Source organism: Oncorhynchus clarkii, chromosome 5 (genome assembly GCF_045791955.1).
Source record: "Oncorhynchus clarkii lewisi isolate Uvic-CL-2024 chromosome 5, UVic_Ocla_1.0, whole genome shotgun sequence".
Taxonomy (NCBI): Eukaryota; Metazoa; Chordata; class Actinopteri; order Salmoniformes; family Salmonidae; genus Oncorhynchus; species Oncorhynchus clarkii.
This window is the reverse complement of record NC_092151.1, coordinates 12,897,838-12,958,785: the sequence shown is the minus strand read 5'-3', so window position 1 is coordinate 12,958,785 and position 60,948 is coordinate 12,897,838. Positions and strand designations below refer to the sequence as shown.

The 60,948-nt window shown below is 46.2% G+C and overlaps 2 protein-coding genes across 5 annotated transcripts in view; one reads left to right on the top strand and one right to left on the bottom strand.

Moving 5' to 3' along the window:
* The first annotated feature begins 207 nt into the window (after positions 1 to 207).
* On the top strand, positions 208 to 39,684 carry LOC139409850 (crumbs cell polarity complex component 2a). The gene is made up of 13 exons (XM_071155238.1): positions 208 to 379; positions 26,004 to 26,699; positions 27,842 to 28,037; positions 29,474 to 29,613; positions 30,759 to 30,929; positions 31,084 to 31,197; positions 31,874 to 32,842; positions 33,315 to 33,904; positions 34,307 to 34,472; positions 34,714 to 35,584; positions 35,922 to 36,035; positions 38,683 to 38,809; positions 39,095 to 39,684. Exons 1-13 carry the CDS (start codon positions 313 to 315, stop codon positions 39,314 to 39,316), a joined length of 4,443 nt encoding a protein of 1,480 aa, XP_071011339.1. The 5' UTR covers positions 208 to 312; the 3' UTR covers positions 39,317 to 39,684.
* Positions 39,685 to 44,777: 5,093 nt separating this feature from the next.
* LOC139408363 (DENN/MADD domain containing 1A) overlaps positions 44,778 to 60,948 on the bottom strand; it is a 160,487-nt gene continuing 144,316 nt past the window's right edge. Inside the window, exons 20-24 of one of the 4 annotated variants that reach the window (XM_071152147.1) lie at positions 58,700 to 58,762; positions 53,765 to 53,835; positions 50,021 to 50,158; positions 48,666 to 48,900; positions 44,778 to 48,447 (exon numbers count right to left, since the gene is read on the bottom strand). In XM_071152147.1, coding sequence (XP_071008248.1) covers positions 47,338 to 48,447; positions 48,666 to 48,900; positions 50,021 to 50,158; positions 53,765 to 53,835; positions 58,700 to 58,762 — 1,617 coding nt within the window. In that variant the 3' untranslated portion in view covers positions 44,778 to 47,337. The remainder of the gene's footprint in view (positions 48,448 to 48,665; positions 48,901 to 50,020; positions 50,159 to 53,764; positions 53,836 to 58,699; positions 58,763 to 60,948) is intronic. The other 3 variants (XM_071152149.1, XM_071152148.1, XM_071152151.1) reach the window with 3 other exon arrangements.

The window sequence follows — 60,948 nt, the reverse complement described above, 5'->3', positions numbered from 1 at the left end:
GAGGTGAGGTGAGAGGGCTGTGCGAGAAGATTCCACCCCAAGTTTACTGATCCGTGCCTTGTTTTCCTGCCCCCTCCCTCTCCTACCGGTTGAATACACTCTCTCACTCTGACCAGGCTGTCTCTTCAGGCTAATGTTGCTCTCAATTACCAACAAAGCATGGGTAGTCAGTAGCATGCCAACAGCAGAGCAGGGCAACACCAAGAGACTCACTAACTCTTCTAACTCCAGAATACCTAGACGGGGGCTATTAAAGTGAAAATATTTTATACTTTTTTTTGCTTCTTTAACTCCCAGGTCATTTGTTTCACCATGGAATTTGGGAAAATGAGTTTGAATCTCAAAACAGTGCTGTTGACCATGATGATGTTCAAATGGGGTAAGTCTCTCATTGCAAGTGATCGACATGACGCTACGGGACAGGGTGTGAATGTATCATAGTGCAAAAATGACATCCTGTAGCGCTTTCTTTAAAGTAGCAATATGCAGTTCAAACAATGACAAAGAAGTCTGAGGAATGAGTGAAGAAATGTAGCCACTCTCAAAATCAGACAGAACTGTCTGGATCCAGGGACTGAACAGCCATGATATAACAATTATAGTCTTAACCATGTTGTGAGGCTATACAGTGTTCGTTTACATTTACATTGTTTACAAGCATTGGAGTAAAACAAGTTTATATTTTGGGTTCTAAAGGGGTACAACCGTTGAACTAAGCTCATGAGGCATTCATAAGTTCTATTCTTTAAGAATCAATGGTTCTATATTATTAATTTGAAAGTACTTAAATGGAGGTAGCAATCACAGATTGCCTCTAAGAAGGAGAAGAGTTTGAATGTGAATGGAAGGTATGGCAGGGGTGTAAGCCCTTACAGAGGAACAAGTGCGCCACTTGCCAGTTGTTGTGGGTGGCTTGTAATCTCCTTTCCTGAAAGCAACAGGTTGTGTGGAAAGATTATTGAAGGAAGCAAGTAAATATCTTAATGCCCCACAACACATTTCTGAAGTAATTTAAATCAGAAGCACCAACAGAAAAAGTTAACTCATTATTTTCTAAATGGCAAAGTAATTAAATATATATATATATATATATGTGTTTTTTTTCATGTTTCGACATATGCAGTTGCTTTACTATTCTACTTTCAATTAATTTCTTCCCGAATATGAATGATATTCTACATCACAATAAACACAAAAAATATATATTTCCTACAGTTTCCAAACATTGTCCGTGTTTGAGAGCATCAAAACAAAATAGTGGCGGAGTAGTTATTTAGGATGCAAGGTGATTTGTCTTTAAACTTGTCGCCTGAGCTTTGTGTTCCCCTGTTTTCGCAAATCCACTGTGCCTTTGGTTTTTGACTCTCCTTGGCATTGGTTTGCATGGAACCCTAGTGTTAACTCTTCAAAATAATTGTTCTAAAGAATTCCCCTTTTTTCCCTTGGTTTCAACTGACGCTAGTACCTCCAACTCTTTACAACAAGTGGCCTGAAGAATTCCCCTTTTTCCCCTTGGTTTCAACTGACGCTAGTACCTCCAACTCTTTACAACAAGTGGCCTGAAGAATTCCCCTTTTTCCCCTTGGTTTCAACTGACGCTAGTACCTCCAACTCTTTACAACAAGTGGCCTGAAGAATTCCCCCTCGTCTCCCTGTTTTGAGAGATGCTGCTCGATGGTACAGCGGCAGGGTCTATTCATTACGACGATTCTGTTCCAAAATGTTTCTTAAACGGAATGAACCGGGGAGGGATCTACCTGCATTTGTCCAATAGACACTCTAATTTTAGTTGCAAAACGTTCGATTTTGCAACTGTTTGGACTTATGATTTCACCCCAGGAGTGGTTCTCAGGGAGGGGCTTGGCTGCTTTATGCTAATTTCGCCCCACACACTCCCAACTGAATAGGGAATCTGAAACAGAAAGATCGGAGGGGGGGTTAGGCGACTACGCGTTCATTGTTGCTCATAACCATGACAACCGGCCCTCAGACTCATTTCCAGGGTATTATCGGAGGGCCTCAAAAAAAGATTAGAATTTGAGGATAATCACTTTGAGCAACATTGTTTGCTTTGATCACGTGGGACCCAGTTGAATGAATATCTTATCTGGGGCTCGTTAAAATCAGGCGCTTGATGAAAACGTTGTATTATTGACACAAAGCTCGAGATATTAGTGATTAGAGTGAAGACTTCACATGAAATCAAGGTGTATCATTGAAACAAATGCTGAAATGTACTGCAAGTTTCATTGAGGAAAATAAGTTTCATTGAGGAAAACTGAAACCTGCACTGGAGTTTTGTCCACTGTTTCACAGTTCACCAGTTTATAATTCAGAAACGAAGGCAGGGCCCATGTCAAATCATGCATGCAGAGATAGGCTAAACAAGAGTGAGCTCACTGATGAAAAATTCCATTGAGAGGCGAGCAAATGAATGGCCACAAAATGAGGTCGTAAACAATCTAAAGAAAAGCCCAAAAACATGCGTTTGAATGAATCTCTGAATTAAATGCCAATGTATTGTAGTTAGCGCTTAACATGTTGCTACGTAGTGTGCTAACTTTCGTAGCTCGGTTCCACCCACTCAGAGTGTGGGACCCCCTTGTGTTTTGCTTGCGAATTAGCCAAGCCCACTTGTCCACAGGCTGATTACTATCTCTCCATGCCCCAGAGGTTCCTCCTCAGATAGGTTTGTTTCATGGGGAAGAGGGAACCAGGGAAAGGGGTCAAGGTGTTACAAAAACAAACAACCTCACATCTAAAAATCCACCTTCACGTAAACAGTACCAAGGGTTTTTTTTTTTTTGGAGGGTGGAAGGAGATATTTCTAATTCCCAGTTCCAGACAAAGAGGGCAGTGGTCAGAAATCACCTTACAGGCCCTTACTCAACCATGCTGATCCCTAGCTCCTCCCCCAAATGGACCCCTAGCTCCTCCCCCACATGGAACCCTAGCTCGTGACAACATAGACAGAGAGAGTCAGCGAGAGAGAGAAAGGGCTGAATTCAATCATATCGCAGAAGTATTGCGGAAGATCCATGTTATAGCTCGTTTGAAATTTAAAGGCAAAGACCACATTCACAGTAAACGCTGCATATGTCGGCTCAATCGGAAAGTATCTTTACATTTTGACACGGATCTTCTGTGGTACTTCCGCTATACGGACTGAATCCAGCGCAAAGAGAGAGAGTGAGATGGAGGGAGGGAGAGGGAGAGAGAGATAGGGAGGGGGAGATGGAGGGAGGGAGAGAGAGGGGGCGAGAGGGAGAGAGAGAGAGAGAGGGGGAGAGAGAGGGGGAGAGAGAGAGAGAGTGATTTATTTATTACTATTTTATTTAACTAGGCAAGTCAGTTAAGAACAAATTAATCTTTACAATGACGGCCCACCAAAAGGCAAAAGACCTCCTGCGGGGACGGGGGCTGGAATAAAACATATAAAAGATAGAAATAAATAACATATAAATATAGGACAAAACAAACGTCATGACAAGAGAGACAACATAACACTACATAAAGAGAGACCTAAGACAACAACATAGCAAGGCAGCAACTAATGACAACAACATGGTAGCAGCACAAAACATGGTACAAACATTATTGGGCAAAGACAACAACAGAAAGGGCAAGAAGGTAGAGACAACAATACATCACGCAAAGGGTGTAGGGAGAGAGAGAGGGGGAGAGAGAGAGGGGGAAGGGTTCTGTCAGATGTCAGTGACAGCCTGTCTTTCTTTCACCCTCTCAACCTCCCTGGTCCAGGATCAGATCCATGGTAGAGCTGGCTGCTGTTCTGGACACTGTTGCCTTTCTCCCCTGTCTTTCTTTCCCCCTCTCAACCTCCCTGGTCCAGGATCAGATCCATGGTAGAGCTGGCTGCTGTTCTGGACACTGTTGCCTTTCTCCACTGTCTTTCTTTCCCCCTCTCAACCTCCCTGGTCCAGGATCAGATCCATGGTAGAGCTGGCTGCTGTTCTGGACACTGTTGCCTTTCTCCCCTGTCTTTCTTTCCCCATCTCAACCTCCCTGGTCCAGGATCAGATCCATGGTAGAGCTGGCTGCTGTTCTGGACACTGTTGCCTTTCTCCCCTGTCTGTTTGAACTGTTTGAAGTGAGAAGACCCACTGGACAAAAGATGTTTGAATCAATGTGGTTTCTACGTCATTTAAACAAAATAATTATATGTCATGCCATTGAATCAACGTGGAAAACTGATTGGATTCCTCAACTTAGGGGAATTTCATATTTGTCGCAGAACGTAAACTAAATCCAATGTCATGGTGAAATTGTTTGTTGATTTCACATTGAATTCACGTTAGTTGACAACTCAACCAAATGAAAATAAAAAACAGACGGTGAAGTGACATCTGTGCCCAGTGGGTAGAGAGTTGGGAGAAATGGACAGGAGAAGAGAGTAGAGGAGGGAAGAGGAGAGAGAAGAGGACAGACTAGAGGAGAGAGTAGAGGAGAGGGAGGAGGAGAGAGTAGAGGAGGGAAGAGGAGAGAGTAGAGGAGAGGGAAGAGGAGGGACGAGGAGAGGGAAGAGGAGAGAGTAGAGAGGAGGGAAGAGGAGAGAGTAGAGGAGAGGGAAGAGGAGAGAGTAGAGGAGAGGGAAGAGAAGAGAGTAGAGGAGAGGGAAGAGGAGAGAGGAGAGGAGGGAAGAGGAGAGAGAAGAGGACAGACTAGAGGAGAGAGTAGAGGAGAGGGAAGAGGAGAGAGTAGAGGAGAGGGAAGAGGAGAGAGTAGAGGAGAGGGAAGAGGAGAGAGTAGAGGAGGGAAGAAGAGAGAGTAGAGGAGAGGGAAGAGGAGGGACGAGGAGAGGGAAGAGGAGAGAGTAGAGAGGAGGGAAGAGGAGAGAGTAGAGGAGAGGGAAGAGGAGAGAGTAGAGGAGAGGGAAGAGAAGAGAGTAGAGGAGAGGGAAGAGGAGAGAGTAGAGGAGGGAAGAGGAGAGAGAAGAGGACAGATTAGAGGAGGGACGAGGAGAGGGAAGAGGAGAGAGTAGAGGAGGGAAGAGGAGAGAGAAGAGGACAGACTAGAGGAGGGACGAGGAGAGGGAAGAGGAGAGAGTAGAGGAGGGAAGAGGAGAGAGAAGAGGACAGACTAGAGGAGGGATGAGGAGAGAGTAAAGAGGAGAGAGTAGAGGAGGGAAGAGGAGAGAGTAGAGGAGAGGGAAGAGGAGTGAGTAGAGGAGGGAAGAGGAGAGAGTAGAGGAGAGGAGAGAGTAGAGGAGAGGGAAGAGGAGAGGGAAGAGGAGAGAGAAGAGGAGAGTAAAGATGAGGGAAGAGGAGAGAGAAGAGGAGAGAGAAGAGGACAGAGTGGAGGAGGGACGAGGACAGAGTAGAGGAGGGACGAGGACAGAGTAGAGAAGAGGGAAGAGGAGAGAGTAGAGAAGAGGGAAGAGGAGAGAGTAGAGAAGAGGGAAGAGGAGAGAGTAGAGAAGAGGGAAGAGGAGAGAGTAGAGAAGAGGGAAGAGGAGAGAGTAGAGAAGAGGGAAGAGGAGAGAGTAGAGAATAGGGAAGAGGAGAGAGTAGAGGAGAGGGAAGAGGAGAGAGAAGAGGAGAGTAAAGATGAGGGAAGAGGAGAGAGAAGAGGACAGAGTAGAGGAGGGACGAGGACAGAGTAGAGGAGAGGGAAGAGGAGAGAGTAGAGGAGAGGGAAGAGGAGAGGGAAGAGGAGAGGGAAGAGGAGAGAGAAGAGGAGAGTAAAGATGAGGGAAGAGGAGAGAGAAGAGGACAGAGTAGAGGAGGGACGAGGACAGAGTAGAGGAGAGGGAAGAGGAGAGAGTAGAGGAGAGGGAAGAGGAGAGGGAAGAGGACAGAGTAGAGGAGAGGGAAGAGGAGAGAGTAGAGGAGAGGGAAGAGGAGAGAGGAGAGGGAAGAGGAGAGGGAAGAGGAGAGGGAAGAGGAGAGAGAAGAGGAGAGTAAAGATGAGGGAAGAGGAGAGAGAAGAGGACAGAGTAGAGGAGGGACGAGGACAGAGTAGAGGAGGGACGAGGAGAGAGTAAAGAGGAGGGAAGAGGAGAGAGTAGAGAAGAGGGAAGAGGAGAGAGTAGAGAGGAGGGAAGAGGAGAGAGTAGAGAGTAGAGAGGAGGGAAGAGGAGAGAGTAGAGGAGAGGGAAGAGGAGAGAGTAGAGGAGGGAAGAGGAGAGAGTAGAGGAGGGAAGAGGAGAGAGTAGAGGAGGGAAGAGGAGAGAGTAGAGGAGAGGGAAGAGGAGAGAGTAGAGGAGAGGGAAGAGGAGAGGGAAGAGGAGAGAGAAGAGGAGAGTAAAGATGAGGGAAGAGGAGAGAGAAGAGGACAGAGTAGAGGAGGGAAGATGAGAGAGTAGAGGAGAGGGAAGAGGAGAGAGTAGAGGAGGAGAGAGTGGAGGAGAGAAGAGAGTAGAGGAGGAGAGAGTGGAGGAGAGAAGAGAGTAGAGGAGAGGGAAGAGGAGAGAGTAGAGGAGAGGGAAGATGAGAGAGTAGAGGAGAGGGAAGAGGAGAGAGTAGAGGAGGGAAGAGGAGAGAGTAGAGGAGAGAAGAGAGTGGAGGAGAGAAGAGAGTAGAGGAGAGGGAAGAGGAGAGAGTAGAGGAGGGAAGAGGAGAGAGTAGAGGAGGGAAGAGGAGAGAGTAGAGGAGGGAAGAGGAGAGAAGAGAAGAGAGTAAAGAAGAGAGGGAAGAGGAGAGAGTAGAGGAAAGGTAGGTGTAGGTAGAGGAAAGTTGGGTGTAGGTAGAGGAAAGTTGGGTGTAGGTAGAGGAAAGTTGGGTGTAGGTAGAGGAAAGTTGGGTGTAGGTAGGGGAAAGGTGGGTGTAGGTAGAGGAAAGGTGGGTGTAGGTAGAAGAAAGGTGGGTGTAGGTAGAGGAAAGGTGGGTGTAGGTAGAGGAAAGGTAGGTGTAGGTAGAGGAAAGGTGGGTAGGTGTAGGTAGAGGAAAGGTGGGTGTAGGTAGAGGAAATGTGGGTGTAGGTAGAGGAGAGGAGTTGGGTGAAACATTGTCAGAAGATGAAATTAGATGTACTGTTTATTTACCCTCGGGGCATCAGGAGAGGAGATGTACTGTTTATTTACCCTCGGGGCATCAGGTGAGGAGATGTACTGTTTATTTACCCTTGGGGCATCAGGAGAGGAGATGTACTGTTTATTTACCCTCGGGGCATCAGGAGAGGAGATGAAACAGGAGGAAGGGAATTCGATGACTCTGCTGTCTTTCGGGAAAGGTGACCAGTAGATAAATTGAAAGAGAAGGGTAGCAAAGAGGGGAGAGCAGAATAGCACAGGAGATTTGAGAGGAGAGGAGTTAAGGAGAAGAAAGGATTGAAGCGGCATTCCACTGAAGATGGCTCCCAAAAATAACCATGCTTTTTCAAACTGCCAGGAACCCCAAAGGAGGATCCCAGTTTTTCCTGTTCCCAATTGGTTCCTTTATTCATGCACCTTGCTTGGTAAGCAAGGTAGCGACAGTACACCTTTGCCTACACAACATGTGATATTTCAGTTTTTTATTTTTAATACACTTATCAAAACTGTTTAACACAAACCGTTTTTGCTTTGTCATTATGGGGTATTATGTGTAGATTTATCAGTAGAAAAAACGATTTAATCCATTTTAGAATAAGGCTGTAACGTAACAAAATATGAAAAAAGTAAAGAGGTCTGAATAATTTCAGAATAAACTATAAGTAAGGGTCAGTTCCAGCATACTTAGTCAATGACTTTCCAGACATCTCAGTACCACAGAGCAGTCCTAGAAAGTCTGCAGAAAGTGCTCATTGACTACCCAGAAGGATTCAATTGCCAATTGAAATGGGGTTGGGATTAGACACAACTAGAATAAATTAAGATTACAATCAGGATGATCTCCAGGAAGATTCACATTCGATGCAGGATTGTGGCAAAGTAAACATCACATTTCTCAGACTCAGCAACTTCTCTGGGTTTCATTCATTAGAGAATATAATAGAAAACGTTCTAAAACATTTTGCAACTGAAAACAAAATATCTTATTTCTACATGGACAAGTCCAAATAGTGCCTCACTGTTTCAGTTATTTTCTTCTGTTTTCTGCCAAATGAACACAACCCTGGTCTGGACTGTCTGGTCGGCCTTGACTGACAGCCGAGCCTGTATCATCACCACACACTCTGCTGACCCCCAAGTCCAGAGTGACTGGCATCCCACGCCCATGGCCAGGTTCCACAGACATAAAAGGCATAGCTACGTTAGATAAGCACCAGTGAACAGGGAAGGTGGTGACATCACAACAGTGGACTGTCTTAGCTATGACTTGCCCTCTTTTAGAGGTTGGAGTGGGAGAGAATGGGTTGTGTGGGATAGCGAGTGTGTGTTTGGGAAGGGGATTTGAATGAGGAGGTGCTGTGTGTGTGTGTGTGTGTGTGTGTGTGTGTGCTAGAGAGTGCATGCATGCTTACGGTAGGGGGTTTTGGGCAAAACGCTGGAATGGGGAGGGAGAAATGTGTGTGTGAGAGGGAGATGGAGGGTGGTGTTGAGCAGAGAGGTTAGGACCCTGCAGTCCATCAGAGCTGCTGAGTGGAGAGTGGAGGCAGGTGTGGGAGACGGCTGTCAAGTCTGGCCGCCCCCAGAGGAGCCTCCCTTTGAGTGTGTGTGTGCAGTATCAGGTGCAGGTAAACATGAGTCTGTACCAGTAATCTATAGTGAGTCAGGACCTGTCATCTATAGTGAGTCAGAACCAGTCATCTATAGTGAATCTGTACAGGCCATTTACAGTGAGTCAGGACCAATCATCTACAATGAGCCAGGACCTGTCATCTATAGTGAGTCATGCCCAGTCATCTATAGTGAGTCAGGCCCAGTCATCTGTAGTGAGTCAGGCCCAGTCATCTATAGTGAGTCAGGCCCAGTCATCTGTAGTGAGTCAGGCCCAGTCATCTATAGTGTGGTAAAACAAGTCATCTATAGTGAGTCAGGCCAAGTCATCTATAGTGAGTCAGGCCCAGTCATCTATAGTGAGTCAGTACCAGTCATCTATAGTGAGTCAGGCACAGTCATCTATAGTGTGGTAAAACAAGTCATCTATAGTGAGTCAGGCCAAGTCATCTATAGTGAGTCAGGCCCAGTCATCTGTAGTGAGTCAGAATGTGTGTCAGGACCATCATCTATAGTAAGTCAGGACCTGTCATCTATAGTGAGTCAGAACCAGTCATCTATAGTGAATCTGTACAGGCCATCTACAGTGAGTCAGGACCTGTCATCTGTAGTGAGTCAGGCCCAGTCATCTATAGTGAGTCAGGCCCAGTCATCTATAGTGTGGTAAAACAAGTCATCTATAGTGAGTCATGCCCAGTCATCTATAGTGAGTCAGGCCCAGTCATCTGTAGTGAGTCAGGCCCAGTCATCTATAGTGTGGTAAAACAAGTCATCTATAGTGAGTCAGGCCAAGTCATCTATAGTGAGTCATGCCTAGTCATCTATAGTGTGTCAGAATGTGTGTCAAGACCATCATCTATAGTAAGTCAAGACCAGTCATCTGTAGTGAGTCAGGCCCAGTCATCTATAGTGTGGTAAAACAAGTCATCTGTAGTGAGTCAGGCCAAGTCATCTGTAGTGAGTCAGGCCCAGTCATCTATAGTGAGTCAGAATGTGTGTCAAGACCATCATCTATAGTAAGTCAGGACCAGTCATCTATAGTGTGGTAAAACAAGTCATCTATAGTGAGTCAGGCCCAGTCATCTATAGTGTGGTAAAACAAGTCATCTATAGTGAGTCAGGCCAAGTCATCTATAGTGAGTCATGCCCAGTCATCTATAGTGAGTCAGAATGTGTGTCAAGACCATCATCTATAGTAAGTCAAGACCAGTCATCTGTAGTGAGTCAGGCCCAGTCATCTATAGTGTGGTAAAACAAGTCATCTGTAGTGAGTCAGGCCAAGTCATCTGTAGTGAGTCAGGCCCAGTCATCTATAGTGAGTCAGGCCCAGTCATCTATAGTGAGTCAGAATGTGTGTCAAGACCATCATCTATAGTAAGTCAAGACCAGTCATCTATAGTGAGTCAGGCCCAGTCATCTATAGTGAGTCAGAATGTGTGTCAAGACCATCATCTATAGTAAGTCAAGACCAGTCATCTGTAGTGAGTCAGGCCCAGTCATCTATAGTGTGGTAAAACAAGTCATCTATAGTGTGGTAAAACAAGTCATCTGTAGTGAGTCAGGCCCAGTCATCTATAGTGTGGTAAAACAAGTCATCTATAGTGAGTCAGAATGTGTGTCAAGACCATCATCTATAGTAAGTCAGGACCTGTCATCTGTAGTGAGTCAGGCCCAGTCATCTATAGTGTGGTAAAACAAGTCATCTATAGTGAGTCAGGCCCAGTCATCTATAGTGTGGTAAAACAAGTCAGGCCCAGTCATCTATAGTGTGGTAAAACAAGTCATCTATAGTGTGGTAAAACAAGTCATCTATAGTGAGTCAGGCCCAGTCATCTATAGTGTGGTAAAACAAGTCATCTATAGTGTGGTAAAACAAGTCATCTATAGTGTGGTAAAACAAGTCATCTATAGTAAGTCAGGACCTGTCATCTATAGTGAGTCAGGCCCAGTCATCTATAGTGTGGTAAAACAAGTCATCTATAGTGTGGTAAAACAAGTCATCTATAGTGAGTCAGGACCAGTCATCTATAGTGTGGTAAAACAAGTCATCTATAGTGTGGTAAAACAAGTCATCTATAGTGAGTCAGTACCAGTCATCTATAGTGAGTCAGGCCCAGTCATCTATAGTGAGTCAGAATGTGTGTCAAGACCATCATCTATAGTAAGTCAGGACCAGTCATCTGTAGTGAGTCAGGCCCAGTCATCTATAGTGTGGTAAAAACAAGTCATCTATAGTGAGTCAGGCCCAGTCATCTATAGTGAGTCAGAATGTGTGTCAAGACCATCATCTATAGTAAGTCAGGACCAGTCATCTGTAGTGAGTCAGGCCCAGTCATCTATAGTGTGGTAAAACAAGTCATCTATAGTGAGTCAGTACCAGTCATCTATAGTGAGTCAGAATGTGTGTCAAGACCATCATCTATAGTAAGTCAGGACCAGTCATCTGTAGTGAGTCAGGCCCAGTCATCTATAGTGTGGTAAAACCAGTCATCTATAGTGAGTCAGGCCAAGTCATCTATAGTGAGTCAGGCCCAGTCATCTATAGTGTGGTAAAACAAGTCATCTATAGTGAGTCAGGCCAAGTCATCTATAGTGAGTCAGAATGTGTGTCAGGACCATCATCTATAGTAAGTCAGGACCAGTCATCTGTAGTGAGTCAGGACCTGTCATCTATAGTGAGTCAGAACCAGTCATCTATAGTGAATCTGTACAGGCCATCTACAGTGAGTCAGGACCAGTCATCTACAGTGAGTCAGGACCAGTCATCTACAGTGAGTCAGGACCAGTCATCTACAGTGAGTCAGAACCAGTCATCTACAGTGAGTCAGGACCAGTCATCTACAGTGAGTCAGAACCAGTCATCTATAGTGAGTCAGGACAAGTCATCTACAGTGAGTCAGAATGTGAGTCAGGACCATCATCATAGTGAGTCAGGACCAGTCATCTATAATGAGTCAGGACCAGTCATCTACAGTGAGTCAGGACCAGTCATCTACAGTGAGTCAGAACCAGTCATCTATAGTGAGTCAGGACAAGTCATCTACAGTGAGTCAGAATGTGAGTCAGGACCATCATCATAGTGAGTCAGGACCAGTCATCTACAGTGAGTCAGGACCAGTCATCTACAGTGAGTCAGGACAAGTCATCTACAGTGAGTCAGAACCAGTCATCTATAGTGAGTCTGTCAGGCCATCTACAGTGAGTCAGAATGTGAGTCAGGACCATCATCATAGTGAGTCAGGACCAGTCATCTATAGTGAGTCAGGCCCAGTCATCTATAGTGAGTCAGAATGTGAGTCAGGACCATCATCTATAGGAAGTCAGGACCAGTAATCGATAGTGAGTCAGAACCAGTCATCAACAGTGAGTCAGTCTGTACAGGCCATCTACAGTGAGTCAGTCTGTACAGGCCATCAACAGTGAGTCAGGACCAGTCATCTACAGTGAGTCAGGACCAGTCATCTATATTGAGTCAGGACCAGTCATCTAAAGCAGGGCTGCCCAACCCTCTTTCTGGAGATCTACGGTCCTGTGGGTTTTCAGTCCAACCCAAATTGAACACACCTTATTCTACTAATTAGCTGCTCAACAAGACCTTAACTAACTGAATCAGATATGCTAAATTAGGGTTGGACTGAAAACCTACAGGACAGTAGATCTCCAGGAGGAGGGTTGGGCAGCCCTGATCTATAGTGAGTCAGAACCAGTAGTCTATAATGTGTCAGAACCAGTCGTCTATAGTGAGTCAGGACCAATCATTTATAGAGTCAGGACAAGTCATCTATATTGAGTCAGGCCCAGTCATCTATAGTGAGTCAGGCCCAGTCATCTATAGTGAGTCAGGGCCAGTCATCTATAGTGAGTCAGGACCAGTCATCTATAGTGAGTCAGGACCAGTCATCTATAGTGAGTCAGGAATAGTCATCTACAGTGAGTCAGAACCAGTCATTTATAGTGAGTCAGGACCAGTTATTTATAGAGTCAGGACAAGTCATCTATAGTGAGTCAGGACCAGTCATCTATAGTGAGTCAGGACAAGTAATCTATATTGAGTCAGGACAAGTAATCTATAGTGAGTCAGAACCAGTCATCTATAGTGAGTCAGGACAAGTCGTCTATATTGAGTCAGGACTAGTCATCTATAGTGAGTCAGGACCAGTCATCTACAGTGAGTCAGAACCAGTCATCTACAGTGAGTCAGGACCAGTCATTTATAGAGTCAGGACAAGTCATCTATATTGAGTCAGGACCAGTCGTCTATATTGAGTCAGAACCAGTCACCTATATTGAGTCAGAAGCAGTCGTCTATATTGAGTCAGGACCAGTCATCTATAGTGAGTCAGAACCAGTCATCAACAGTGAGTCAGTCTGTACAGGCCATCTACAGTGAGTCAGTCTGTACAGGCCATCAACAGTGAGTCAGGACCAGTCATCTACAGTGAGTCAGGACCAGTCATCTATATTGAGTCAGGACCAGTCATCTAAAGCAGGGCTGCCCAACCCTCTTTCTGGAGATCTACGGTCCTGTGGGTTTTCAGTCCAACCCAAATTGAACACACCTTATTCTACTAATTAGCTGCTCAACAAGACCTTAACTAACTGAATCAGATATGCTAAATTAGGGTTGGACTGAAAACCTACAGGACAGTAGATCTCCAGGAGGAGGGTTGGGCAGCCCTGATCTATAGTGAGTCAGAACCAGTAGTCTATAGTGAGTCAGGACCAGTCATCTACAGTGAGTCAGAACCAGTCATCTACAGTGAGTCAGGACCAGTCATTTATAGAGTCAGGACAAGTCATCTATATTGAGTCAGGACAAGTAATCTATAGTGAGTCAGGACAAGTCATCTATATTGAGTCAGGACCAGTCAAATCAAATCAAATCAAATTTTATTTGTCACATACACATGGTTAGCAGATGTTAATGCGAGTGTAGCGAAATGCTTGTGCTTCTAGTTCCGACAATGCAGTAATAACAAGTAATCTAACTAACAATTCCAAAACTACTGTCTTGTACACAGTGTAAGGGGATAAAGAATATGTACATAAGGATATATGAATGAGTGATGGTACAGAGCAGCATAGGCAAGATACAGTAGATGGTATCGGGTACAGTATGTACAAATGAGATGAGTATGTAAACAAAGTGGCATAGTATAGTATAAAGTGGCTAGTGATACATGTATTACATAAGGATACCGTCGATGATATAGAGTACAGTATATACGTATGCATATGAGATGAATAATGTAGGGTAAGTAACATTTATATAAGGTAGCATTGTTTAAAGTGGCTAGTGATATATTTACATCATTTCCCATCAATTCCCATTATTAAAGTGGCTGGAGTTGAGTCAGTGTCAGTGTGTTGGCAGCAGCCACTCAGTGTTAGTGGTGGCTGTTTAACAGTCTGATGGCCTTGAGATAGAAGCTGTTTTTCAGTCTCTCGGTCCCAGCTTTGATGCACCTGTACTGACCTCGCCTTCTGGATGATAGCGGGGTGAACAGGCAGTGGCTCGGGTGGTTGATGTCCTTGATGATCTTTATGGCCTTCCTGTGACATCGGGTGGTGTAGGTGTCCTGGAGGGCAGGTAGTTTGCCCCCGGTGATGCGTTGTGCAGACCTCACTACCCTCTGGAGAGCCTTACGGTTGAGGGCGGTGCAGTTGCCATACCAGGCGGTGATACAGCCCGCCAGGATGCTCTCGATTGTGCATCTGTAGAAGTTTGTGAGTGCTTTTGGTGACAAGCCGAATTTCTTCAGCCTCCTGAGGTTGAAGAGGCGCTGCTGTGCCTTCTTCACGATGCTGTCTGTGTGAGTGGACCAATTCAGTTTGTCTGTGATGTGTATGCCGAGGAACTTAAAACTTGCTACCCTCTCCACTACTGTTCCATCGATGTGGATAGGGGGGTGTTCCCTCTGCTGTTTCCTGAAGTCCACAATCATCTCCTTAGTTTTGTTGACGTTGAGTGTGAGGTTGTTTTCCTGACACCACACTCCGAGGGCCCTCACCTCCTCCCTGTAGGCCGTCTCATCGTTGTTGGTAATCAAGCCTACCACTGTTGTGTCGTCCGCAAACTTGATGATTGAGTTGGAGGCGTGCGTGGCCACGCAGTCGTGGGTGAACAGGGAGTACAGGAGAGGGCTCAGAACGCAACCTTGTGGGGCCCCAGTGTTGAGGATCAGCGGGGAGGAGATGTTGTTGCCTACCCTCACCACCTGGGGGCGGCCCGTCAGGAAGTCCAGTACCCAGTTGCACAGGGCGGGGTCGAGACCCAGGGTCTCGAGCTTGATGACGAGCTTGGAGGGTACTATGGTGTTGAATGCCGAGCTGTAGTCGATGAACAGCATTCTCACATAGGTATTCCTCTTGTCCAGATGGGTTAGGGCAGTGTGCAGTGTGGTTGAGATTGCATCGTCTGTGGACCTATTTGGGCGGTAAGCAAATTGGAGTGGGTCTAGGGTGTCAGGTAGGGTGGAGGTGATATGGTCCTTGACTAGTCTCTCAAAGCACTTCATGATGACGGATGTGAGTGCTACGGGGCGGTAGTCATTTAGCTCAGTTACCTTAGCTTTCTTGGGAACAGGAACAATGGTGGCCCTCTTGAAGCATGTGGGAACAGCAGACTGGTATAGGGATTGATTGAATATGTCCGTAAACACACCGGCCAGCTGGTCTGCACATGCTCTGAGGGCGCGGCTGGGGATGCCATCTGGGCCTGCAGCCTTGCGAGGGTTAACACGTTTAAATGTCTTACTCACCTCGGCTGCAGTGAAGGAGAGACCGCATGTTTTCGTTGCAGGCCGTGTCAGTGGCACTGTATTGTCCTCAAAGCGGGCAAAAAAGTTATTTAGTCTGCCTGGGAGCAAGACATCCTGGTCCGTGACTGGGCTGGGTTTCTTCCTGTAGTCCGTGATTGACTGTAGACCCTGCCACATGCCTCTTGTGTCTGAGCCGTTGAATTGAGATTCTACTTTGTCTCTGTACTGGCGCTTAGCTTGTTTGATAGCCTTGCGGAGGGAATAGCTGCACTGTTTGTATTCGGTCATGTTACCAGACACCTTGCCCTGATTAAAAGCAGTGGTTCGCGCTTTCAGTTTCACACGAATGCTGCCATCAATCCACGGTTTCTGGTTAGGGAATGTTTTAATCGTTGCTATGGGAACGACATCTTCAACGCACGTTCTAATGAACTCGCACACCGAATCAGCGTATTCGTCAATGTTGTTATCTGACGCAATACGAAACATCTCCCAGTCCACGTGATGGAAGCAGTCTTGGAGTGTGGAGTCAGCTTGGTCGGACCAGCGTTGGACAGACCTCAGCGTGGGAGCCTCTTGTTTTAGTTTCTGTCTGTAGGCAGGGATCAACAAAATGGAGTCGTGGTCAGCTTTTCCGAAAGGGGGGCGGGGCAGGGCCTTATATGCGTCGCGGAAGTTAGAGTAACAATGGTCCAAGGTCTTTCCTCCCCAGTCATCTATACTGAATCAGAACCAGTTGTCTATAGTGAGTCAGAACCAGTCGTCTATAGTGAGTCAGGACCAGTCGTCTATATTGAGTCAGAACCAGTCGTCTATAGTGAGTCAGGACCAGTCGTCTATAGTGAGTCAGGACCAGTCGTCTATAGTGAGTCAGGACCAGTCATCTATAGTGAGTCAGAACCAGTCATCTATATTGAGTCTGTACCAGTCATCTATATTGAGTCTGTACCAGTCATCTATATTGAGTCTGTACCAGTCATCTATAGTGAGTCAGGACAAGTCATCTATAGTGAGTCAGGACCAGTCGTCTATAGTGAGTCAGGACCAGTCGTCTATAGTGAGTCAGAACCAGTCGTCTATAGTGAGTCAGGACCAGTCATCTATATTGAGTCTGTACCAGTCATCTATATTGAGTCTGTACCAGTCATCTATATTGAGTCTGTACCAGTCATCTATATTGAGTCTGTACCAGTCATCTATATTGAGTCTGTACCAGTTATCTATATTGAGTCTGTACCAGTCATCTATAGTGAGTCAGAACCAGTCATCTATATTGAGTCTTTACCAGTCATCTATAGTGAGTCAGGACCAGTCATCTATAATGTGTCAGAACCAGTCATCTATATTGAGTCTGTACCCGTAATCTATAGTGAGTCAGAACCAGTCATCTATATTGAGTCTGTACCAGTCATCTATAGTGAGTCAGGACCAGTCATCTATAATGAGTCAGAACCAGTCATCTATATTGAGTCTGTACCCGTCATTTATAGTGAGTCAGGACCCAAATCAAATCAAATTTATTTATATAGCCCTTCGTACATCAGCTGATTTCTCAGTGCTGTACAGAAACCCAGCCTAAAACCCCAACAGCAAGCAATGCAGGTGTAGAAGCACGGTGGCTAGGAAAAACTCCCTAGAAAGGCCAAAACCTAGGAAGAAACCTAGAGAGGAACCAGGCTGTGTGGGGTGGCCAGTCCTCTTCTGGCTGTGCCGGGTGGAGATTATAACAGAACATGGCCAAGATGTTCAAACGTTCATAAATGACCAGCATGGTCCAATAATAATAAGGCAGAACATTTGAAACTGGAGCAGCAGCACGGCCAGGTGGACTGGGGACAGCAAGGAGTCATCATGTCAGGTAGTCCTGAGGCATGGTCCTAAGGCTCAGGTCCTCCGAGAGAGAGAAAGAAAGAGAGAAAGAGAGAATGATAGAGAGCACACTTAAATTCACACAGGACACCGAATAGGACAGGATAAGTACTCCAGATATAACAAACTGACCCTAGCCCCTCAACACATAAACTACTGCAGCATAAATACTGGAGGCTGAGACAGGAGGGGTCAGGAGACACTGTGGCCCCATCCGAGGACACCCCCGGACAGGGCCAAACAGGAAGGATATAACCCCACCCACTTTGCCAAAGCACAGCCCCCACACCACTAGAGGGATATCTTCAACCACCAACTTACCATCCTGAGACAAGGCTGAGTATAGCCCACAAAGATCTCCGCCACGGCACAACCCAAAGGGGGGGGGGGCGCCAACCCAGACAGGATGATCACATCAGTGACTCAACCCACTCAGGTGACGCACCAGTAAGCCAGTGACTCAGCCCCTGTAATAGGGTTAGAGGCAGAGAATCACAGTGGAAAGAGGGGAACCGGCCAGGCAGAGACAGCAAGGGCGGTTCGTTGCTCCAGAGCCTTTCCGTTCACCTTCCCACTCCTGGGCCAGACTACACTCAATCATATGACCCACTGAAGAGATGAGTCTTCAGTGAAGACTTAAAGGTTGAGACCGAGTTTGCGTCTCTGACATGGGTAGGCAGACCGTTCCATAAAAATGGAGCTCTATAGGAGAAAGCCCTGCCTCCAGCTGTTTGCTTAGAAATTCTAGGGACAATTAGGAGGCCTGCGTCTTGTGACCGTAACGTACGTGTAGGTATGTACGGCAGGACCAAATCAGAGAGATAGGTAGGAGCAAGCCCATGTAATGCTTTGTAGGTTAGCAGTAAAACCTTGAAATCAGCCCTTGCTTTGACAGGAAGCCAGTGTAGGGAAGCTAGCACTGGAGTAATATGATCAATTTTTTTGGTTCTAGTCAGGATTCTAGCAGCCGTATTTAGCACTAACTGAAGTTTATTTAGTGCTTTATCCGAGTAGCCGGAAAGTAGAGCATTGCAGTAGTCTAACCTAGAAGTGACAAAAGCATAGATACTTTTTTCTGCATCATTTTTGGACAGAAAGTTTCTGATTTTTGCAATGTTACGTGGTTGGAAAAAAGCTGTCCTTGAAATGGTCTTGACATGTTCTTCAAAAGAGAGATCAGGATCCAGAGTAACGCCGAGGTCCTTCACAGTTTTATTTGAGACGACTGTACAACCATTAAGATTAATTGTCAGATTCAACAGAAGATCTCTTTGTTTCTTGGGACCTAGAACAAGCATATCTGTTTTCTCCGAGTTTAAAAGTAGTAAGTTTGCAGCCATCCACTTCCTTATGTCTGAAACACATGCTTCTAGCGAGGGCAATTTTGGGGCTTCACCATGTTTCATTGAAATGTACAGCTGTGTGTCATCCGCATAGCAGTGAAAGTTAACATTATGTTTTCAAATGACATCCCCAAGAGGTAAAATATATAGTGAAAACAATAGTGGTCCTAAAACGGAACCTTGAGGAACACCGAAATTTACAGTTGATTTGTCAGAGGACAAACCATTCACAGAGACAAACTGATATCTTTCCAGTCATCTATTGTGAGTCAGGACCAGTCATCTATAGTGAGTCAGGACCTGTCATCTAAAGCAGGGCTGCCCAACCCTCTTCCTGGAGTTCTACCGTCCTGTGGGTTTTCAGTACAACCCAAATTTAACAGACCTTAACTAACTGAGTCAGAAATGCTAAATTCGGGTTGGATTGAAAACCTATAGGACAGTAAATCTCCAGGAAGAGGGTTGGGCAGCCCTGATCTATAGTGAGTCAGAACCAGTCGTCTATAGTGAGTTAGGACCAGTCATCTATAGTGAGTCAGAACCAGTCGTCTACAGTGAGTCAGAACCAGTTGTCTATAGTGAGTCAGAACCAGTCATCTATAGTCGGGGCGGCAGGTAGCCTAGTGGTTAGATCGTTGGACTAGTAACCGAAAGGTTGCAAGGTAAAAATCTGTCATTCTGCCCCTGAACAAGGCAGTTAACCCACTGTTAAAATAAAAATAGTGAATCAGGTCCAGTCATCTATATTGAGTCAGTACAAGAACACAGACACACACAAAAACTAAATTAAGTATATCAGTGCACTACACTTGCTACAAATTTGAACCAGAAATGAAACTAGATTGTTCCTTTCATGCCTATTTTTATTTGAATCTGTGGATTACTTCCTTTGTTTGCCATCATGGACCAGTGGATTCTATTTTGGTAAGTTCGGTGAAAAGTCCAAATCCGGGGCTCAAATCACAGTCAACACTTTAGCATACTTTTGTGTCTGTCTACCTGTATGTGTGTTTATGTGTGCATACAGCGCAAGTATGACTGGTGTATGAGCGTGTGCGTTTTGAGGATATTTATTTGTCTACATGCTTACGTAGAGATAGAGAGTGTGTACATGCATAGTACTTGAAGTTGTGAGTACAAGTTTATACCTGCGTACATGCATAGTATTTGAAGTTGTGAGAATAAGTATATACCTGTGTGCATGCACAGTACTTGAAGTTTTGAGAATACGTATATACCTGTGTACATGCATAGTACTTAAAGTTGTGGGAATACGTAACCTGTGTACATGCATAGAGCTTGAAGTTGTGAGTATACATATAGAATATACCTGTGTACATGCATGCGTAAGTGTGGGTATATGCGGGCATTGTTATGTAATGTGTATGTAGACCATGTGTGTGTGAAGTGAGAAGTGAGAAGTGAGAACATGCAGAGAGCCTCTCAGTGATAATCTGCTCAGGTATCCTGCTATCAGGAGCTTAGAGGAGCAAGGGGATTGGCCGAAATCAGTCGGGAGAGATTAAGACCAGAGAAACGCTCTCAAGGTCAGAAAGGCTATCTGACCTGCCTCTAAGGAGAGTTGAAGATGGTGGAGTGGAAAAAAGGGTAACATTTTTAAAAGGGTGTATGTCAGGGTTGTCTACTTAGCCCGTTCTCATTTCTGGTAAATTTATTTCCACATTTCAGTCATTTATTTCATGTCCGGTACAGCTTCACTGCTCACTGGAAGGCTAAGCCCATTTCTGGTTCACTCCAGGCTAAATTGAAGGGGCTGACAATATTTCAATACGTACAATATTGATACGGATTCACAGAGCATACTGTAAACAAATGACATGTTCCTACCCATATAGAGGGCCATATTCTTACTGTTCGAGATAAGGTTTAACATTAAATAACAGGTACATGAGATGTAAGATGTTAATATCATGTGCATTCGAGGAAAAGGTGCATGGGGCATGGATGCCCATTCATCACCAATCTCAGGGTCTTCATTCCTGGTTCTGGAGAATCCTGATTGAACTGATCATTATGAACCAGGTGTTATAGCACTGGGCTGGGAGGAAACAGAACACATGGTGTGGCTCTCCCAGGTCCCGAAGAGAACAATGTTCAATCTTATCACAATCCTCCATTATACAGCTGTAATTACCCAGTCAGTGTGACTATCATCATTATCGCAATTAGTGCTATGAGCATAATGCATGAAAAATGTCTTAATTGTGTACTACAGAATCTTAATTGTTTTGGTTCCAAACTTCTGAAATAAAAAAACAAATGACCTAAATTCCTTCTCATGGGCATAGAGAGATGTGATCTTTTCTGTGCAACGAAGTCCAACTTCGGGACCTTTTTGTCTCTTTACCATGCTACTTTTCACCTCAACGGGAGACTACGGACTAAGTCTACAAGTTTTTATACTCCGCCTGCTCTCTAAAGGGATTTGCCATGCAGCTAAAACCCGCCAAAAGCCCCACTGTAATCCTCTGAGTTCCTACAAACACAGCAAGCTCCATGCACCTTTAAAACTGAAATGAGATGTGACAACCTGCCTTCTGGCGAGCCAGCAAAGTGTTCCTCCATGAGTGGGCCACAGCGTGAGGTGAGGGGAGAGTGAGGTTAAACAGCTTGGCTTTACCCTCCATCTTTCTTACCCCATTACCCTCCATCTTCCTTACCCCATCACTGCTACCACCCTATCCCAGCATCCCTCACCAACAGGAGAGTTGGAGGAGGAGGTCAGGGGAGGTCGCTGGCCCTCCCTAAGCCCCCTGCATAACTTTTAGGGCTGCCATGGCAACCCTACTCCGAGTTTTGGGGGGAGTCATGTGTTTGCCAGTCCCTTTCCCGGATTCAGGGTTGGGCACACACACATGCACGCACAATAAAGGAATTCCTGGCTGCTTTCCAGTATCCAAGGGTCGCCGGTGGCAGGTGTGTGAGTGTGTGTGAATGAGTGTGTGTTGCTGTTCGAGACAGTTGAATGAATGAAAAACACAATAGCCTGCAGAGACCCCAGGAAGCACCCTGAGGCTTCTCTTTGAGTCTCGTTAGAACCTTTTAGACACTGTTCAGCATACTGCCTGCACACACTGAGCTTGCTTGCTATTGAGCTATCTTCTTTTGTAGATGTCTCTCTGCTTCAGATCAAGCCATAAGCTCTGGCTGTTGTGACAGAGCGTTCAACTAGTTGACAAGCTGATCAAGGGATTTCTCTTGGCCTGAAAGTAACTCTCTGACTTTGATTAGATGACCTCACAATGGGAGACTTTATCATGGACTACATCACATTGAGGTTCCATTGTCAAATGAGGTTTGTATTTCAGAAAACATACTATGGATAACCTGTTCCCCTATGTTATGGTGTCTAAGTTATGGATTCCCATACTGCTAGGTTGGGGAACTTTCAATAATCACAGACAGAACTTCGGGAAAAGAACATGCTCCAATCACAGAAAAAAACTCTTTCCAAAGTGATTACATCACCACTCTGATGTTTTTGCAAACAGTCGTGGCTGTGTTTACACAGTCAGCCCAATTCTGCCCAATTCTGATATTTTTTGCCACTAATTGGTCTTTTGACCAATCAGATCAGATCTTTGCCAATAATCAGGCAATTCATCAGAATTCCTCCTTAGTTCTCAGTCCTTGCCAAACAATCTCTGTTAGTATCAGATCCACCCTAACCTAACATATCAAGCATTTCTCTCTTTCTGGTCCTGTCGGTGGAGGTTATTTTCTGCACTGTTCAACCAATCCAGTAAATGTGGAGGAGGAGTTAAGATGGCGTGTCACCTTGTTAACGTCCAAAAGTGGAATTTGCGTCACAGGCTCTCTTTCCATTTCCCCCGAAAACCGGATGCATCTGGTTGTTACCGAACCTGTTGAGGGTGGGGCCACCCTAACTGATACACAGGGTGCACCTAGATATACCTAGACTGATGGACATTTTGGCAAAGCCATCATGGTGACTTAGTTTCAGTAGGGTGAGTCTAAGGCATGGTGGTCATATTCCAAAGTGACTCTTTCCGCTCCATGTGTTTCTGAATAGCTGCCTCTAATACCTTGTTTTCAATACGGTGAAAGAAATTGAATAACTGAATAACAACTGACGGGCACTACCTAACTAACTGACTTTACTTGATTCCTGAAAAAAACTGGAAGAACTTATTCCCATTTCTCTTTTCTTTGGTCAATCACGAGTGTCGCCCTTGCGCTGTGGGTGTTCCCTGAGCGCCTACGTTTGGCTCAGAGGGGTGTGATGAAGAGGTCAGTGGTCGTCGCAGACGGTCGCCGTTTTCACACACGTGGTCAGGGAGTTGATGTCACCTCCAAATGAGGGGCCCTGTGGTCATGGCAGGGAACAGGGCCTGTATTCATAAAGTATCCCAGAGTAGGAGTGCTGATCAGGTCCTCCCTGTCCCATATGATCGAAAAGATGGGCAAAATTGATCCTAGATCAGTGCTCCTACACTAAGATGCCCAGGGCTCTCTCTGTGTCTGATGCTGTCCGTCAATCTGTACCGGTGACAGTGACAGGTCCAGGGGTGTTAAGAGCTTATGTCCAAGGCCATCTGTCAGACACAGCTATAAGACGACCGACGGTGGAAAGCGTTTCCAACCGCGCTCCTAGCCAAACGTTGTCGGATTGGTCTACCTATGTCCCTACATGTCTCTGTCCCAAAGGAAAACCTGGCCAACATCACTAACGCTGTGTGTGAGAGATGAGGTCAATCTCTTGGACCATGTGCCACACCAACAGTGTCTGCAACATTCTTCCTTACCTCCCTCCCTAACTCCCTCCCAACCCCATCCCTCCCTCCCTCCCTCCCTAACCAACCCCATCCCTCCCTCCCTCCCTCCCTAACCAACCCCATCCATCCCTCCCTCCCCCCATCCCTCCCTAACCCCATCCCTCCCTAACCCCATCCGTAACCCCCTCCCTCCCTCCCTCCCTCCCTCCCTCCCTAACCAACCCCATCCCTCCCTCCCTCCCTAACCCCATCCCTCCCTCCCTCCCTCCCTAACCCCATCCCTCCCTCCCTCCCTCCCTCCCTCCCTCCCTAACCAACCCCATCCCTCCCTCCCTCCCTCCCTAACCCCATCCCTCCCTCCCTCCCTCCCCATCCCCCATCCCTCCCTCCCTCTCTCTGTCTACTCCCTTCATCGTTAATATCTTCCGCTCCAATGAGAATTTCGGAACAGAACACTGATCAAAGTGTGGGGGATGGATGTGAGGGTGGATTTGGGATGGTGGGGTGGATGGTGGTGGGAGGTAGTTTGGGATGGTGGGGTGGACGTTAGAGGTGGGGGATGGGGGTCTGTTCAATCTGTGGAATGTGGACTGATTCCACACTGGGCTCACACAATTGGCCGGTGCAGGGAGATAGTGGATGGACAGAAAATCCCCCCTCCTCCTCCCAAAAGCGTCCTGCTCTATTCAGTTCACAGGAGGTTGGTGGCACCTTAATTAGGGAGGACGGGTAGTTGTAAAGGCTGGAGCGGAATTAGTGGAATGTTATCAAATACATCAAACACCAGCCATTATTATGTTCCGTCTTCCCCTCAGCAGCCTCTTGTGGTTCTGCTCCATGTACCTACAGAGGGCACCGGGTCTGGCGAGAGAGGGCTCGAGCACAATACATTCAGTGTTGCAGATTTTTTTTTTACCCCATTTTCTATGAAAAACATAACCGACTCAAACTTTATGACAGTCAAGTTACTCACTGCCATAGTTGAGTTTTGATAGTGATTGTGATCATAAAAGTCTATTTAAACTGTTTGTATCCATGTGGTAATTACATGATCTGTGAAAAAACATCAACGGTCAATGACATGTGCTTCGTAACAAACTGCATGTGTAAATTAACAATTTACTTTGTAGTAAACATGGATTAGAATCAATTGAGTCAGAGCTCCCTGACACACTTCCTGAGAGGAAATGTGAGCGCTGAAGTGTTAAATGAGAGAGAGGTGCTATGGGATCAGGTTGTTCCAAGCTAACGACCTGGAGAAGTTAACCTAGCGTGCTAACTCGTAGTTATCCACCCCATAAACCTCACCTGTCGAGTGGACACTTGATAGTCTGCAGACCATGCATCTGATCTGCATCTATCTGCCCTACCTTCAAGGGTTCGGGGCTGGAATTCCGTCAAGACACTTCTCCGCTCCCTGGAATCCCCTGTATGCCTTTGCCCAGTGCATTGGTCTCTCCTAAAAGGTTCCTCGGGAAACCTTTGTTTTAGCTTTACCATAGCAATTACTAAACAAACAAGGTAAATGTCAGCTAGATGGCACTCTCTCTCTCTAGGCCTACAAGCTACGAGGGAAAATATTTTCAGACTTTGTTGTGGTGATCTAGGGGTGGTCATCATTCCCTTTGGGAGTGACAGGAAAGATTAGGACGTGGGACACCCCAGATGCCCATTGTTAACAATCTGTCAATGAGCACTAAACTAGCTACGCAAAACAAAGCCAACGGAAAAATACTTTGTAGTGCGTGGAGGGTTTCTTAACTTTAGTTTAGCACTGGGCGTCTACTGCGAAAGAGGCCATGAACTCTACAGTTGCTCCAGGACTCTCTCCTACACGATTTGTCCTTTCGAATTAAGGGAGGAGAAGATGAAAGGAAATGTCAGGGTGAATACACATATCAGGATTAGCACAGAGGGACCTACTAACTTTGGCCACGGTTCACTAAATTGGCACTGCTATTTGTCCACCATCTAACCAGGTGGCTAAATGTTAGAGACACTCAAATGCTAAATAGTAATACATTATAAGTGTTTATGAGATGTTGTTGACAAAATGATGGGACTTCAGTTTTTTTGTTTCAAATGATGCTATGTGCTTCTTGATAAAGTACAAACATCTAGCAGAGGAAGCCTTTCGCATTCACTAAGTTTGATTGTGCTCTTTTTTATTGCAGCAGGGGGGTGAGACGTTTTACAGCTGCTGAACAGCCCCAAAGAAACACAACTAAAATACCTCCAACTATGAACTTCTAGCAGAGTAGTGCAGTAGACTATCGATGTGTACAACTTCATAACATTTTTTGCCAATGTTTTTGTGTCAGAACCAATAGCCTACAAATCTGGACCAAAGCTGGTTGTGAATCGGCTTAGAGTGGCACTCAACAAAACAACATTGTGCAAGCACAGGGCTCACACGGTGTAGATATCTGGGAGATATTCAGAGGTGTACCGGCGTCACCCACATAGGATGTTATAGAAATATGGCATAAGTCCATTAACATCATACTAAACAACAACCCACTTTTCCCTCCAAAAATGTAAAGGACTCTTGTGTGAACACACCAAATGTGATGTGATAAATACACAAAGTTGTGATGACTTGTCAGGGCATCTTGACTGTATTAGGGTAAACTGTCTATTTTGCACAACAATAAGCCTCTCCTTTTCTTCTCCTCAGGGATATTCTGCACGGCGACCAGTGACAAGTGTTTGTCTGGGCCCTGCCAGAATGGTGCCACCTGCGTGGACACCATGGACGACTATGCGTGCCTCTGCTCCCCTCGCAACGAGGTCCGCTACATGGGCAAAGACTGCGACGAACTCTACAACGCCTGCTCCTTTGCCCCCTGCTCAGACTGCACCAGCACCCCTGGCACGTCCGAGTACCACTGTGTCTGCCCGGAAGGATTTACTGGGGACAACTGCACTGAGGAAGTGGACGAGTGCCATAGCAACCCTTGCTCTTTTCCTCACACAGAGTGCATGGACCAGGTCAACAGTTACTTCTGCAGATGTCCACCCGGCTACGGAGGAGAGGACTGTGAAGAGCGGGTGGCCGACTGCATCGACGAGCCGTGTCTGAACAATGGGACTTGTATACTGTTACAGGAGGGGTTTGAGTGTCACTGTGCACGGGGGTTTGACGGGGAGCATTGTGAAGAGGATGTGGATGAGTGTGCGTCCCATCCTTGCCAGAACGGCGCTATCTGCATGGACGGCGTGGCCGAGTTTCACTGTTTCTGTGTGCCAGGCTTCCAGGGCTATAATTGCGAGATCGACATCAATGAGTGCGCCTCGCGGCCCTGCGAGAATAATGGGACCTGTATCAACGAGAAGGACCGGTATAAATGCCAGTGCCTCGTAGGGTTTACAGGTTAGTTGTTCCGCCTTTTCAACACTCACTCCTGTGTTTGTACTCAGTCAGTCTCGAATTAAGTGTAATTTTCCAACCATTTTCGTAACCCTGTATCAGCCACAACTCCCTGTCTCTCACCTAACATTTCCTCCAGTGTGAGGGATATCTGATGCTCTGCTTTTTAATGTTTCTGGACATAATGTATCTGCAAGATTTAGGTATCTCATATTAGTACTTCAATCACCATGCCAGAATGTTTTCACATTAAAGCTGACATCATCATTAACAACAGGATGATTTCCTATTAACCAATGAGGGTGTGCGTTCGTGCCACAAAGAACAGTACAAATTGTGCAGAGACAATAATGAGGCTTGGCAGAGATGAATAATTATGATAATCTTGTCTTGTTGTTGTCATCTTACTAACTGCACCTTTAAGTGTACATTTGGTTCTTGATAAACAGAGAACTATAAGCATTTTAAGTACAGAGAGTAAGATGTTGGATTCAGGTCTCTAGTCTTATCTTCAGCTTGGCCCCTGTGGATATTGGCCCCTGTGGATATTGGCCCCTGTGGATATTGGCCCCTGTGGATATTGGCCCCTGTAGATAGGTCTCCCGTTGAGTGAGAGAAAACACTCCACAACTTGTACACTTCATTTCATACACTCCTTTCTTTTCTCAGCAGGTCTGGTCTGTGTCTCAGGGCTTCATGCTTATCTCTAATGGGGTGGGAAGAGTCAGCACTAATGCATTCCTTTGTCAGCATATCAGTGACGATGGAGATTTTCAAGGAAAGGGTTGAGACGGGCAACTGAGGCATTTTTACATTATCACTTGAGCTATCTAGAGGCATCAACAAGCAGATTCCATGCTACTGACTATTTATAGCTAGAGAAGCAAACACCAGAGTACAAATATGATTATCTTGCATTTACAATTTACAATTGATTTAGCTTGTGTTTCTTTCAGTATTGTCATAAGAGCAGAGAGGATCTACGGACAAGTTGACTTGATGTAGATGAGATGCAATGGTGCAGTCTGTGGAAGATATGTCCCCCTCCTAGTACATGATGTACAGTTCCTCACTGACTCCCACTCGGAGATGGTTTGTTTCTCATTCATCACATTCTCAGATAATTTTACCTCTACCTCTCACAGGAGTGAATTGTGAGGTGGAGATAGATGAGTGCGAGTCCAACCCGTGCCGCAACGGAGCCACCTGCCATGACCTCCTTGGTCTGTACTCCTGTGAGTGTCTGCCTGGGTTCGAGGGCACAGACTGCGAAGTGGACATTGACGAGTGTGCCAGCGATCCCTGCCTAAATGGGGCCATCTGTCAGGACAAGGTGGACAGGTAACTGCCCAAGGCTTTTAGGATTGCCCCACCAGACAGACACAAATCCTGTCCTTAAATTACTTTGGGGCCTGACTTCCGTTTTGGTGAGCTTAAGCCCCTCACATTGAGACAGGACATTATTTGTATTTATTAAGGATCCCCATTAGTTCCTGCCAAGGCAGCAGCTATTCTTCCTGGGGTCCTTCAACACTAAGGCAGTTATATACAAGTTATAATATTACAAGACATCACATTCCATAACACTTTTCACAACACATTAAGTGTCTGCCCTTAGGCCACAACTCTACTACCACATATTATCTACAATACAAAATCCATGTGTACATGTGTATGTGTGTGTGTAGAGTGTGTCTTACCATGTGTATGTGTGTGTGTGTCTTACCATGTGTATGTGTGTGTAGAGTGTGTCTTACCATGTGTATGTGTGTGTAGAGTGTGTCTTACCATGTGTATGTGTGTGTAGAGTGTGTCTTACCATGTGTATGTGTGTGTAGTGTGTCTTACCATGTGTGTAGTGTGTCTTACCATGTGTATGTGTGTGTGTAGAGTGTGTCTTACCATGTGTATGTGTGTCTGTAGTGTGTCTTACCATGTGTATGTGTGTGTAGTGTGTCTTACCATGTGTGTAGTGTGTCTTACCATGTGTATGTGTGTGTAGTGTCTTACCATGTGTATGTGTGTGTAGTGTGTCTTACCATGTGTATGTGTGTAGTGTGTCTTACCATGTGTGTGTGTGTAGTGTGTCTTACCATGTGTATGTTTGTGTGTAGAGTGTGTCTTACCATGTGTATGTGTGTAGAGTGTGTCTTACCATGTGTATGTGTGTGTAGTGTCTTATCATGTGTATGTGTGTGTGTAGTGTGTCTTACCATGTGTGTGTGTGTATGTGTGTGTAGTGTGTCTTACCATGTGCATGTGTGTGTAGAGTGTCTTACCATGTGTATGTGTGTGTAGAGTGTGTCTTACCATGTGTATGTGTGTGTAGAGTGTGTCTTACCATGTGTATGTGTGTGTGTGTGTGTGTAGAGTGTGTCTTACCATGTGTATGTGTGTAGAGTGTGTCTTACCATGTGTATGTGTGTGTAGTGTCTTATCATGTGTATGTGTGTGTGTAGTGTGTCTTACCATGTGTATGTGGTGTAGTGTGTCTTACCATGTGCATGTGTGTGTAGAGTGTCTTACCATGTGTATGTGTGTGTAGAGTGTGTCTTACCATGTGTATGTGTGTGTAGTGTGTCTTACCATGTGTATGTGTGTGTAGAGTGTGTCTTACCATGTGTATGTGTGTAGAGTGTGTCTTACCATGTGTATGTGTGTGAGCTTTATCTCAATCATCCATCTGTTACATTTTTGCATTAATCTGTATTCGGCCTATTTGCTTTGTTGAATGTCAATGTAGCGATTGCAAATGACCCAGACTTCCTTTCCTACAGCTATGAGTGTGACTGTGAGGACACAGGATTCCTGGGTGACCACTGTGAGGAGGACATCCCTGAGTGTGCGTCTGACCCGTGTCAGCACGGCGCCACCTGCCTGGAGGGAGTCAAAGAGTATACCTGTCTCTGCTGGCCTGGTATGTGCACCTTACCATTACCCACCACATTTGCAGAAATGTTGTCAAACAGGGTTAAAAAGACAAAGACTAAACTGATATGGTGCTGCGGTTGTCCATGTCTGGAGTAGGTACAGTTGTTCATATCTGGAGTAGGTACAGTTGTCCATGTCTGGAGTAGGTACAGTTGTCCATGTCTGGAGTAGGTACAGCTGTCCACGCCTGGAGTAGGTACAGTTGTTCATGTCTGGAGTAGGTACAGTTGTCCATGTCTGGAGTAGGTACAGTTGTTCATGTCTGGAGTAGGTACAGTTGTCCATGTCTGGAGTAGGTACAGCTGTCCACGTCTGGAGTAGGTACAGTTGTTCATGTCTGGAGTAGGTACAGTTGTTCATATCTGGAGTAGGTACAGTTGTCCATGTCTGGAGTAGGTACAGTTGTTCATATCTGGAGTAGGTACAGTTGTTCATATCTGGAGTAGGTACAGTTGTCCATGTCTGGAGTAGGTACAGCTGTCCACGTCTGGAGTAGGTACAGTTGTTCATGTCTGGAGTAGGTACAGTTGTCCATGTCTGGAGTAGGTACAGTTGTTCATGTCTGGAGTAGGTACAGTTGTCCATGTCTGGAGTAGGTACAGTAGGTACAGCTGTCCACATCTGGAGTAGGTACAGTCTGGAGTAGGTACAGTTGTTCATGTCTGGAGTAGGTACAGTTGTACAGTTGTTCATGTCTGGAGTAGGTACAGTTGTTCATGTCTGGAGTAGGTACAGTTGTCCATGTCTGGAGTAGGTACAGTTGTACAGTTGTTCATGTCTGGAGTAGGTACAGTTGTCCATGTCTGGAGTAGGTACAGTTGTCCATGTCTGGAGTAGGTACAGTTGTCCATGTCTGGAGTAGGTACAGTTGTCCATGTCTGGAGTAGGTACAGTTGTTCATGTCTGGAGTAGGTACAGTTGTCCATGTCTGGAGTAGGTACAGTTGTCCATGTCTGGAGTAGGTACAGCTGTTCATGTCTGGAGTAGGTGCAGTTGTTCATGCTGTCAGACGACTGTAGAGTGAAAGAGGGGGGTGTCATAATGGCCTAATAGTAGTGCAGTTTGTTTAGGCTTTGAGTGAACAGTACTACAGTACTATACAGTGTATTTCCATGTCATTGGTTATCCTAGGTTATGAGGGGGAGAACTGTGAGATGGACATTGATGAGTGTGCTGAGCAGCCATGTGAAAACGACGGCGAGTGTTTCGAGCGTTCCGACACATCCCACTGGGAGATGGACTGGGAGTTCAGGTTCGCCGACGCTGCCGGATACCTGTGCCAATGTCAACCCGGGTTCGCAGGTGAGACGCAGTCCAATGAAAGGAGAGGGGTTTTTGCTAACATTGAACGTTGCACAGGAGCAAATTTAAGGTTGGTTACTTTTTTAAATTGTTTTGGCCATTTCACACAGACAGAGAATAAGGTTGTTGGTGTTGTTTCTTTGTCTCTTTCCAGGAGAGAACTGTTCCGTGAACGTTGATGAGTGTGAGTCTGAACCCTGCCAGAATAGAGGCTCTTGTGAGGATCAGGTGAATGGCTACACCTGTTTATGTCCGGAAGGATTTATAGGTAAGGTTTTCAAAAACTCTGTATACTTATGTACATCATTACGGCAGGACAGTATTATCGACACTGACTGTACAAAACATTAGGAACACCTGCTCTTTCCATGACACAGCTTTCTCCTGGACTCACCTGGTCAGTCTATGATCCCTTATTTGATGTCACTTGTTAAATCCACTTCAGTCAGTGTAGATAAAGGGGAGGAGACAGGTTAAAGAAGGATTTTAAAACCTTGAGACAATTCAGAAATGGATTGTGTATGTGTAACATTCAGAGGGTGAATGAGCAAGACAAAAGATTTAACTGCCTTTGAACGGGGTATGTTACTAGGTGCCAGGCGCACCTTTTTTGTGAAGAACTGTAACGCTACTGGGTTTTCTCACGCTCAACAGTTTCCAATTGTCCACCACCCAAAGGACACAACTGTGGGAAGCATTGGAGTCAACATGGGCCAACATACCTGTGAAATGCTTTCGACACCATCCATGCCCAACGAATTGAGGCTGATCTGAGGGCAAAAGAGGGGGACTCAATATTAGGAAGGTGTTCATAATGTTTTGTACACTCAGTGTATATCCTTGTGCTGTTTTTATCATATCAGAAGAATGGACTGATCTGTAGATTCAATTCTAGGTAGATCGATCTTCAAAAGTCTGACTGAAATAGTGCATTGCATTTTCAGGGGAAATTTGCGAAATCAACATTGATGAGTGCGAGAGCCAGCCATGTCTGAATGGTGCATGGTGCGAGGACGGCGTGGCCAGCTACACCTGCCACTGTCCTGAGGCTGAGCCTGACAAGCTGCCCTGGGGTGGCCACCACTGCGGCATCCAGCTCCTGGGCTGCGTGGATCAAGAATGCCAGAATGGCGCCACCTGCCACCCGTGGCTGGAAGAGGAAGAGCATGGCCACACCTGCCTCTGCCCCCACGGCTTCTACGGTGAGCTCTGCTCCACACCCACCACCTTCTCATTCTCCAGTCCGGGCTTCGTCCTTATCATGGTCACCCTGGAAGTGGAAGAGAGGAGGAGACGGAGGCATGCCGAGCACCACCACCACGGGAAGGGAGTCCGGCTACGCTTTCGCACCACCTTGCCCGACATGGTGCTCTTCTACCGTGGCGATGCTGACAGCCACCTCCTGCTGGAGATTGTGGGTGGAGGTCTTCGCGCCAAGGCCTTCTCGGAGGATGCCGAGCTGGAGGTTGCATTCTCTGGGCTGGTCAGCGACGGAGACTGGCACGACGCTGACGTGTACGTGAACGAAGAGGAAGGGCTGGTTTTTAACCTGAAAGGTCCAGGATGCGACAGCGAAGGGTGCACGGTGAAGGATGGTGGTCCCAACGGGCCACACTTCGTTCCCTCTGAGGCGTTCGGTCACGTCTACGTGGGCGGTGCCCCCAGAGAGTTGCTGGAGCACACGAAGAGTGGCCACGGGTTTGTGGGGTGTGTGGAGGACCTGCTGATCGACTTCAAGGACATCCTGCCCCAGAACCTTCCAGAGGAGCAGGCCAATGAGATGGAGCTAGGCTGTAGCAAGACAGAGTGGTGCGAACCTGACCCCTGCTCCGGTCAAGGCCACTGTGTGGACCTGTGGATCAGCCACCGCTGCGACTGCTACCGGCCCTACCACGGTCACAGCTGCGCCGATGGTAAGCAACATTTACCTTCCAACAATGTATCTGATAATACAGTCTTCTGAGAAAGACATACATTTAGAACATTCCATCCAGACCATTTTCTAATTAACCTCATTTGCAATTCCAAGAGCACTAGCTCACTTCATCAAAGTACTTTTCTAAGATATTTGTCTTCACTTTTTGATTAGTAATTTGCCCTAAGGTTTGGTTACAATTTATTTGGATTGCCCGGATAGTCCAACGGTAGATGCTTTACAGATGGTCATACTATCAACAAACTATCTGTTGACAACCAACTGCTTGCTAAGGTTAAGGTAAGGATTAGGATATGGATTTAGGGCTAGGGTTAGTAGATAGTTACTTCAAATGTTACTGACTATCCAAATAAAGTGTTACCTAATGTCTTTCTATGGCCAGGCCAGGTACACATGGTTTATTCCTCTGGTTTAAGTTTGTATTTATTTCCTTGTATCTGTTCTGACAGAGTTCCCCTCCTGGACATACAGTCATGAGGAAACTGTGAGCTACAGTGCCTATGACATTGGCACTGATCACGGTGCCAACTTCAGCGTCTCCTTCTTCCTGCGGTCTCTGAAGCCCGATGGCCTGCTCTTCCAGCTGAGGCGACCCGGAGATGACGGAGAAGAGGGCGAGGCCTACTTTAATGTTTTCCTGGGCATGGGGAGAGTCCTGGTCAGCTCCGTCCCCGAAAGCCACCCACTGACGGCACCCATCGTCGTGACCACCGGCAAGAAGCAACTTCTACACGTCGAGGTCCAGTATGGACGGGTGTTCTTCCAGCACGCCGGCCTGCGCTACGGAATAGGTGAGGTTCCCGAGGTGGAGGTGCACAGTGGGGACCTGGCCTACGTAGGGGGTCTCCCCAGGGAGGGCGAAAACTCTGAGGCCTGGGGGGGACACTTCAAGGGCTGCCTGCAGGACCTGCGTCTGGACGGAGCGCATCTGGACGTGGATGCATGGAACAGCACACTAAATAACTCAGAGGGAGAGATCTACTTCCCCGCCGATGCTGAGAATGTAGAGCCGGGCTGTATTAGCGACAACACCTGCCAGGTAAGACTGACTACACTCATACCAGGACTACACTCATACCAGGACCCCTATTGTAATAATGTGTAATATTATTGTATTAACCAGAAGCGGGCCATGGTATAAGACAACTGACACATTACTATTATTTATTGAACTGTTGGTTAAGGGCTTGTAAGTAAGCATTTCACGGTAAGGTATACCTGTTGTATTCTGCGCATGTGACAAATACAATTTGATTTTATCAACAGAGGGAAGTACTACAGACATGAGGGGTATTATGTAAATGTGACATGTCAACTGTATCAAAATTCCGATTATCTCGAAATAGAAGGACATCGTCAGTAATGAATGAGGACAACTAAGTGACTTGTGACTAGACGAAAATTGACTAAAATGCTGTTTAAATGTTATTTTGGTCTGAAGCCGGAGCCATGCCAGAACGGAGGAGACTGCACCATCACGTGGAATGGCTTTGCATGTTCTTGTCCTGTGGCTTTCACTGGGAAGACCTGCGAGACGCGCGTGTGGTGTGTCAGTGACCCGTGTGTCAATGGTGGACATTGTGTGGACCTGACTGATGGATATGAGTGTGAGGAAATATTAAACTAATTCTCAGCTTGAAGAAAATCACTCAAGTCTTGCAAAACTACTTAGTGTTTCTTCCCCATTGCTTTCTTTCAAAAGCATTTTCATTTTAATTGACTTTAGTGTATAGCTGTCATTGCATGAATGAGAGAAATCCCCCACACACAAAATGCATACTAGATAGCTTTAATAAAACAAAAAGGTGGTGTTTTCATCTGAAGTCTTACCCACTTGTTAACCCTCAGGTGTGACCAACGCTACCTTCGAGAACAACCCGGTGCAGTACAGTGCAGAGGGTTCCTTGGGCTCGTCTCTGACCCACGTGTACCTGGAGCTCCGTACCCGCTCAGAGAACGCTGTGCTGCTCCGTGCCTCCCACGGGGCCGAGCTCCTACTGGTGGGACTGCTGGACTCCTCTATCCGTGTCGAGATCCACGGTGGAAACAGTGTGGAGGTGCTGACCTTCTCCGGTGTGCGACACGTGGCCGATGGTGGTTGGCACCGGGTGAGCATTTCCATGGCTGACCCGGATAGCGAGGCGTCACACTGGGTTATCACCGTGGATGGCATCACTGACGCCAGCAGCACCCCAGAGGAGGCAGGTGCCCTGCACTTCCTCAACGAGGAAGGGGCGGAGGTCGCTATCGCCGAGAGCTTCACAGGCTGCCTGGGCGCCGTAAGAGTCAGTGGGGTCTATCTACCATTTGTGGATGACCTACACCCGCCACAGCCTGCCCACTTCCACAGAACGAGCGACGAGGAGATTCGTATGGGCTGTACGAGTGCGGATGTATGCCATTCGGACCCCTGTCAGAACGGCGCCATGTGCAAGGATCTCTTTAACAAGTTTGACTGTGTTTGCAAGCCAGGTTGGGAGGGAGAAAATTGCGAGGTGGACACGGACGAGTGTGCGTCTGGGCCCTGCGTCCACGGCACCTGCATGGATGAGTTGGCAGGTTTCGAGTGCGTGTGCAACCCGGGGTTTGGGGGCGTTTCTTGCGATGAGGACCTGAATGAGTGTGAGGAACATGGGTGTGAGAACGGGGGCTCCTGCATGGACCGGGTGAACAGCTACACCTGCGAGTGCACAGACGACTACACTGGCCCACTCTGCCAGTGAGTAGACTTTCTGTTAACGCCAACCAATTAGTGTCACAGTAAGTGACAGGGATCATTGTCATGTGAAACAACAGATTCTCACATTATTTTTTTATTTAGCTAGCACATGTGTTTTACACAAGGTTTATATGGAGTTTCTCAAACTATCAGATCAAATACAGAATACCTTGTGGAAATATATTAAAGTGACAAAGGGATATTCTAAATATAAGTTGCACGATTATATACTTTTGAAATGTATTTATACACCTATTTATGGAAATTGGATAGTTTTGAAGATAAAACAGGCTTTGAGTCGCCATTGTGAAGGTGTAATTCTGTACATCACCCACAGGTGGACTTATCCCCCACTGACATGCGAAGAGGATGTTCAGTGTGAAAACGGGATCTGCCATGACGGACTGTGGGGGGCCAATTGTACCTGTGTGCCCGGTTTTGCAGGGGAGAGGTAAGTTCCCAAACTCCTTTCAATAGTGTGGGACAAAAATGGTTGACATGCACAAAATAATACAGCTGTTAACAAATCAGGCAATCCAGGGTACCACCCCAAACTGCTTGGATGATAGGGATGGATACCAGAATATATACACTACCGTTCAAAAGTTTGGGGTCACTTAGAATTTTTTTTTTTTAAAGAAAAGCACATTTTTGGTCCATCAAAATAACATAAAATTGATCAGAAATACAGTGTAGACATTGTTAATGTTGTAAATGGCAGATTTTTTATGGAATATCTCCATAGGCATACAGAGGTCCATTATCAGCAACCATCACTCCTGTGTTCCAATGGCACGTTGTGTTAACTAATCCAAGTTTATAATTTTAAAAGGCTAATTGAACATTAGAAACCCTTTTGCAATTATGTTAGCACAGCTGAAAACTGTTGTGGAGATTAAAGAAGCAATAAAACTGGCCTTCTGTAGACTAGTTGAGTATCTGGAGCCATTAGCATTTGTGGGTTCGATTACAGGTTCAAAATGGCCAGAAACAAAGAGCTTTCTTCTGAAACTCATCAGTCTATTCTTGTTCTGAGAAATTAAGGCTATTCCATACGAGAAATTGCCAAGAAACTGAAGATCTCTTACAACCCTGTGTACTACTCCCTTCACAGAACAGCTCAAACTGGCTCTAACCAGAAAAGAAAGAGTGGGAGGCCCTGTGCACAACTGAGCAAGAGGACAAGTACATTAGATTGTCTAGTTTGAGAAACAGACGCCTCACAAGTCCTCAATTGGCAGCTTCATTAAATAGTACCCGCAAAACACCAGTCTCAACGTCAACAGTGAAGAGGCGACTCCGGGATACTGGCATTCTAAGCAGAGTTCCTCTGTCAGTGTCTGCGTTCTTTTGCCCATCTTAATCTTCTCTTTTTATTGGCCAGTCTGAGATATGGCTTTTTCTGTGCAACTCCCGGAGACACTAATGTACTTGTCCTCTTGCTCAGTTGTGCACCGGGGCCACCCACTCTGTCTATTCTGGTTAGAGCCCATTTGCGCTGTTCTGTGAAGGGAGTAGTACACAGCGCTGTACGAGATCTTCAGTTTCTTGGCAATTTTTTGCATGGAATAGCCTTCATTTCTCAGAACTTGAATAGACTGACGAGTTTCAGAACAAAGTTCTTTGTTTCTGGCCATTTTGAGCCTGTCAAATCAAAATATATTTTACATTTAAGATTCTTCAATGTAGCCACTCTTTCCCTTGATGACCACTTTGCACACTCTTGGCATTCTTTCAACCAGCTTCATGAGGTAGTCACGTGGAATGCATTTCAATTAACAAGTGTGCCTTGTTAAAAGTTAATTTGTGGAATTTCTTTCCTTCTTCATGCGTTTGAGCCAATCAGTTGTATTGTGACATGGTAGGTGTGGTATACAGAATATAACCCTATTTGGTAAAAGACCAAGCCCATATTATGGCAAGAACAGCTCAAATAAGCAAAGAGAAACGACAGTCCATCAGTACTTCGATCCAGAACATTTCAAGTTTCTTCAAGTTCAGTCGCAAAAAGTATCAAGCGCTATGATGAAACTGGCTCTCACGAGGACCGCCACAAGAAAGACAGATCCACAGTTACCTCTGCTGCAGAGGATAAGTTCATTAGAGTTAACTGCACCTCAGATTGCACCCCAAATAAATGCTTCACAGAGTTCAAGTAACAGACACATCTCAAAATTAACTGTTCAGAGGAGACTGTATGAATCAGGCCTTCAAGGTTGAATTGTTGCAAAAGAAACCCCTTAAGACTTGCTTGGGCCAAAAAACACGAGCAATGGACATTAGACCGGTGGAAATCTGTCCTTTGGTCTGATGAGTCCAAATGTGAGATTTTTGGTTCCAACCACCGTGTCTTTGTGAGATGCAGAGTAGATGAACAGATGATCTCCGCATGTGTGGTTCCCACCGTGAAGCATGTAGGATGAGGTGTGGTGGAGCTTTGGTAGTGACACTGTCACTGATTTATTTAGAATTCAAAGCACACTTAACCAGCATGGCTACCGCAGCATTCTGCAGCAATACGCCATCCCATCTAGTTTGCGCTTAGTGGGACTATCACTTGTCTTCAACAGGAAAATGACCGAACACACCTCCAGGTGGTGTAAGGCCTATTTGACCAAGAAGGAGAGAAATAGAGTGCTGCATCAGATGACCTGGCCTCCACAATCACCCGACCTCAACCCAATTCAGATGGTTTGGGATGAGTTGGACCACAGAGTGAAGGAAAAGCAGCCAACAAGTGCTCAGCGTATGTGGGAACTCCTTCAAGACTGTTGAAAAAGCATTCCAGGTAAAGCTGGTTGAGAGAATGCCAAGAGTGTGCAAAGCTGTCATCAAGGCAAAGGGTGGCTACTTTGAAGAATCTCAGATATAAAATATATTTTGATTTGTTTAACACTTTTTTGGTTACTACGTGATTCCATGTGTTATTTCATAGTTTTGATGTCTTCACTATTATTCTACAATGTAGAAAATAGTACAAATAAAGAAAAATTATTGAATGAGTAGGTGTGTCCAAACTTTTGACTGGTACTGTATATCTCACATGATGCTTGCTCTGGTCTAGACTTTAAATATCCTTACTGTGTTATTCTCCTCAGGTGTGAAACGGAGATAGATGAGTGTGAGTCGAACCCCTGTCAGAATGGTGGCTCGTGTATTGATCGAGTCAACAGGTTTTGGTGTGTTTGCCTGCCTGGCTACAGCGGTCTGTTCTGCGATACAAGCGTAAGAAACTCTTGACTTCTTCATTCTCCTTCTCCTCAAAGTAATTTTGCATTCATCATCTATAATAAATGATTTAATGATTAGTAAGCATTTATAAGTATTTAATCTTTACAATGCATGAGCCTTAATAACATTTATAAATGTTTTATGGTATTTATAATGGTTTATTCTTTAAAATTATTATGACGTGTAATAAAAATGTTTTGCATTAAGTCATTTTAGAATTAGCCATAGTAATTTACTCATCACTGACGTTCCTCCCTTGGTTGTTTTCCCGCCTTGCAGAAACAGCCCCAGAAAGAGAGGGTGCCGTGGCTGGTGATAGCCATCCCCCTGGTGTGCCTCTGTGTCCTGCTGGCTGTCATTGGCATCACCTTCATGGTGCTCACCGCCCGCAAGAAACGCCAGTCAGAGGGCGCCTACAGCCCCAGCACTCAGGAGGTGGCCGGGGCGCGTCTGGAGATGGACAGCATGCTCAAGGTTCCCCCAGAGGAGCGGCTCATCTGATCGAGTCATAAAAGCTGATCCGAGAACTGTGCTCGGAACATGTTGCTATGCAGCGTAACATAAAAAGCTACAAAAGCAGATCTGAGAGCACCGCACTGCTGGCAGGTGCGCGAGACTCACTTGAGACAATAGACTCTGTATAGTCAGTCTAGCTGGCTGGAAGGAGATACAGGGGGAGAAGAGAATATCTGCTGCCCCCTGCTGGACGGATGGACATGTTACTGACCCAGTGGTGCCGTGTAATTGTGTTTTGATGGACTGATCTAATGTGTGAGTGGTTTTGAGGATCTTGGGGAGGGAGTGGAGGTTAAAGGAGTGAGGGTTGGCAGAGAACTGACAGTTGGAGGAGTGGGGGTGGGCAGTGGTTGGTAGAGAACTGACAGTTGAGGAGTGGGTGTGGGCAGTGGTTGATAGAGAACTGACAGTTGGAGGAGTGGAGGTGGGCAGTGGGGGTTGGTTGGTAGAGAACTGACAGTTGGAGGAGTGGAGGTGGGCAGTGGTTGGTAGAGAACTGACAGTTGGAGGAGTGGGGGTGGGCAGTGGTTGGTAGAGAACTGACAGTTGGAGGAGGGTAGGTGGGCAGTGGTTGGTAGAGAACTGACAGTTGGAGGAGTGTGGGTGGGCAGTGGTTGGTAGAGAACTGACAGTTGGAGGAGTGGGGGTGGGCAGTGGCTGGTAGAGAACTGACAGTTGGAGGAGTGGGGGTGAGCAGTGGGGGTTGGTTGGTAGAGAACTGACAGTTGGAGGAGTGGAGGTGGGCAGTGGTTGGTAGAGAACTGACAGTTGGAGGAGTGGAGGTGGGCAGTGGGGTTTGGTTGGTAGAGAACTGACAGTTGGAGGAGTGGAGGTGGGCAGTGGGGGCTGGTTGGTAGAGAACTGACAGTGGGGGTGAGCAGTGGGGGTTGGTTGGTAGAGAACTGACAGTTGGAGGAGTGGGGGTGGGCAGTGGGGGCTGGTTGGTAGAGAACTGACAGTGGGGGTGAGCAGTGGGGGTTGGTTGGTAGAGAACTGACAGTGGCGGTGAGCAGTGGGGGTTGGTTGGTAGAGAACTGACAGTGGAGGTGGGCAGTGGGGGCTGGTTGGTAGAGAACTGACAGTGGGGGTGAGCAGTGGGGGTTGGTTGGTAGAGAACTGACAGTTGGAGGAGTGGAGGTGGGCAGTGGTTGGTAGAGAACTGACAGTTGGAGGAGTGGAGGTGGGCAGTGGGGGTTGGTTGGTAGAGAACTGACAGTTGGAGGAGTGGAGGTGGGCAGTGGTTGGTAGAGAACTGACAGTTGGAGGAGTGGAGGTGGGCAGTGGGGGTTGGTTGGTAAAGAACTGACAGTTGGAGGAGTGGAGGTGGGCAGTGGGGGTTGGTTGGTAGATAACTGACAGTTGGAGGAGTGGAGGTGGGCAGTGGGGGTTGGTTGGTAGAGAACTGACAGTTGGAGGAGTGGGGGTGGGCAGTGGGGTTGGTTGGTAGAGAACTGACAGTTGGAGGAGTGGGGGTGGGCAGTGGGGTTGGAACTGACAGTTGGAGGAGTGGAGGTGGGCAAAAACTGACAGTTGGAGGAGTGGGGGTGGGCAGTGGGGTTGGTTGGTAGAGAACTGACAGTTGGAGGAGTGGAGGTGGGCAGTGGGGGTTGGTTGGTAGAGAACTGACAGTTGGAGGAGTGGGGGTGGGCAGTGGGGTTGGTTGGTAGAGAACTGACAGTTGGAGGAGTGGAGGTGGGCAGTGGGGGTTGGTTGGTAGAGAACTGACAGTTGGAGCATTCTGGTTGGGGGAGCCCAAGGACCAAAGGACAACCGCTCGTCTCCCACAGACGGAGAGGAGGCATATGCTCGAGGAGTGAGCATTGGGAAGATGGATGGACTTTTCTTTTTCAAGAAATACATAAACAGGGGGCACCACCTACCCACACCCTTACTAGAGCCTTGCAATTCTTGGTGAAAGGTAGGGCAACAATCTTAAAGGGGGGGTTCAGTATTTTACAATTTTTACAACTAAACGTTCAATGGTTCTGCACCGTTTAAGCAGCCTATGGGCCAAAAGCAATTGTAATCAACGGGTTGGTTTTCTTTACAAAGCCACTTTAGTCACCACTAGAAAAAAATCTGCCCGACAATGTACTGCCTGTCTCTTCCACCCCAGGAACTCTGCTCATAAGACTAATTTATCCTCCATGGTCACAATATGTGGAATTGTGGCACCACTACACACTCAAGGTTACACAGTTCTAGAACTGACATTTTGGAGAATTAATTAATCCTTGTGAGACCTCGCTCTCTGTCGGACTCCACAATCCCTACCCCTTCCGAAATTTGAATGACTGATTTTCTTTTTGTGTGAAGAGGCTATAGTTTGTATATTTTTGGTCGTTCAAACGTGTTTGATTTTAAGTTGACATTAAGCATGTTCACATGCACAAAGGATGTTCTTCCACTCATTTTGTGTTAATTGGCTTTCTGAGCAGCTAGATTAGTGATGAAACAACAGGATAGATGTTTCTGATTTAGAATATTTTTTATGACGTTTAAACAAACTGACGATGCAGATATCTGTGTTAAAGCCTGAGTATATTCACCTGTCCTTATTTGAAGATGTCACTCTCACCAAAAGCTGGGGTACTGTAAGTATGTGACTGGAAACAACGAAAGTAAGGCAAAATGTCACTATGCCTTTATCTTCTTGTCACATTCTCAAACATCTTGTTATACTTGGACTTTGACTGTATTGTACAAAAAAATGTTTCCTTAAAAGTGAAGTGCTTCACTGTTTCTTAATGCAAACATCAAGTCACAGCAAGACCCAACTGAAGAATAAGAGGAATGGGTTCCATCAAATCTTTAGCGAAAAGTAATGTGATACAAATATGAACTGTATACTGAGAAAACACTGCTGTACTTTTATCCTAGTTCTTTTATATACTGAGGAAAATCTAAACGTTTGTCTCTTATTGTTGTAAATTATCAGAAATGATTTGACAGTAGTTCTTTGCTGGGTTGTTCGATATCTGCATTAGTTTTCATTGTTTTCACATTCTACTTTCAGTGACGCTGGACATTTCTTATGTTGATACTGTTCATACAAGGTTTTGCATAGAAAGCAAGAGTTCAGAAATATGCAATAAAGACCGCACTGTATAGAGGATTCTACACAAACACAACCTTGTTGTTATTTGAACAGTAAATATGTGTTAAAAAAAAATGTCAGGAGATTCTTATAATAAAAACACTGAGAAAACTGAGTCAGCACCTTTCAATTATAAGGCGATGGATACTGTACCTCTAGTTGCTCGAGTGTCCCTTCAATTTATAGGAGCTTTTGGAGTTAGTTAGCATTAGCCTAGTGCAGCTGAGCCCAGCTTTGAGGAACAATGGCTGGTTCTGATTTGTGAGGGTAATACCTTACCTTTATATCTGTGTGTTGCAGCTCATAAGATCTGAATATAAATGGTCTCAATGCTAAAAGAATCTGCCCCCCAAAAACACTGTAAACAAACATCCCGAGAAAGTAATTGATCTTTCTTAGAACCCAATTTATTAACACACAAGGTCCAAAAAAACACTACTAAGGGTCTTCAGAAGACACAATAGTTCCAGTCTGACTTCAGGGAATAGGGTGGTCAATAAGCAGATCACACTGCAGATCCAATGAGAGTGACAGACAGAAACATGGCTAGAAAATAAGAGAATCAGTACAACTACTAGCTAAAGAAGGGGATAAAAAGAAGCCAGGCAGTGATTGTGTGACTGTGTTCTTTATAATCGTGAGAGATATACAAACGAGAAAAACAAACAGAAAAAAACTAAAAAGGAGGTGGAGGGAAGGTGGAGGGGATGTGGAGGGAAGGGAAGGTGGAGGGAAGGGGATGTGGAGGGAAGGGGATGTGGAGGGAAGGTGGAGGGGATGTGGAGGGAAGGGGATGTGGAGGGAAGGGGATGTGGAGGGAAGGGGATGTGGAGGGAAGGGAAGGTGGAGGGAAGGGGAGGTGGAGGAGGGAAGGGGAGGTGGAGGAGGGAGGGAGGGGTTGTGGAGGGAAGGGGAGGTGGAGGGAAGGGGAGGTGGAGGGAGGGGTTGTGGAGGGGATAGGAGGGGATGTGGAGGGGATGTGGAGGGGAGGGGATATGGAGGGGATATAGAGGGGAGATACAGGGGATATGGAGGGGAGGGGATATGGAGGGGATATGGAGGGGAGGGGATATGGAGGGGAGGGGATATAGAGGGGATGTGGAGGGGAGATACAGGGGATGTGGACAGGGGATGTGGAGGGGATATGGAGGGGAGGGGATGTGGAGGGGATATGGAGGGGAGGGGATGTGGAGGGGATATGGAGGGGAGGGGATATGGAGGGGATATGGAGGGGAGGGGATATGGAGGGGATGTGGAGGGGAGGGGATATGGAGGGGATATGGAGGGGATATGGAGGAGACATGGAGGAGATGTGGAGGGGATATGGAGGGGCTGTGGAGGGGAGATACAGGGGATGTGGAAGGGGATGTGGAGGGAAGATACAGGGAATGTGGAAGGGAATGTGGAGGGAAGATACAGGGGATGTGAAGGGAAGATATAGGGGATGTGGCCAGGGGATGTGGAGGGAAGATACAGGGGATGTGGAAGGGAATGTGGAGGGAAGATACAGGGAATGTGGAAGGGAATGTGGAGGGAAGATACAGGGGATGTGAAGTCAAGATACAGGGGATGCGGACAGGGGATGTGGAGGGAAGATACAGGGGATGTGGACAGGGGATGTGGAGGGAAGATACAGGGGATGTGGAAGGGAATGTGGAGGGAAGATACAGGGGATGTGAAGGGAAGATACAGGGGATGTGGACAGGGGATGTGGAGGGAAGATACAGGGGATGTGGAAGGGAATGTGGAGGGAAGATACAGGGGATGTGGACAGGGGATGTGGAGTTAAGATACAGGGGATGTGGAAGGGAATGTGGAGGGAAGATACAAGGGATGTGGAGGGAAGATACAGGGGATGTGGAGGGAAGATACAGGGGATGTGGACAGGGGATGTGGAGGGAAGATACAGGGGAAGTGGAAGGGAATGTGGAGGGGGAGGGGATGTGGAGGGAAGATACAGGGGATGTGGAGGGAAGATACATGTGATGTGGACAGGGGATGTGGAGGGAAGATACAGGGGATGTGGACATGGGATGTGGAGGGAAGATACAGGGGATGTGGACAGGGGATGTGGAGGGAAGATACAGGGGATGTGGAGGGAAGATACAGGGGATGTGGACAGGGGATGTGGAGGGAAGATACAGGGGATGTAGACGGGGATGTGGAGGGGATGTGGAGAGGGAGGGGATGTGGAGGTATGGACACCATCTACATCAGCAATAAATAGACACACCAAGGACTTTTGCCCAACGTAGATATGGATTAAAACATAATGGAGTATCCTTGACGGTAAGGCAAAGACTGTTGTCACTGAATGTTCACTCATTCAATAAATACTGTGCTGCTGTCTTGACCAAGTGTTAGAGTGAGATTTAATTTGCATTGCTCGGATTCTTAAACCACACTTCAAATGTGTAGTCGATCAAAAGTTACCACAGCCCCTAAGAAAGGTGCATACAAACCATAGGGTTCCTTGAAAAGCGATATATAAATCCCATGTATTATTATTCAATGAATACTAGGGGTGAGTGCAGTACTAATGATTGTGTTTCTTATAAACACAATTAATACTTAGGGATGTCTAGATATAGCCAGTTAAATAGACAGCTAATCACTAATCACTTGTGAATTAATTATCGCTAACTTGAGTAATGTATGACTAGCTAATCAACGTCACTAACACCGTGCTTCAGAGAAAAGTCTGTATTTTGGCTGTATTTTGCAAACCTTTTTGACAAAATCAATTAAAAAGGTCCATATTATAAATGCATATTGTAGTATAGGTGAATCATCGTCTAAAACTGGGGGAAATATTTTGCAAACCATTTCAGGATGGACTAAGAAAGACTCATTAGTCCCGTTCTCCATAAGCTGTTGTGACCAGAGAGGAGAAAAGCGCTAACTCTGAGGAGGAGTTCCAAAAGATGAAACTTGACTTAATGTTTCTAGTATTAGCCGACACAGTACTTGATATCTCTTTAATCAATCATACACTGTACATTCTATTTTGTTCCCTCTACATACAAAGCAAGGACCAAGATGTGTTCCAATTAAATTTTCCACAGACATCATTTGACATGATTTTGCTCCACAGCCTTACTGTATCTTCCACCACACTGTTAGCCTTTAGCATTAGCATGTAGGAGTTCTCCCAAATGTTAGCCCCAATGACTCCATGAATGTGATTACCCACAAGGCGGTGGGGGTTTATTTGTAGCAGTTGTCGGGACAAACGTCCTATAGTGTCACAGACTAGTGTCGTCTTAGTTCTTGGTCTAGGTCCTGATTTGAGTCATTTCGGATCCAAACGGAAGCGCACTGGCAATCCGTTGCAATCGCAACTGACAACGATAGCCATTTTGTCAGTACATACTTTACACTCTTGCACACATAGTAGCAGCACACTGAGCAAGCAGCCAGTGACTCAGTAGTAGATGATCACTGTCCTCAGACACAGAAAACATGATAACACTTAGAATAAGGCCAAAATCAACAAAGGGTTAGGGAATACATGGGATGAGTTTAAATAGCAAACATGATTGGTGCAACATGGTTGTTCTATAGTCCTCTCCTACGACATAGGAATTTACAATCATGGCATCTTAAAGTTTGACAAATGAATTAGCAAAAGTTTCACCTGAAAGATTGCTGTAACCGGCATAACGTAAACCAAGGTCCACAACCAACCCCGTTCAGTCAAAATGTTCTGGTGGATTTGCTTCAGTCAATGACAACAGTCCATTAGTTAGTCCAGGCAAACAAAATCATGTATCATTCGAGATTCCTCTACAAACATGATGCCGCTGAACACATTGAGGGTGGACGGACTGCATGTTAGTGATGTGCCACAGATCGGACTAGAACACCGCTAAGCAGGGAAATCCACAAACTACTAGCTACTCTAATGATTAGCATTACCATCGTAGCAACAGACACGGCTCTGACAGTTTCTGAGACATGATGGCCTTTTGGTGCCGGGTCCCAGGATAGAGTCAAGATGTGTTTTAGAGGCCACACGCCTTCCAGTTTGAGCTAAGCTAACGTCTAAGTGAAGGCATTGAACACACACAGCTAACACCAAGGGATACTGTGCAAGAGCGTGCTAGCATGGGCTGTGCATGGTTGGCATATACAGCGTACTGAAAGAAGCATGGCCGGGTTGAGAGTCCCATTCCAGACTGAAGGACGAGAGAGGAGGAGGAGAGGAGAGAGAGACATAGAGAGAGGAGAGAGAGAGGAGAGAGAGAGAGAGGAGAGAGAGAGGAGGGGGAGAGAGAGAGAAACATAGAAACAGAGAGAGGGGGAGCGAGAGACAGAGAGAGAGGGAGACATAGAAAGAGGGAGACAGAGAGAGAGGGAGAGACGGAGAGAGAGAGGGAGAGAGAGAGGGAGAGAGGAGGGGGAGAGAGAGAGACAGAGAAAGAGAGGGAGACATAGAGAGAGAGGGAGAGAGAGAGAAACGGAGAGAGAGAAAGAGAAACAGAGAGAGAGAGCGGGAGAGAGAGAGAGAGACAGAGAGAGACGGATAGAGAGAGAGAGAGAGAGAGAGACAGCGAGAGAGGGAGAGAGAGAGGAGAGAGAGGAGAGAGAGACGGAGAGAGGAGGGGGAGAGAGAGGGAGAGAGAGAGAGAAACATAGAGACATAGAGAGAGACGGAGAGAGAGAGAAACATAGAGACAGAGAGAGACGGAGAGAGGAGGGGGAGAGAGAGGGAGAGAGAGAAAGAGTGAGGTGTGAACCCCGACATTTAGCAGAGGGGGAGACGGGGGAGAGGGGACAGCTTGGAACCCAGCCTCTTGATTGGTCGCCTGACACACAGACTCTGTTACTCATTGGTCAGCAGCATAAGCTGGTGCAGGGAAGAGGTGAATAAGACAACGCCCACACGTGGAAAGTAAGGAAAGGGGGGTTAGTCAAAAGTCTCCCACTTCCCCCGAAGGCCCTCCACCTTCTTTTTAGGTGGTGCAGCGGCCGGCTTAGCCATGGCCAGTAGGTCCCCAAAGGGATCCTGAGTCTCGTTGGAGTCCTCTGCAGTGTTGGGAGGCTTTGGCAGTACCCTAGTGGCGAGGCTAGGGGTGGGGACCGAGGGGGAGTCCAACAGGTTAGAGAGAGCATGGTGGCTGCCTGAGGAGGTGGGGGGAGGACCGCCATGATTGGGGAAGGCAGACCGCATGGATCCCATACCAGGAGGGAGGGTAGACCCCACGGGGGAGGACAGTCTGTAGAGCCCCAGCATTGTAGAAAGAGGGTGAGGAGGGTGACCATGGGGGGAGGCGTGGAAATAGGTGGAGGCGGGAGGCCCGTAGGCACGGCCGCCGAAGGGATTCCCCGCTACGGTGGGAGAGTAGTGTCTGTGGGTGGAGTAGCCGAGGGGCGGGGTGAAGGGGTTCAGGGGCATGTGTTGGTGGAAGGGGGGCAGGCTCTGAGGGTAGGGACGTGGCGGGAGAACAGGCCTGGAGGTTGGAGGTTCGGCACAGGACCGTGAGTCTGCTCCTTCCCCTGCCAAGGCTGGGGTGGTGGTGGTCTGGGCCGGGTTGTTCAGGGGGTCCAGGAGGCTGAGCAGGTCCACATCCTCCCCGTCATTGAAGTCCATCTTGGTGGGCTGCAGCATCAGGTCACCCCCCATCCCAAGGGCCTGCCGGAACTCCTGCCCCCCTGCTGTAGTGGTCCCACCATCCCCCACTACTCCCGGCTTGATCCGGGGCTGGGGCACTGGTGGCGGACCCAAGACCTTACCTGGCTCTGGGGTTTTCCTTCCCTGGGGGCGGGGGATGGTGATGCACTCCCCTTGGCTGTGGCTGGTGAAGAGATCCGGCCGCTCGAGGACCCCGAGACCGAAGCTCTCTCGGCTAGGGGGCTGCAGCTCTTCCAGGTCAGGGGGGGGCACGGACAGGGGTCGGTCCCAATTCGGAGACACCCGGCCGGACATGGCCATATCATCCTGCCCATGCATGCTCCACATCTTGTTGTAGGGGTTGGAGTGCTTGAGGCCTGGAAGGGTGCCACTCAGGTCCATCCGCTACAGAGGAAAGAAACAAGAGACTAAAACAGCTGATAACCTGTATTATCAAATGCTATATAATGTAACATGAGTATAGATAATGGACCACAGAAGTCTAACAATTTTTTTAACCGGCTCGTGGGCTGTTTTTGGCACGCAAACCGGGAGTTTCAGACCCCTGAAATCCATTTTTGATCCAGGTCTGTAGCCACCATGTCCCACGTGTCCTCTGGTACCTGGTAGATTAATTTCTGCTGCTCCTGGGGGTCTTTGGGTGTGCGGAGGTCCTCCAGGCTCTTGGCCAGGCTGAGTTGCTGTCCCTCAGGCTCGTCCAAGCAGCTGAACATGTTCCCCAGCAGGTTGATATCAGCAAACTTCTCCATCACTGGGCTGGGCGGGGCTGTGTAGGAGGGGCCGCTGATGGGCTCCTCCCCCTCCTCCGCCTCTTTCAGGGAGCGGTAAGGAGGCGGCCTGTAGGACAAATTATTTAATTAGTTACATGCATGTGTGCAAGGCTGCACGCACAGTTGCACATAATTAATATTGTCACATTCAGTACAGTAAACTGTTGACAGGGGTGGGCAACTCCAGTCCTCGGGGGCCTGATTAATTGATTAATGGAGGCAAAACTGTGACACCAATCATGATCTTCAGTTTAGAACACAATTTGATTAATCAGCTGTGTTTACTAGGGATGGAGAAAAAGTGTGACACCAATCAGACCCCCGAGGACTGGAGTTACCCACCTCTGTGAGCAGTTACACTGTTACAGTCCCAGCACATAGATACGATTATTAAAGGAAAGATTCAACCATTTTGAATGTTATATCATTTCTGTGCATATCGGAGCGATGTTCTATCGATTCTCAGGGTCATGTCATGTTTTCATGTGTACCTGAGCTTACTGCCGTTCAAGCAGGCAGAAATACATCCTACATCATATGATGCAAACGGATTATGCTGTATTCCTGCCTGCTTGAACGGCAATCTGTCTCTACACTTGCTGTCGCTACACTTGCTGTCTCTACACTTGCTGTCGCTACACTTGCTGTCGCTACACTTGCTGTCGCTACACTTGCTGTCGCTACACTTGCTGTCTCTACACTTGCTGTCTCTACACTTGCTGTCTCTACACTTGCTGTCTCTACACTTGCTGTCTCTACACTTGCTGTCTCTACACTTGCTGTCTCTACACTTGCTGTCTCTACACTTGCTGTCTCTACACTTGCTGTCGCTACACTTGCTGTCGCTACACTTGCTGTCTCTACACTTGCTGTCGCTACACTTGCTGTCTCTACACTTGCCTGACTGAGGCCTGCTTTGTTTTGCTACATGATAAGCTACTATTGCAGCAGATTTTAATGTTTGCTGGCAATGGAGCCAAAAACCATTTGAGAGATGGACTACAAAACATAATGCAGACAGCAGAAAGAGATCGTGTTCAGCCAATCAGAAAACAATCAAAGAAAAAACATTGGAAGAGTTGCGGATCAGCTGCCCAATCATGCATCGAGCCGGACGGAGATAAGCCAATCAAAGAAGCACTACACAATGAAGTGAGTGCATTATCATAGGTAGGAGTGCAGCGTACAGGGGTGACCATTCGAAGGGGGCAGAGAAGAGAAAGTTCTCAGGGAAGCTGGCAATGGAGTGGTCTTCGTGCTGCAGCTCGTCGCCTGATGAGTCCTCGGACAGAAAGACTGTGTAGTGACGTGTGGGACGGCCACCACTAGGGGAGGTAGATAAGCATAGGCAGAGAGAGAAAGAAAGGGAATGACAGTGATAGAAAAGGAAGGAGAGATAAAGAGATATCCCATATCCCACACAGAGCAGCGAGAGAGAGAGAGAGAGGATGGAGAGAGAGAGAGAGAGAGAGAGATATCTCATATCCCACACAGAGCAGCGAGAGAGAGAGAAAGAGAGGATGGAGAGAGAGAGAGAGAGAGAGAGAGAGAGAGAGAGAGAGAGACAGACAAAGAGAAAGAAAATTGAATCATTTTTTGTATATCAGATGATTTTGTGTGAAAGGTTATCTTTAAAAAATAATTTATGTATGACTGAAAGATATAGAACAGAACACTTTAATTTGATTGAATGATTTATTTGTTTTTCAATAAGGTGTGAGAAATGGAGAGATGATTGAAAAAGACTGAAAGAGAGAAATCTTAGTCTTGGCCTGTGACATATTTTTCTTCATTGGTAACAGACCAATCCAACAACTTATTTTCATAGGCCACAAGAGGGCAGCAAACCTATGTAGACTTCACCAAACACGAGTCTGAGTGTCGTCTGTGGGTCTTCAATCAAGTGGTTTTTAACTTTTAACCAATCAGCATTCAGGATTAGACCCACGCATTGTATAAAAAAACCCAAATAAGCATTCCCACAACCTTTGAATAAAACACTTAGATTGTTACAGCTTTGTTAATCTAGTGGCCAAGTCCAGCCTAAAAACTCCATGAATATTTGATTGTGACTTAACTGTGAGAAAGGTTCAAACACACTATGAACTGAAAACCCCGAGGTGTAATGTATTGAGAATAGTTGGCTAACTCCCAATGGTTAGCTTCATGCTACTCTACACCTCAGGAGACTGTGAAATTGGCTAACTCCCAATGGTTAGCTTCATGCTACTCTACACCTCAGGAGACTGTGAAATTGGCTAACTCCCAATGGTTAGCTTCATGCTACTCTACACCTCAGGAGACTATGAAATTGGCTAACTCCCAATGGTTAGCTTCCTGCTACTCTACACCTCAGGCGACCGTGAAATTGGCTAACTCCCAATGGTTAGCTTCATGCTACTCTACACCTCAGGAGACTGTGAAATTGGCTAACTCCCAATGGTTAGCTTCATGCCACACTAGCCCTCAGAAGCTTTCATACAAGCTTCTGGGACTGTGGGGCTGAGTACCAACATAAATAGAGGGTTTCCAGGGATATCATGGTATGTATCTGCATACATTATACTGCGGCTAATATGTGCGTTTCTGGTAGTGAGTATGTAGATGAAGTGTTTGTGTATGTGTCAATAACATGGTAGTGGGTATAGTTGCAAGTTCCTCATTATTAGTATAGGACAGGGTTCTCCAACTTCAGTCCAAAATAATCAACTAATTGTGTTCTTCCTTTTTGGATTTCTGCAGGGCTTGAGCAAAAGCCTGCACATCCAGTATCTATCCAGCACTGGAGCGTGAGAACCCTGTCCAAATGAAAACTAAAACAATTTGTTGTAGTTGCAGACCTCAGTAAGTGTGTAGCTTATTAGGAACTAGGTGATGAAGATGGTGATGATGAAGATGGGTGATTTGAGGATGTGTATAGTGTAGCTTATTGAGGAACTAGGTGATGAAGATGGTGATGATGAAGATGGGTGATTTGAGGATGTGTATAGTGTAGATTATGAGGAACTAGGTGATGAAGATGGTGATGATGAAGATGGGTGATTTGAGGATGTGTATAGTGTAGATTATGAGGAACTAGGTGATGAAGATGGTGATGATGAAGATGGGTGATTTGAGGATGTGTATAGTGTAGATTATTAGGAACTAGGTGATGAAGCTGGTGATGATGAAGATGGGTGATGAGGATGTGTATAGTGTAGCTTATTAGGAACTAGGAGATGAAGATGGTGATGATGAAGATGGGTGATTTGAGGATGTGTATAGTGTAGATTATGAGGGACTAGGTGATGAAGATGGTGATGATGAAGATGGGTGATTTGAGGATGTGTATAGTGTAGATTATGAGGAACTAGGTGATGAAGATGGTGATGATGAAGATGGGTGATTTGAGGATGTGTATAGTGTAGCTTATTAGGAACTAGGTGATGAAGATGGTGATGATGAAGATGGGTGATTTGAGGATGTGTATAGTGTAGATTATGAGGGACTAGGTGATGAAGATGGTGATGATGAAGATGGGTGATTTGAGGATGTGTATAGTGTAGATTATGAGGAACTAGATGATGAAGATGGTGATGATGAAGATGGGTGATTTGAGGATGTGTATAGTGTAGCTTATTAGGAACTAGGTGATGAAGATGGTGATGATGAAGATGGGTGATTTGAGGATGTGTATAGTGTAGCTTATGAGGGACTAGGTGATGAAGATGATGGTGAGGATGATGGTGATTTGAGGATGTGTAAAGTGTAGCTTATGAGGAACTAGGTGATGACGATGATGGTGAGGATGAAGATGGGTGATTTGAGGATGTGTATAGTGTAGATTATGAGGAACTAGGTGATGAAGATGGTGATGATGAAGATGGGTGATTTGAGGATGTGTATAGTGTAGATTATGAGGAACTAGGTGATGAAGATGGTGATGATGAAGATGGGTGATTTGAGGATGTGTATAGTGTAGATTATGAGGAACTAGGTGATGACGATGATGGTGAGGATGATGGGTGATGAGGATGTGTATAGTGTAGATTATGAGGAACTAGGTGATGACGATGATGGTGATTTGAGGATATGTATAGTGTAGATTATAAGGAACTAGGTGATGACGATGATGGTGATTTGAGGATGTGTATAGTGTAGATTATAAGGAACTAGGTGATGAAGATGATGGGTGATTTGAGGATATGTATAGTGTAGATTATAAGGAACTAGGTGATGACGATGATGGTGATTTGAGGATATGTATAGTGTAGATTATAAGGAACTAGGTGATGACGATGATGGTGATTTGAGGATATGTATAGTGTAGATTATAAGGAACTAGGTGATGACGATGATGGTGATTTGAGGATATGTATAGTGTAGATTATAAGGAACTAGGTGATGACGATGATGGTGATTTGAGGATATGTATAGTGTAGATTATAAGGAACTAGGTGATGACGATGATGGTGATTTGAGGATATGTATAGTGTAGATTATAAGGAACTAGGTGATGACGATGATGGTGATTTGAGGATATGTATAGTGTAGATTATAAGGAACTAGGTGATGACGATGATGGTGATTTGAGGATATGTATAGTGTAGATTATAAGGAACTAGGTGATGACGATGATGGTGATTTGAGGATATGTATAGTGTAGATTATGAGGAACTAGGTGATGACGATGATGGTGATTTGAGGATATGTATAGTGTAGATTATAAGGAACTAGGTGATGACGATGATGGTGATTTGAGGATATGTATAGTGTAGATTATAAGGAACTAGGTGATGACGATGATGGTGATTTGAGGATATGTATAGTGTAGATTATAAGGAACTAGGTGATGACGATGATGGTGATTTGAGGATATGTATAGTGTAGCTTATAAGGAACTAGGTGATGACGATGATGGTGATGTGTATAGTGTAGCTTGGTGGTCTTACTGTTCAGGGCTACTCTCCAGGCCCACGTTGCTGCGAGGTCTCTTGGCCACCTGAGGCCTAGGTGGACGGGCCTGTGGAAATATAAAAAATAAAACAAACTATTCCAATCGAGTTACACTAACGGACACAGAAACAGAAAATATTGTGCACATATGTTAGCCCATATGCATGTTGATATGTCAATACACATGCTTAGACATTAGCCCGTATGTGAATATCAGTTGATAGGTAAAATGTCATATCCACACAGAATATAGTGATCTTCTTCTGTCTGACACCAAAGACATTCCGCAAAAAAATGTGGTGAACCCTAAACCTTGGATGGTGTAGGATGTGTCATAACAGAGCAACCCTACAGCTAGAGACCAGGTGTGGTCAGAGGTCATGGGGTTCAGTGAGGGGTTAGAGGTCAAATGTGATCTGGTATTTCCAGCTGCCCAAGCTGCCCCCAGCCCTGACCCTAACCCAGAGGGTCAAACTCAGTGGGAGGAGGTAGGAAAGAACTACAAGACTAATTAGTGTGTGTGTGTGGGGGGGGGGGGGGGGGGGTCTTGGAAACAATAGAGTCTGGGAAACAATAGATAGGGTCTTGGAAACAATATAGTCTGGGAAACAGAGTCTGGGAAACTATAGAGACTGGGAAACAATATAGTCTGGGAAACTATAAAGACTGGGAAACAATAGAGACTGGGAAACTATAGAGACTGGGGAAACAATAGAGACTGGGAAACAATAGAGGCTGGGAAACAATATAGTCTGGGAAACAATAGAGTCTGGGAAACTATAGAGACTGGGACACAATATAGTCTGGGAAACTATAAAGACTGGGAAACAAGAGACTGGGAAACTATAGAGACTGGAAAACAATAGAGACTGGGAAACAAAAGAGACTGGGAAACAAAAGAGACTGGGAAACTATAGAGACTGGGACACAATATAGTCTGGGAAACTATAAAGACTGGGAAACAATAGAGTCTGGGAAACTATAGAGACTGGGAAACAATAGAGACTGGGAAACAAAAGAGTCTGGGAAACTATAGAGTGAGAAACTATAGAGCCTGGGAAACAATAGATATAGACAGGGAAACAATAGAGTCTGGGAAACAATAGAGCCTAGCCTGGGAAACAAAAAAGACTGTGGAAACAATAGAGACTGGGGTAACAATAGAGACTGGGAAACAATAGAGTCTGGGAAACAATAGAGACTGGAAAACACTAGAGCCGGGGAAACAATATAGTCTAGGAAACAATAGATTGAGTGTGGGAAACAATATAATCTGGGAAACAATAGATAGAGTCTGGGAAACAATAGAGTCTGGGAAACAATAGTCTGGGAAACTATAGAGACTGGGGAAACAATAGAGACTGGGAAACAATAGAGACTGGGGAAACAATAGAGACTGGGAAACAATAGAGACTGGGAAACAATAAAGTCTGGGAAACTATAGAGACTGGGAAACTATAGAGACTGGGAAACTATAGAGCCTGGAAAACAATAGAGCCTGGGAAACAGTAGATATAGACAGGGAAACAATAGAGACTGGGAAACAATAGAGCATGGGAAACAGTAGATATAGACAGGGAAACAATAGAGTCTAGGAAACACTAGAGCTGGGGAAACTATAAAGACTGGGAAACAATAGAGACTGGGTAACTATAGAGATTGGGAAACAATAGAGACTGGGAAACAAAAGAGACTGGGAAACAATAGAGACTGTGGAAACAATAGAGACTGGGGTAACAATAGAGACTGGGAAACAATAGAGTCTGGGAAACAATAGAGACTGGGAAACACTAGAGCCGGGGAAACAATATAGTCTGGGAAACAATAGATTGAGTGTGGGAAACAATATAGTCTGGGAAACAATAGAGTCTGGGAAACAATAGAGTCTGGGAAACAATAGAGACTGGGGAAACAATAGAGACTGGGAAACAAAAAAGTCTGGGAAACTATAGAGACTGGGAAACTATAGAGACTGGGAAACTATAGAGCCTGGGAAACAATAGAGCCTGGGAAACAGTAGATATAGACAGGGAAACAATAGAGACTGGGAAACAATAGAGCCTGGGAAACAATAGATATAGACAGGGTAACAATAGAGACTGGGAAACAATAGAGCCTGGGAAACAGTAGATATAGACAGGGAAACAATAGAGTCTAGGAAACACTAGAGCTGGGGAAACTATAGAGACTGGGAAAAAATAGAGTCTGGGAAACTATAGAGTCTGGGAAACAATAGAGACTGGGAAACTATAGAGACTGGGAAACTATAGAGACTGGGAAACTATAGAGACTGGGAAACAATAGAGTCTGGGAAACAATAGAGTCTGGGAAACTATAGAGTCTGGGAAACTATACAGTCTGGGAAACAATAGAGTCTGGGAAACTATAGAGTCTGGGAAACTATAGAGTCTGGGAAACAATAGAGTCTGGGAAACAATAGAGTCTGGGAAACTATAGAGACTGGGAAACAATAGAGACTGGGAAACAATAAAGTCTGGGAAACAATAAAGTCTGGGAAACTATAGAGACTGGGAAACTATAGAGCCTGGGAAACAGTAGATATAGACAGGGAAACAATAGAGACTGGGAAACACTAGAGCCTGGGAAACAGTAGATATAGACAGGGAAACAATAGAGACTGGGAAACTATAGAGGCTGGGAAACTATAGAGACTGAGAAATAGAGACTGGGGAAACAATAGAGACTGGGAAACAATAGAGACTGGGAAACAATAGAGCCTGGGAAACAGTAGATATAGACAGGGAAACAATAGAGACTGGGAAACTATAGAGACTGGGAAATAGAGACTGGGGAAACAATAGAGACTGGGAAACAATAGAGCCTGGGAAACAATAGAGGCTGGGAAACAATAGAGTCTGGGAAACAATAGAGGCGGGGAAACAATATAGACTGGGAAACAATAGAGACTGGGGAAACAATAGAGACTGGGAAACAATAGAGACTGGGGAAACAATAGAGACTGGGGAAACAATAGAGACTGGGGAAACAATAGAGGCTGGGAAACAATAGATAGAGCCTGGGAAACAATAGAGACTGGGGAAACAATAGAGACTGGGAAACAATAGATAGAGCCTGGGAAACAATAGATAGAGCCTGGGAAACAATAGAGACTGGGGAAACAATAGAGACTGGGGAAACAATAGAGGCTGGGAAACAATAGATAGAGCCTGGGAAACAATAGATAGAGACTGGGGAAACAATAGAGACTGGGAAACATTAGAGACTGTGAAACAATAGAGTCTGGGAAACAATAGAGACTGGGTGACCATAGAGACTAGGAAACAATAGAGACTGGGGAAACAATAGAGACTGGGGAAACAATAGATACTGGGAAACAATAGAGACTGGGACACAATAGAGGCTGGGAAACAATAGAGGCTGGGAAACAATAGATAGAGGCTGGGAAACAATAGAGACTGGGAAACAATAGAGACTGGGAAACAATAGAGACTGGGAAACAATAGAGACAGGGAAACAATAGAGACTGGGAAACAATAGAGACTGGGAAGCAATAGAGTGGGAAACAATAGAGGGAAACAATAGATAGAGTGTGGGAAACAATAGAGGTAGGGAAACAATAGAGGCTGGGAAACAATAGATAGAGTGTGGGAAACAATAGAGACTGGGAAACAATAGAGACTGGGAAACAATAGAGACTGGGAAACTATAGAGACTGGGGAAACAATAGAGACTGGGAAACAATAGAGACTGGGGAACAATAGAGGCTGGGAAACAATAGAGACTGTGAAACAGAGTCTGGGAAACAATAGAGACGGGGAAACAGAGACTGGGAAACAATAGAGGCTAGGAAACTATAGATAGAGTCTGGGAAACAATAGAGACTGGGAAACAATAGAGACTGGGAAACAATAGAGACTGGGAAACAATAGAGACTGGGAAACAATAGAGACTGGGAAACAATAGAGACTGGGAAACAGAGTCTGGGAAACAATAGAGATGGGGAAACAGAGTCTGGGAAACAATAGAGACTGGGGAAACAATAGCGAGGTAGGGAGTGAGAGGAGGAAGAAGAGAGGAAAGGGAGGGATGGGTGTAAAAAGTGAAAGGCTTAATTAATCCTGAGCAGGGAGGGAGGTCATGGGGGGGGGGGGGGTGGGGTTATGTGTGTGTGGTGTGATGTGTGAGAGAGTGTGTGTGTGCACGCGATAGGGGGAGCTTCTTTATCATTGCACCACGAATGATGACACCTTTTCTTAAGGATCTTTAGAACGATGACGTTGTGTGGTGGGGGTTATTATCGCTGGGATAGAACCAAAGCCTGTGGGTCCTCGGGACCAGGCATAGGATTGAAGGGAAATGTGAAGAGAAGCATTACACAAGCGCCAGAGAAATAGCTCAGGCCAGTGTAACATACGACAGTGGCTTAGCAGCCATGAGTTTAAGTAACTGTTAAAGAGCTGTGCACTAGATGTCACACACACACACACACACACACACACACACACACACACACACACACACACACAGGAGGAAACTCAGGTATACACACTGAAACAGAGCAGAAAGATCAGGTGAATGAATGGGAGTGGATTAGTCCCTCCAGTCAACGTTAGGTTAAGGAAAGGAAGATACCTAGTCAGTTTTCCAACTGACTGCCTTCAACTGAAATGTGTCTTCCACATTTAACCCAACCCCTCTGATTTTTCCACCTTGCCGGCTCTGGGATTTGGTTAATGGCCCAACGCTCTAACCGCTAGGCTACCTGTCGTTCAAAGGTCACCCTGTACCTCTGAGAGCACAGCATGATAGATGGAACATACCTGTGACGCATACTCTGACAGTATACCAGTCGATAAGCACGCACGCACACAAGCACAAACTCCAAATCACAAACTCAGGTGCCAAGGCCAGAGACTAGAGGTAGAGGGGTAGAGTGAGCAGGTACTCACGGGCCGCGCGTTGCCGCATTGGAGCCTGGGAGGAGGGGGCCGAGGGGGAGGCTCTCGGAGGGGCTGCACCAGAGACACCCAGGGGTCACACACATAAATAGCAATGGAGGGATATGATAATGTACACACACAAACATTCTGTATATGCATGCACACACACACTACATTACATGTACATATTTGTTTCATCTTCAGATGGAGTGACCCAATCTCACATATTCCTTATTTAGTCTGCATCCCTGCCTGGCAATACACAACTCCCACCACAAAACCCCCACCACACAACCCCCACCACACAACCACCAACACACAACCACCACCACATAACCCCCACCACACAACCACATCAGACAACCCCATCACACAAGCCCCACAACACAACCCCCACCAAACAACCACATCAGACAATCCCCACCACACAACCCCCACCACACAACCACATCAGACAACCCACATAACCCCACAACCCCCACCATACAACCACATCAGACAACCCCCACCACACAACCACATCAGACAACCCCCACCAGACAACCACAGACAACCCCCGCCACACCACAGACAACCCCCACTACACAACCCCACCACAAAACCCCCACCACACAACCACAGACAACCCCCACCACACAACCCCCACAACACAACCACATTAGACAACCCCCACCACACAACCACATTAGACAACCCCCACCACACAACCAAATCAGACAACCCCCACCACACAACCACATTAGACAACCCCCACCACACAACCCCCACCAGACAACCCCCACCACACAACCACACCAGACAACCCCCACCACACAACCACACCAGACAACCCCCACCACACAACCCCCACCAGACAACCAAACCAGACAACCCCCACCACACAACCACATTAGACAACTCCCACCACACAACCAAACCAGACAACCCCCACCAGACAACCCCCACCAGACAACCCCACCAGACAACCCTCACCACACAACCACATCAGACAACTCCCACTACACAACCCCCACCACACAACCACATCCGACAACCCCCACCACACAACCCCAACCACACAACCACATTAGACAACCCCCACCACACAACCACATTAGACAACCACCACCACACAACCAAACCAGACAACCCCCACCACACAACCCCCACCACACAACCACATCCGACAACCCCCACCACACAACCAAACCACACAACCACATTAGACAACCACCACCACACAACCAAACCAGACAAACCCCACCACACAACCCCAACCACACAACCACATTAGACAACCCCCACCACACAACCAAACCACACAACCCTCACCAGACAACTACCACTACACAACCCCCACCACACAACCACATCCGACAACCCCCACCACACAACCCCAACCACACAACCACATTAGACAACCCCCACCACACAACCACATCCGACAACCCCCACCAGACAACCCCCACCACACAACCATATTAGACAACCCCCACCACACAACCAAACCAGACAACCCCCACCAGACAACCACATCAGACAACCCGAACCACACAACCACACCAGACAACCACATTAGACAAACCCTACCAAACAACCACATTAGACAACCCCCACCACACAACCAAACCAGACAACCCCCACCACACAACCACACCAGACAACCCCCACCACACAACCACACCAGACAACCCCCACCACACAACCAAACCAGACAACCCCCACCACACAACCACACCAGATAACCCCCACCACACAACCACATTAGACAACCCCCACCACACAACCACATTAGACAAACCCCACCACACAACCAAACCAGACAACCCCCACCACACAACCACATCAGACAACCCCCACCACACAACCACACCAGACAATCCCCACCACACAACCACACCAGACAACCCCCACCACACAACCACACCAGACAACCACTACAACATCCCCTCCACTCAATACCACGTACCCACACCAACACAAAAACAGATGTTGCTAGGCCCTCCTTGAACAAAGTCTCAGCTAACTGACACTGTATCCTCGTTGCGGATGACAATGCTTTTAACGAACGTTGTCCTGACAGGTGTGTGTGCATATTAGAAAGAGAGAGGACGTGTGTGTCCTAATTATTCAGCGCGCTAATGAGAGGAAGAGATGGATGGAGGGTGCTGGGAGCAAAACCTCAACGACGTTCTCTCTCTCTCTCTATCTCCCTCCCATCTCTCTTCATAGCAGCGGAGGAGGCAGAGGCATGAGGGCTACTGGGGGGGTTACCATAG

Coding starts and splice junctions, on each gene's coding strand:
- LOC139409850 (XM_071155238.1), top strand. CDS start 313: ATGGAATTTGGGAAAATGAGTTTGAATCTCAAAACAGTGCTGTTGACC. Junction 34,473..34,713: donor CCTGACTGATGGATATGAGT/GTGAGGAAATAT, acceptor GTTAACCCTCAG/GTGTGACCAACGCTACCTTC. Junction 35,585..35,921: donor TACACTGGCCCACTCTGCCA/GTGAGTAGACTT, acceptor CATCACCCACAG/GTGGACTTATCCCCCACTGA.